At 41.0% G+C, this 72,089-nt stretch overlaps 2 protein-coding genes across 3 annotated transcripts; both read right to left on the bottom strand.

Moving 5' to 3' along the window:
* Nucleotides 1-12,652: 12,652 nt before the first annotated feature.
* Nucleotides 12,653-44,460, bottom strand: LOC120573894 (all-trans-retinol 13,14-reductase-like). Of its 2 annotated transcripts, XM_039823799.1 has the most exons (14): nucleotides 44,361-44,460; nucleotides 31,299-31,428; nucleotides 25,848-26,043; nucleotides 23,481-23,663; nucleotides 22,186-22,324; nucleotides 21,784-21,886; nucleotides 20,558-20,753; nucleotides 20,276-20,473; nucleotides 19,132-19,251; nucleotides 18,882-19,020; nucleotides 18,589-18,698; nucleotides 14,904-15,070; nucleotides 14,034-14,193; nucleotides 12,653-13,679 (listed from the first exon to the last, which is right to left on the bottom strand). In XM_039823799.1, exons 3-14 carry the CDS (start codon nucleotides 26,008-26,010, stop codon nucleotides 13,525-13,527), a joined length of 1,833 nt encoding a protein of 610 aa, XP_039679733.1. In that variant the 5' UTR covers nucleotides 26,011-26,043; nucleotides 31,299-31,428; nucleotides 44,361-44,460; the 3' UTR covers nucleotides 12,653-13,524. The 2 variants fall into 2 exon arrangements, with proteins under 2 accessions (XP_039679733.1, XP_039679732.1); XM_039823798.1 differs by lacking the exons at nucleotides 31,299-31,428; nucleotides 44,361-44,460 and having other exon boundaries at nucleotides 25,848-26,189.
* A 4,526-nt stretch (nucleotides 44,461-48,986) lies between these two features.
* On the bottom strand, nucleotides 48,987-66,912 carry mpp2a (membrane protein, palmitoylated 2a (MAGUK p55 subfamily member 2)). The gene is made up of 14 exons (XM_039826096.1): nucleotides 66,841-66,912; nucleotides 61,378-61,426; nucleotides 60,167-60,267; nucleotides 59,378-59,533; nucleotides 58,578-58,742; nucleotides 58,172-58,279; nucleotides 56,522-56,641; nucleotides 56,220-56,351; nucleotides 55,967-56,069; nucleotides 54,863-54,931; nucleotides 54,504-54,665; nucleotides 54,097-54,299; nucleotides 53,140-53,268; nucleotides 48,987-51,494 (listed from the first exon to the last, which is right to left on the bottom strand). The coding sequence occupies exons 2-14, from the start codon at nucleotides 61,406-61,408 to the stop codon at nucleotides 51,318-51,320; spliced, it is 1,656 nt and encodes a 551-aa protein (XP_039682030.1). The 5' UTR covers nucleotides 61,409-61,426; nucleotides 66,841-66,912; the 3' UTR covers nucleotides 48,987-51,317.
* Nucleotides 66,913-72,089: the final 5,177 nt, after the last annotated feature.

The raw sequence follows: 72,089 nt of genomic DNA, 5'->3' as shown, positions 1-72,089 counted from the left end.
GGAAATTAATTAATTAGTTGTTTTTTTTGGGAATGAGAACTAAAAAAAAGAAATTCTAAATTCACTGTGAACTTGAATGAGTTGATTTCCATCTGTGTGAACTGAACACTGAGCTGCTCTTGTTAAGTGTGAACTTGCTCAACATTGCCGTACACTACCACTGACCGAGTTGTGTTTGTGCCTGGACCAACCAAACCTGATCAGAAAATGGTTTTATTTTGGCAGCAGTATTTATGGTTATGTTGACGTCACTGATAATTGATCTGAAAAGACATTTATTCTGGAAGGAAAATTACAAACAACTAATTTCATTTTGGTGTCGCATGTTGTGTCCCCGTCAGTGTGGACGGTGAGACCGGAGATAGCCAGTCAGACAGGCAGCTTGCAGCCTCTATTCACTCACACAATTCATTTTATTTATTTTATTAACTATTTTGGGGGAGCGGGCTCTTTGTTCACAGCAGGCTGGGTGATGAGGGGGTATCGCTGACAAAGCCCCCTGTCCAAAAACATTTAGTCCAATGTTTTGGTGTCATTTAAAGGTGCTGGGGGGGTGGGGGCTACGGCGGTCATGAATACGAGCTGCAGTAGCAGATAGATAGCAGATTACCACCTGTTACTCCCCATTCTCCACACTCCTTGCCTTTATTTTGCCCTCTCCTCCACAAAAGTTTCTCTGGTCTCCCTAAATCCCTCCCTCCACCTCCTCCTTTATTTTGCATCTGCTGACTGCATCCAAAAGCAGAAAACTTTTAGAAACACAAATGAAGGGTTTGTTTTGTGTCTGTCTGTCTGAACAGGTCGTCTTGTTGCACACTGCACAGCCATCATGTCCAATGAAAGCCTTACATGGCATCAGTGTTATATTAACATTACAAATGAATGCTCTACCTACGACTTTGGCAACCCCTGGTAACTGCAATTTTTTGGGTGTTTCATTGAAATACATTTTCCATAAATACATGCAATTTATTAATATTTTCCAAACTGTTTCTAGTGTATACATGGAGAGTGGAGTCGACTATAACCTGTACTTTAACTTGTATGTAGTGGGAATCTTTGATAAGAGCCAAGCGTGTAATTATGGTCTTTATCATCTGATGTACTATGACACAAACAGCAACTTTGTCAGAGGTAAAGCAAGTGGTCCCAGTCTCACTCACACGGATGGTCAAGTCACCATCATACCTGCCAAACTCATACCAGCCTGTCATGAAGGTGGTAGTGAAAGAAAACTGAAATCCTGCAGCACATTCTGCTTTTATTGCTCATTCTGTGCCAATGGCTAATACATAGTTCATGTATTATATGTATGTATTGTTCAGGTTTTTCAGGATGTCTGGAGCATGCCAATATCATCTGGCACCAGATTCAAACAGCCAAAAAGAACGAAGAGACCTACACATGGTTTTCTTAGACCATGCCAACGCCTTCGGCTCAGTCCCCCACAGGATCTTGTGGACGGCTTTTAGCTACTTTGGCGTACCAAACCACATCACAGGCTTGGTCAAGAGCTACTTTCAGGATCTCCAGTTCTGTGTTACATCTGAGAACAACACCACTACCTGGCAGCATCTGGAGATCGGCATCATGGCAGGCTGCACAATTTCCCCTCTAGCATTTGTCATGGCAATGGAGCTGATCCTACGGGCATCTCGTTGGGTAGTGGGAGGCGAGAGGACCAAGAGCGTCCTGCGTCTTCCGCCAATTAGAGCCTACATGGACGGCATGACCATCATGACAACAACAAAACCATACACTAGACGCTTGCTTCATAAACTCCAGGAAAACATCCAGTGGGCAAGAATGGAGATCAAGCCAAGCAAGTCACGCAGCATTTCCGTCGTCAAAGGCCAACAGGCGAGCGGTTCTACGTCAGTGATGAACCAATTCCCACAGTCCTAGAGAAGCCCATCAAGAGCCTCGGTCGATGGTATAATGCAGATCTCAAAGACACCCAGCAACTTGAGCAACTCCGGCAGGATACGGCTAACAGCCTTAAGCAAATCAACAACATTGCACTACCAGGAAAACTGAAGCTCTGGTGTTACCAGTTTGGACTGCTACTCAGACTCTTGTGGCCATTGACCATGTACGAGGTCTCGCTCAGCCATGCCTATCGACTGGAAAGGCTAGTGAACTCTCACGTGAGGAAGTGGCTCGGACTTCCCAAGTGTCTCTGCAGTGTTGGACTCTACAGCGTCTGAGCCCTGACACTGCCAATTTCTAGCTTGGTTGAGGACTTCAAATGTACCAAGGTGAGGCTGGACATGTCCCTCACTGACTCTCGGGACCCTGTGGTGAGAGGCGCCGCTCCTACCCTAGCAACAGGGAGGAAGTGGACCCCAGCCACAGCTGTGGTACAGGCCAAAGCCGCCCTCCTCCATCGTGACGTGGTGGGCCATGTCCAACAAGGCAGAGGAGGCTTTTGCCTTGGAGCTGTAACACCTCTCTGGCAAAAGGCATCTGCAACCGAACATCGAAGCATGGTGGTAGAGGAGGTGCGCCGACAGGAGGAAGCAGCCAGATGCTCCAAAGCTGTAGCACAAGCCAAACAGGGTCGCTGGACGACGTGGGAGGGTGTGGAGAAGAGAAAACTCACATGGAGCGAACTAGAACTAGAGCGAGAGCAAGAACTAGAGCGTACGGCCCTCTCCCATAAACCTGCAGCTATGGTTTGGAAAGGACCCATCCTACCCCCTGTGTACAACCCCTGCAACACCCAAGCACATCCTGGCTGGCTGTAGGACCAGCCTCACTCAAGGTAGATACACGTGGAGACACAACCAGGTCCTCAGGTGTCTAGCCGACAAACTTGAGTGCAAGAGGGTATTCATCAACACCCAACCCTTCAACAACCAGGATTTGTGCCGAAGCCCACCATCGTTCGGGAGGGAGGGGGACAAGCTGAGGGCTGGCCCCTCAAACCCTGATGTGACCCCAATGAATGCAGCCAGGGACTGGCAGATGCGAGTTGATCTGGACCACAGGATAATTTTTCCACCGGAGATTGCAACAACCACCCTGCGACCTCGTTCTCTGGTCTAACTCCTGCCAGCTGGCCTACATCGTGGAATTGACAGTTCCCTGGGAGGAGGTCATCGAAGAAGCGTATGAGCGCAAGAAGCTGCGTTACTCCAACTTAGCAGCTGAGGCAGAGGACAGAGGCTGGAAGATTAGGGTGCGTCCGGTGGAGGTGGGGTGTAGGGGCTTTGTGGCCAGCACAACAGCGAAGCTCCTTAGGGAGGTCGGAATCAGGGGACAGGTTCACAGACAAGCCATCAAAGAGCTGGCCAACACCGCCGAGAGGACGAGCCATTGGTTGTGGCTGAAGAGGAGCTATGCCGCCCATTAATTGGATGCGAGACTCCGGTTCCTTTTACAGATGTTTATTAACACTGTAGAACTAAAAGTTCAGGTAGACAAAATAAAAGACAACATCAAATATTGCAATCATTACATAAATAGCATGGCTTAGCACTGTAGCTAATGCTGATAAAGAATACAGAGTAATACTGACCACTTTAGCCTGCTTCTCAACCAACGGCAGAGTCATTCCCCAGTGGCAATCTTCACAGTCAAAAAATTATTCTTCAACTTACACACAGTTGTAGCAAACACCATGAAGCATGGAGTAATATTAAAAATTAAAATAAAGAAACAAACTAGCAGTAACATCACCGCTACAGGTGTGCCTTGGTCTCTGTGTGTAGCTTACGGAGCTAACAAGCGCTACTTCCGGTTTTTACTCATGTCAAAATAAAAGTACGTATTTCAAAATAAATTCAAAAAACGGCGGCATTTACAGGAGCGATACAACCTGGGCTGCTAAGGCGAACAGCTAACTGTGGGACACACACCCAGGATTGATCAACCTGTGGTGGGCCTGTCTCAGCAGAGGGTGTATTGTGATAATTGACCGAAACACCCTGTGATGCTGTGGTACACAACTGACGATGTGTCCGGCTGGCTAAGCCTTATAGCAGCGATTCCTCAAAAACTCCCGAATCTGAAGTGGTGCAAATGCTAGGGATTGCAACATCTAGTCCTTTCAACGAACATGTATAGTAATTTTGCTTAATTTTGTTCTGAGCAAAAATAATTAGGAATACATGCTTAAGATGTTTTCATTGCTTTACAATATTACTCCACTGTTGTGTGTAATATGTAGAAACTGTAGTAGAGCTGTTGAGTGTCCTTCAAAAGAAAAGAAAAAGATGATGAATTTGATGGATTAGTTACATGTGAGAGTAACAAGTAAATATGTCATGCCAAACAGTTTAGTAAAGCTTTCAAAAGTATTTAAATGTTGTAGTCAGTCCGTTTTCTTTTAAAGATACAACATACAACATTTGCAAAGAGAATAAATAATCACACTGAACAGAAACCCAAACAATGCATTTATAAAAATTATTTAATACATTTCAAACTTAAATGCTTTGGACCCTGCATCAGTAGTTGGACAGTACATTCTCGGGTATAAATAGGCTGGACATCAGGAGACTTATGTAGGATTCTCGTAGGGTACAGATTTGATCATTGGCAAATTATCAAAGATGTTTTATCAATATTAATAAAGTTATGAATATGGTTATTAATTACTTTATCAAATCGAAAAACAATCAAAACGGGGCACCACCCTACTAGTCAGGGACCAATAATCAAACTGTGGAACAGTCTCATTTCTGTGGTAATCCTTTAAAAAGGAAATAAAGGAAGGGGTGAATCCAAGCACGGACCTGATCGACCAGCGATTATTACAACAAGTACACAAATAATCACAAGCAACTGCTAATTAAGTATAATAAGATTTATTAACGTCACAATTATCAGTAGCTAATCAATAATCCTTCAATAATAAACATATATATCTTTTACCATATCACAACCAAAACAAAGCCAAAACAAAGCAGCATGTGTCATGGACACGTCTGTGGGTGTGTGTGTGTGTGTGTGTGTGTGTGTGTGTGTGTGTGTGTGTGAGCGAAGGAGGAGGGGCGGTGTCAAAATGTATTCCTAACACAAAAACCAAACTGGCTACTCCTGTGAGCTGCACAAAACTATTTAGCCTCAAGAGGGCGGTAGTGGTGCTGCGTGCACGGGGAGGAGTTGAAGAAGCCGAGGGGTTGCTAGGCAACGCGCACGCTTAGCCTAGTATGCTAGGTCATGTGTTAGCCCTGTACAGGGTGATGCCGACTCCACGTGTGAAGCTAGCCTACAGCGTTAGCTTGGGAGCTACGCGGCTAGCCTGTGTCGTGTGTGTGTGTGTGTGTGTGTGTGTGTTAGTAAGAGGAGAAAGAGAAGAAGAGTAAAGAAAAGAGGCACTTTGATCTTAATTATCGATAATGACCCAGTTCCCCTCAGCCACTCAGTCCTACAGACTGAGACTTTGGTTTTGCTGAGGAAAACGTCACTATAACCACTCCAGTAGCTAACAGCTGATTTTCGCAAGTTTCTCGCCGACAGTAATTAAAACTCCATGAAAGGAGTGACTTAGCGGGTAGCGCTTACGGTTTTAAACCAGCTACATAACACAACATAAAACAATGGTATAATTGATCAGTTATACATTCACAGACAGATTAATAATCACATATGGACCAGTACATGATTAAATCAGATCACATTAATGGCAACAATGGTAGCGAACCCTTTGCTCATTAGTAAACACACTACTTATCTCTGCCCAGACATCAGCCTTTTTACGGTGTGTTCAGTCCGTTTGTTTCTGTCCATAGGTTTCCACAGAAATGAAACAGAACGAATCCCTGGCGCTCGTCAGGGCCACGGAGAAACTCCCCTCCAAAAAGGCAGTAAGGGGAAGAGTTTGGTCGACTTTGAGAAGAAAAACGTTGTTTCCTTCTCACTGCAGTTATGAAAAACACTGGTGCGTTTTTCATAGGATCCTCCAAAATTAAATCCACTTTCTTCAGAAAATAGAAGTTGAGCACAAGCGCTTGCGCGCCTCCTGTCAGCAACGGGAGTTGCAGGTGAAGACGAGGGAGTTTCCTAGGATCAGGTTATTTATAGGTTCAGACCCCCTGCTGTGTTTATGGTCCCGCGGAACCAATAGGAAGACTCGAAACTCTTGAAAGGGTGAAGACTACAATGTTGTAGTTCTTTGACTTCCTGCCAGTTGTGAGGCGTTTCCCTTCTGGCTGGCATTTTCACATAGAGGTGTGAATTAACCAGGCTTTGGGGTTTACATACAGGCCAAGATTCCTTTGTCTTGGCCACATGTCCCCTTGTCTCTGAGCACATGTGTGTCTTGTATCCAGAGGTCAGTTTAATCTGAGGCCTTTTGGTTAAAATCAGGTTTAATCAGACTCTTGGTCCCCAACACTTACTATATATTAATTAAAAAATATATATTAGGTGTAAATTTCAACTGATATAGGAAACGCTATACATAAAAAGGTTCACGAGAGCACTGAAAAGTTCAAAGTACAACAATAAGATGTATAAGTAGGCTAGTTAACCTCTTACCATACACAGAATCAGAAAATAAAAAGACAGTAATTGTGTACTTCAATTTATGAGGTTTTTTAACATTAATATGCGTTCCCCCAGCCTGTCTATGGTCCCCCAGTGGCTAGAAATGGTGATAGGTGTAAACCGAGCCCTGGGTATCCTGCTCTGCCTTTGAGAAAATGAAAGCTCAGATGGGCCAATCTGGAATCTTCTCCTTATGAGGTCATAAGGGGAAAGGTTACCTCACCTTTCTCTGCTTTGCCCACCCAGACAATTTGGCCCACCCATGAGAGAGAGACAACACGAGCAAAGTGGCAGTTGGTCAAGTCCACACCCCCACCCTACACCTTGCCCCCCCCTCTCTCCTCCTCAATAGCTACAGACACAGAAATGGCACATCCTAAGGAAAGCTCATTGTGGGACTGGCTCTAGTGGCTGTAATTCTGCACCAAGGCTGAATTTCAGGAAAGAGACTTCAGATACAGTATTAGGGGACCACTAAGGCCTATATAAAAGAGACTTCAGATACAGTATTAGGGGACCACTAAGGTCTATATAAAAGAGACTTCAGATACAGTATTAGGGGACCACTAAGGCCTATATAAAAGAGACTTCAGATACAGTATTAGGGGATCACTAAGGTCTATATAAAAGAGACTTCAGATACAGTATTAGGGGACCACTAAGGCCTATATAAAAGAGACTTCAGATACAGTATTAGGGGATCACTAAGGTCTATATAAAAGAGACTTCAGATACAGTATTAGGGGACCACTAAGGCCTATATAAAAGAGACTTCAGATACAGTATTAGGGGACCACTAAGGTCTATATAAAAGAGACTTCAGATACAGTATTAGGGGACCACTAAGGCCTATATAAAAGAGACTTCAGATACAGTATTAGGGGACCACTAAGGTCTATATAAAAGAGACTTCAGATACAGTATTAGGGGACCACTAAGGTCTATATAAAAGAGACTTCAGATACGCAGTTTGGGGATCACTAAGGCTCTATATAAAAGAGACTTCAGATACAGTATTAGGGGACCACTAAGGCCTCTATAAAGAGACTTTAGATACTTAGAATACAGTATTAGGGGACCACTAAGGCCTATATAAAAGAGACTTCAGATACAGTATTAGGGGACCACTAAGGCCTATATAAAAGAGACTTCAGATACAGTATTAGGGGACCACTAAGGTCTATATAAAAGAGACTTCAGATACATCATTAGGGGACCACTAAGGCCTATATAAAAGCATCCAAAATGCAGCATGTCATAGAACCTTTAAAATGGTTTGTAAATAGTGTACTTGCACTTTCTTTTTACACCAATAGCATATCTAGAATTAGAAACCATAATAGTATTACATGTCATTTAGCTGACGCTTTTATCCAAAGCAACCTACTATATATATATATATATATATATATATATATATATATATATATATATATATATATATATATATATATATATATATCTCAGAGGTCACACACCTCTGAAGAAACTATGGGTAAAGTGTCATGGCTCAGGGACACATTGGTTGATGTATCGCAGTGGGAATCAAAACCAGGTCTCCCACACCAAAGGCATGTGTCGTATCCACTGCTCCACCCCTTATTAATAGCATAACACGCGCAGTAATAGAAAGTATTCCGAAACTGTAAATCTGGATGACTTAATTAATGCAATTTACAAAATAATGTGGCTCATTATTTAAATTTTTTTGTTGCACAATGCAAATAATACTCTTATGACAAAATAAATATTTTAATAAAAGAATATGTTCATTAATGGTTTTGCTTCTCGGGCTCTTGCCCCGAATGGTTTCCAAATAGTCCCAAATCTTTGTTTATAAAAAAAAAAAGAATTAAAACTTTTGTCATTTCCCTACAGTCTCTCTAACTGGACCGGCAAATCAATGGAGCAAAAGTTCTATACCTAGGGAAATATCGCCATTCATTCACTATTCATACCCTGTCTTTCCTGATTATGAACTTCTTCCATCAGGGAGAAGATTCTGTGTGCCGAGATATAAAACAAACAGACATAAGTTATTGTTTATCCCAACCTCTATCAAGCTGCTAATCTCCAATAGTAAATTTTAGCACAAGAGAGCAAAGTGCAATTAATACACCAGCACTTTTTTGGAATTATTACAGTTACTTTTTAAGATGTCTTATTGTTTGTACAGTCATATGTGTCCTTTCTTCATGGCATAAGATGTTTTGTCAATCTTATGTTGTTTTATGTTGATTTTGTGTGGATTTTAGAATGGTTTCTCTGGTATATGTTTGTGGTGTGAAGTAACAGATTATAGCACTATGACCAAGAAAAATTTCCCCTTGGAGACAATAAAGTGTATTCTATTCCATTCTATTCTGCGAACTCTACCTCAAATTAAAAAGCCTGAAGGACTCTGACTTAAAAATAGAAACATCAGACACTTTCTGCCTGTTTTTAGCAGAAGGGAAAATCTTTCAGAAAGTTTCAGAATGATGAAGAAGAACAATTAGATACAAAATAGGATGTAGGCTCTACAGGATGATACTTTCATTTGGCAACTACCTTGTTTTATCTCATATGATGTTGTAGTGTGAATAGCTTTTTGTGGAAATTCCTAAACTCATCCTTACAGACTCCAAGATCTCATATCAGACTCTAGTCCGACTCAAAGTCGCTATTCTCTGGAGTCGTACACAGATGATTTGGACTTATAATAGATGTGTGATATAGTACTCTTTCACATCTACTTTATGTGTGACAGGACATACAAATTGGATAATAAATACAGATATATCTTTAGTCTGTAAATGTTTGATGCAGGGGCACGAGATTCGACTCGGATTCAAACTCAAGTAATGGTGACTCGATTCAAACTCCTCTTGGGTGACTCGGACTCAAACACTGGGGGCTCGACTACAACACTGCCATGTACGCAGAGGTTGTGGAGAAAATGTCAGAATCTATAACTTAGAAACCAAAAGAATCCTTAAAAAATATAAACAATTCATCTCTAGACATTACAAATACATAACACAGGTAGGGATACGTTCATATGTGGAGAAACATTTAACAAAACATTTTGTAAAAAACAAATGTCCATGTTTGACGAGCTGAAAACCCAGCTGAAACCACACATCCAGAAGAAGAGGTACTGTAGGTATCAACCACATTAAAGCTATGGTGCGTAGTTTCTGTCGCCCCCATGAGGAAATCTAAGTAATGACAACAACACTGTCGGCCTGTCCTGTCCTTGTTATGATTTGATACTATAAATAAAATTTAATTGAATTGAATTACGTGATTGCAAAACACCCCCACCCCTCAATAGCCAAGGAGGACACGGAGGATTAAAGAAAACATGTAGTCTTCAGAAGAGGTCATTATCTTCACTCGAGCATTCAGCATTCAAGTACGTTTTCTCAGAATTGTTTGTGTCTTTCTAGTAACATAATTCAGTGTTTCCCCTATCACGATGGTCCAAAATGACGTTAAAATGCATAGTTAGCAAAGTAGAATAACATGTAAAAAATAAATATGTTAAACCCCAAAGCTCTAATCCTAGAAGCCCCCTGGTGATCGATAATCTCAAGTGTAAAACCAACTTGTTACAGTTTTGCTTGGACAATTTCCTTTTTGTTAAAAGGCTTAAACATTAAATACATGTGGGATAACACGTTTTTAAGACTAAGAAGGGGCTTTTTTTGTTTGGAAGGAGGGACCTACACAATAAGGTGCAGCCCACAGCTGTTCCCTTCACCTTTTTAAGGAGATGACCTAAAATCCTGACAGACTGAGCCTGCAGCCGTCCTTCAGAAGCATTCATTCAAGGTAAGCATAGCTTCATTAATTGAGATAAATATTGAGATGACCTCTTACTCTGTCACTTTCTCTGGAACATACATTTTCTTTGCATGCAATAGCAGAAACATTTAAGAACACAATTTGTTTTGTGTCTGTCTGAACAGGTCGTCTTGTTGCACACTGCACAGCCATCATGTCTGATTCAGAAGAGACCGCAGCCCATGTGGAGACAGCCTCTACTGATACCGATGCAGTGATGCCAGTTGGCGATGACACCATTGGAAGAATTACCTGGCGTTGTGCAATTTACTATTTATTTTTTTATTTTTTTGGCCATTTCATTTAAATTCGTTTTCAAGAAATACACACAATTCTTAAATATTTATTCTGCTGTTTATAGTCAATACACGCTGAGTGGTCGCTGCACTCAAACTCCGCCACGCCGGATTAGCCCGGAGTCATCTGGCAGTGCCCTGTTCACCAAGACTCCCTACACTGCTCGAGGATCTGTTGGCGTCATGACTTATGACCTCCAGGACTACTCTGAGAAAATAGCTGTCATGTTCTCTGTGCCCTACGACTATAACCTGTACTCTAACTGGTATGCAGTGGGAATCTTTGACAAGAGCCAAGAGTGTAATTATGATCTTTATTATCAGATGTACAACGACCCACCAACCTAAGGGCCCCAGTCTCACTTACAAGGGGGATCGAGTCACCGTCATGGTCGGGATCTGGCTGTATGCCTTCTGACGTTTAGTTGAGACTGGTATAGTCTATATCCACGACTTTCCACTCCCGGGATTGCCCCATTGCCGCCGGAAATTCCGCCGTACGTCCTTTTTTCGACCGGATTTTCGTTACCTAACGCTTCCTTTGTGATGTAATTCTAAACTCTGGTGGATTTCTGAGGACTATGGTTAACTGCTTCTCAGATCTCTGCAGGGTAAATCCAGACAGCTAGCTAGACTATCTGTCCAATCTGAGTTCTCTGTTGCACGACTAAAACTACTTTTGAACTTACACGTTCCACGAAAAAAAAGTTCCTTCCCGAGGCTATTTTGCAGAGGCAATGTGGCTCCATGTAGTGATTATCACCGCCCATGACGATTGTGATTGGTTTATAGAAATGCCGATAAACCAGAGCACGTTTTTCTCCCATCCCGGAATGCTGTGTGGACTAGCCAGACCCTCCTCTGCAGCGCTGTGGAGACTAAGACTCCTATAACCAGCTTTTGAAGCCAGCAAACGTACCATTATAGTGGCACATGTTAAATGATATCATTAGCATAGTGGTGAACAAGCCAAACACAAGAGCTGGTAAACATTAGCATTAGCTCTATAGCTTGCAGTAACATGTTCTGACATAATATGTGACATGACTTACCGAGAGATATAGGGAGAGTTGGGACTAAGCTAATACTTATAAAGTAGAGCAACAGAAAGAGAAGCTGAATAAGGGGGTCAAGATGGTGGTGCATTATTTTGACTTACTTTCTTCTTCATTGTACTACAACTTATTTATCTATTAGCATTTTTTGTGAAGTTGTGTTTTCATTTTTATGGTATTTGTGAGGAATAAAGACTGAAATAAAAAGGGTCTCTGACTGATGTTCATTGATAAAAGGTTCAGTTCCTCCGTTTCCTCCATGGTGTAAAAAAAAAAGAAGGAAGCAGTTAATTAAAGAAATGAAAAAGAACTGAGAACGGCGTCTGAGGACTACTACATGTGAGGATTATAATAGTGAAACAAAGAGGAAGATGACGTTAGATTGGCAACACTTTCATGCATAGAAGTAAAGAAACCTATTATAAACCACTTTTTTCCATGCATTGTTTTAATGATTTAGCCAAGAAATAAAATAAAGGCTTTTTAAACTGTACCCTTCTGAGTGCCTCAGTGTCCTTGAACCCTTAAAAAACACTTTAGTTTGATGAATTCATGTTGACCCGAAACTTACAGCTTGTTGAATGGATGAATTCTGACCTCTAGTGTTTGCATTTGTGTATTTCAGTTACTGCCCGATCCTCTGATAGGTCAAAGTTACCTGCAGTCTCCCATTGCCAGACACTCCTCCACAGCACCACGGAGGAGGGTCTCGCTAGTCCACACAACATTTTGGGATGGTAGAAAAACGTGCTCTGGTTTATTGGCATTTCTTTAAACCAATCACATCTTGGGCGGGGCTAAGCGCCAGACGGAGCTGCAAAATAGCCTCGGAAAGGAACTTGTTTTGGTGGAACATGTGTACGTTTAAAAGTAGTTTTAGTCATGCAACAGAAAACTCAGATTGGACAGATAGTCTAGCTAGCTGTCTGGATTTACCCTGCAGAGATCTGAGGAGCAGTGAACCATAGTCCTCAGAAATCCACCGGAGTTTAAAATAAAAATAAAAACACAAAGAAAGGCAGAGGGTAATGGAATTGCGGCCAAAAAGAAGGACTTACGACGGAATTTCCGGCGGCAACGGAGCAATCCCGGAAGTGGAAGGTCGTATATAGACTCTAGGTGACATAACTTGCATTCTCACTGCAGGTAAAGAGGGCGTGAATGTAGGCTCCACCATTTAGAAAAACCTAAAAGTCTGACAGGTTAAGCTTGTAGCTGTTTTGAAGTGTTCATTCCCGGTGATCATACCAGCATTACAGCCATCACTCCAGCTCAAAAGTCTATGTCTGTAGAATATGTCACAGACATGAAGCAAATATACATGTTGATTTTTAGCACTCAAACATAACTTAAGAGTCTACAGATTTCTTTTTGTCACATTTCTTTTTTCTTTCTCGTTTGGACTATTATGCTTTTCTTCGTTTCCACAAACAAATAATGAACTGTTCATACCTGATGGTGTACAAGGGTTGATATCAGATTAGAAAAAACTTAAATTCAAAGTCATGTAGCAGTAAGCTACTCATCGGTAAAAGAAAACAATATACGTGTGGCTACTAAGCAAAGAACGAAGACTGAATGACAGTTTAGCTCTTACATACCAGCCAATACAAAATTGATTATTGTGACTATACTCCATGTACCAAGAACAATTAACAATAGAACCCCAATATTTTATAATAAGTCTAGCTCAACCTTCAACCTTGAACACATCAAAGTCTGTTTACAGGTTTTTGGGGAGTACTACTGGTATGTGAAAAAAGTTGTACAATACATACTACATTAGTATAACAATGGTTGCACCGAATCTGTTTCTGTCTTTTCCTCCTTTGTCTTTTTTTCTGCACATGCTACGTCATCTTTTGCTTCTTCTGATTGGTCTGTTTTTTGAAGCGGCTCTTCAGGGCTAGAAGGTCAATGTAGAGGATCTGATCGAGGACGGCTGAGGCGCAGAGCAGGCCGCCATGCAGCGCCCCAGCCATGCCATTACAGAATACGTCCTGACCTGCACGCACACACACACACACAAATATTAGTAGTAGGTAAGACTTATAAAACTAACTTTCTGTCATATTTGCTGAAACTGACCCTATGTTCCAGTAGAACTACATGAAGCAGGTCATTTAAAAAGGGTGTCTAACTCCGTGTCAATCACTGCTCATGCACACGCATTCATTCTCCCTTGTGGGGGAGGGGCTTAGGAGACAGTTTTGGGCTTTAGCGGAAAGGGGAGGGACTGAGAAGATGTTGAAATTGTTTGGCTAAGTCATGGATCTTCCCAATCCTACCTACAGCACCTTTAAGCAGGCGTGTCACTGTGGACTCTAGACCAAAAGAGACTGTCCGTCAGTCAGGTCACCTGTTAGGTAGAGTCCATTGATCGGTGTCTGTGGTCGCGTCCTAGCAACCGTGTCTGGGGTGAAGCGCTCCAAGTTGTGTTCAGCTCCGTACATCTCACCTCTCGGAGCGCCCAAATAGTGGACATTAGTTAGAGGAGTGGCAGCATCCACCATCACCACCTGAACAGAAACACACATGCTGTTAGTAGTTATAGTAGATATACAGTACATAGAATAGTTGCCAATTCAACTTCTTTGCAAAATCTTTTGGAGACAGCGATATTTTGGACTGAAAGTGTGCAAATACAATACAGGCTTAGATTAGAAGAAATAAACTAATATTTGTATTAGAAATGTGTTGAAATACTAATATAACCAAATTCTGTTGCCTTCTACAGTAAATGAAATGGTGACACCCATAGAAATAAAATGGGTAGAAAGGCCATTCCAATTCAAATCAATGTAGAAGAATGGTCAGAGCGACAGCCATTCTTATGTGTACCTTTGCCATGGTAATGGTCCAACTTCTGTATAAAAAGACATGCAGCAAGTCGGGAGGTGAGGTCAAACGAGACGTGGATGTGGAGTAAGTTTAGTAAGCTTTTCAAGGAAACCAGCCGCTAAATGAGTCATATTTGTCATTTTAATGCTTCGTCCGCACAAATCCCTTTGCTATCGCCAGATGAGTGAAAACTTTGTTCGGCATGTCTTCTGTGACCGGTGTGGCGTGGGGGCATGGTTGCGTTAGCAAGCTAGCTAGGTAGCCAGTTGTCCGCTGGCTTGCTGGTTCTGCTGTGCTTTCATGCTGTATTGGTTACGGAAAATGAGCCGAACAGTGAGCTTGGTCAAATGCTGTTTTTTGAGTTGACCTTGAGTTTGTAATATATTACCTTGTCTCGCAGTTGAGGGAAGATTGTTAGTGCCCAGTCCAGCATCTCTTGGGCCATGCTATTTTTCAAATCCAGGTAGACCTGTCCCCTCTTGCCAAGCTTTGTCTCCTCCCACTCTTCAAACCACTCATAGCGAGCCATGGTTAGCAACGTCATACAGGACTTACCTACAGAAAGATAACAAGGGGGATATACACAGTGCGATTTTGATTATGAACGACAAAACAAAACATGCAAGAATTAAATCCCCCTTTCAATACCACAGATAGAGCCACTGGGCCAGCCATGCCAAAAGACTTATTTATCAACTTCAATGTAGCTGCCAGCAGAAACCGTTGCATATTTTAAGTTTCATAAAAGAATAGTTTTAATTTCAAACCATGTTTAAATACATCATAATATATTTATATTTCTCTGCATTTCTTTTCAACCCGGTCTCACGGCAGTTCGTGTAAATGTCCACGTTTTTCTTAATCTATTGATACGTGTTCACGGAGACGTTTTTCTCGTTTTTTACGTGTAACTGTCACGTTATTTTTTACGTGTAAATGTCACATTATTTTCTCGGGGAAAGGACGGGAGGGCGAAAAGTCGCTCCATAAGCCGGGGACGCCAGCGGGCGGCCGCTGGGGACGCCCACAATAACGGGATGGCGGAGGTTGGGTTTAGGAAAAACTTACGGGGAAAGGGGCGCTTGCGCGGAGAAAGGGGCGCCTTAAAACGCGCGGGGAAAGGGCCTTTTAAACGCCGGAGAAGGCCCCTTAAACGCCGAAGAAAAGGCCCTAAGCGGGGAAAAAGCGCCTTAAACGCCGGGAGACACGCCACAGTAACACGCGGGACAAAACGCCACACGCAGGTACGCCATCCCTGGGAAGCAAGACGCCGCAAACGGGACGCGATCCCGCTTCGCCCGGGTGAAAGTCCTGTGTTGTTTCTGTGGCCACGAAATATGCTTCCCATTGAAATACATTACTTCACATTTGTGAATTCCAAGTTGTTGGGTGGGATGTTATATTTGTTTAACATGGTTTCCTGCCATCTGCTAACTGCCTGCAATGGGCCATTAGCACAGCATATGTACAGTTCACAATGGTAGCTTTGGCAGTACTTTACCACTTGAAATTCAGTCTTTTTTTAATCGTTGGGTCTTCAAACTCACACAAGTTCATTCCTAACTGGCAACCGTCCAACTTATTTAAAAAAAACCTGAAAAGGGGTCTTAAATATACACACGATGGCTACATACATGAAAGTATAAGAATAAAGCTGGATGTCCCAGGCACCTGTTCCTGATTTACTCATCACCTCATGTAGTTAGCCTCTGTGTTTGAGTTTGCATCCTTACCCTGACAGTCTGTTCAGTTTGTATGTGTCTGCGTCAGCCCCTGTTAGTTCCATTTGTGTTTCCACCACGTAAAAAACGACAAAAACGTCTCCGTGAACACGTATCAATAGATTCAAATAACGTCACATTTACACGAACTTCCATGAGACCGGGCTGTTCTTTTACTTTGTACTTTGAAATATGTGTACAAGCTGACCTGTTTATGTAGGGTTATATAGCGGAACTATTGTTCTGAGGTTGGTTCAGACGTTGGTGTAACGATGTTACACCAGCATCGGAGCATGCAGTGCATGCCGAGCCCACTGCGGCTCGTGCTATATTCAATATCCAATGGAAAATAATCTCTAAATGAAATAGCACAATATGGAGTCAACATAAAACACAGCGCTTTCAAACCGGAGAGCAGAGTTCACTTCACGACGAAAACAAAATACTTTCACCCAGGAAACGCTTGTTCGCTCCTCTGAAGTGTTTTAACCAATGATCTTTTCCTAAATGTAACGAGTCGTTTTGATGCCTAAACTTAACTATCATCACCGCATGACGCTCACTTTTTCTGGCTAAACTCAACTTCCACGGCCCCTGAAAGGACCCTAATCTGGCGGTGCCTGTAGCCCGGGTCACAGTCACCTATTGGCGGCTAAACAACTGCCGCTGGTAGCCGGCGTCCCGGAACTCTGTATACAACCAGCAACTGCTGCTCGGATTATATTGTTCTATGACACTATAGACTGTTCAAGTTACAGCACTTTACTTAGTTTAAAATACTTATTCTTTAGGTATATGATATAAGGTCATTTGGTGAAGTAGCATTGATCACTTTAAGGGGGTGATACATTTTGTCCTCACAGGGGATAAAAAAAATTATTCAGCAGAGTTAGAGATATGTAGAAAGGGTGGTTTGTGATGCTCAAAAAAATGTATCCTGTTGCAATGGTAGGATATTAAAGGACCCAATCAGACAGGAGATGGTTGGGGCTCAGGGATTTATTAATTAAACACAAAATCACCCAAGGGAGACCTGAGGCTTAAACAGGCAAAAAATCCAAAGAAATCCCAAAATCCAAGTGAGTACAAAAAACAGGAAACACTGGAACTAACAGGGGCTGACGCAGACACATACAAACTGAACATACTGTCAGGGTAAGGACGCAAACTCAAACACAGAGGCTAACTACATGAGGTGATGAGTAAATCAGGTACCAGCGGCAGTTGTTTAGCCGCCAATAGGTGACTGTGACCCGGGCTACAGGCACCGCCAGATTAGGGTCCTTTCAGGGGCCGTGGAAGTTGAGTTTAGCCAGAAAAAGTGAGCGTCATGCGGTGATGATAGTTAAGTTTAGGCATCAAAACGACTCGTTACATTTAGGAAAAGATCATTGGTTAAAACACTTCAGAGGAGGGGAGCAACAACGCGTTTCCTGGGTGAAAGTATTTTGTTTTCGTGCGTGAAGTGAACTCTGCTCTCTCGGTTTGAAAGCGCTGTGTTTTATGTTGACTCCATATTGTGCTATTTCATTTAGAGATTATTTTCCATTGGATATTGAATATAGTACGAGCGCGAGTGGGCTCGGCATGCACTGCATGCTCGATGCTGGTGTAACATCGTTACACCAACGTCTGAACCAACCTCAGAACAATAGTTCCGCTATATAACCCTACATAAACAGGTCAGCTTGTACACATATTTCAAAGTACAAAGTAAAAGAACAGCCCGGTCTCATGGAAGTTCGTGTAAATGTGACGTTATTTGAATCTATTGATACGTGTTCACGGAGACGTTTTTGTCGTTTTTTACGTGGTGGAAACACAAATGGAACTAACAGGGGCTGACGCAGACACATACAAACTGAACAGACTGTCAGGGTAAGGATGCAAACTCAAACACAGAGGCTAACTACATGAGGTGATGAGTAAATCAGGAACAGGTGCCTGGGACATCCAGCTTTATTCTTATACTTTCATGTATGTAGCCATCGTGTGTATATTTAAGACCCCTTTTCAGGTTTTTTTTAAATAAGTTGGACGGTTGCCAGTTAGGAATGAACTTGTGTGAGTTTGAAGACCCAACGATTAAAAAAAGACTGAATTTCAAGTGGTAAAGTACTGCCAAAGCTACCATTGTGAACTGTACATATGCTGTGCTAATGGCCCATTGCAGGCAGTTAGCAGATGGCAGGAAACCATGTTAAACAAATATAACATCCCACCCAACAACTTGGAATTCACTGTTAGCGAACACATGATTGGATTACTGCCAGAAATACAGTAGATGTGGCGGTGTCGGATTTAATGGCCAACTAACAAGCACACATTTTTGCCCAAGTGAATGTGGGTTACCTGGTTGTCTGATGTTGGATGTAGGATCTTTAGCGGATGGGAAGGTGATGAACATCATGGGAATGTTTCCCAATACCTGATCTCTGCTCAGAGAAGAGTAACGCTTCATACTACAAACACACACACACACACACACACACGCACACACACACACACACACACCCACACATACACACACACACATACACACATACACACATGTGACAGGTATGAGTTGAAAAAAATGGGATGTGTTAACTAAAATATAAGCAAAATAGGATATTATTTTTATATAAAAAAATACAAAAACCTACATTGAGTCCAAGTCATTGTCTTTATACATCCAGAAGTTGGTGGAAACAATGCCCAGCTCCTCTTTGGTCCCATCCAGACCAACAAAGACCAAGAAGGAACCCATACCGTGACGCACCAAACCCAACAGTGACTGGATCTCTACACACACATTACAGGAAATATGCAGTGCAAAAGATAGCAAATGAGAAACAAGTGCAATGTACAATTTAGTGGCTACAGTCAAGTGATCAAGTCTGCATACTGTGTTACCTGGTTTGTCCTGTATGGGCTGAGGCAGAAACTTCTGGAAGGTGTTGAAGATTCCAGCATTGGAAATGACAACAGGGGCATGGACCTCAAACTCTTCTTGTCCTTTAAGTACTGTCACGCCTGACACACACACACACACACACACACACACACACACACACACACACACACACACACACACACACACACACAGTGTTAATCCCAATAAAAATATTCAGGATTGCATGTTGTAGCCTTTTAGTAGCTTAGTGGTAGATGATTCCCCTATACTTCGTCTGAATCAACAGAAGTACATTTCCAGGATAATTGCCTGACATCCAGCGCATGTCCCTCACCTTCTGCTCTCTGTGTGTTGGCATTCTCAAACTCTGTTCGCTTCGGGAAACAACCTTTGAGCTAGAAAGCTACACGCTGATAATGGCAAGTTTTGATGAACATTTGGATGGTGCAACAAGGCAGGCCTGCTTGGTTCTTTCAAGGGAATGATTGTACAGATTTACGAAGAATAGGTTTACGCCATTTACCCTCTAACTGGGACAGATTGGAGGGGATTGCTGTGGACAAAGCATACACGGTGATACAAGATTAACCATGTATTTAACCATGTATCCAGCTAATTTAAAAAGCTCACGTTACTGTGTTGTGTGAACAGTTAACTTCATGTTCCACCAAAACAAGTTCCTTCCTGAGACTATTTTGCAGAGCCACCGTCGCTGCATCCAGCACTTAGCGCCGCCCAAGCAATTGTGATTGGTTTAAATAAATGCAAACAACCAAGAGCGTCTATTTCTCCTACCCCAGAATGCATCTGTGGTGTAGCCAGAACTTACTCTACAGTGCTGTGGAGATAGTTCTGGCAATGTGAGACTACCCTAGACATAAATTTATCATTTTACTCTTGCTATATGTGCCGTCACAAAGGTTTGAAAGGGAAATGTTCAAATACTGTGTCCTTAGACCTCTAAGTCATGCAACTGTCTTGCAATGTGCATATGAAGGCTTCTGACTTGGACCCCAAAAGACTCAAGGAATAGCTCTGTTTGAAAAGCTAGATAGGGACCTCCATGAAGAGAGCGAGCTGTAGACACTTTCATGAAAAAAGGCCACAACAACACAGAATCTGTCTCCCCTCTCCCTTTCTCACCATAGGCCTTCCCTTGCTGGTTGAGCAGGATGCGTTGTACAGGAGCCCTGACCAGCACAGCACCGCCGGCCTGCTGAATGACAGGGATGATGTGAAAGGCAAACTCACTGGCGCCGCCCCGTGGGTAGTACGCACCACGCTTGTAGTGGTGAAGAAGGAGAGCGTTGATGAGAAAGCTAGACTCTTTAGGAGGGACACCTAAAGTGATGTAAAACACAACATTTAGAGGGATGTACAGCATGTGTGTGATCTGTGATGTGTGTAAGTGTGTAGGTCCATCACCATAGAAGAGGTAGGCAGACAGTGCCTGCAGGTCCTTGTTCTGTGTGAGGCCGGACATTATTTCAGAATGGCTGGTTGCTGCTAGGCGGAACACTGAAGATATGCGATCTAATAGGCCGGTTCGAGCCAGGAAGTTCGCCAGCCGATAAGGTATGATCTTCAAGATGGCGATAAGTGGCGTCCGCCGTGAGGCTAACTGTGAGAGGAAGACATACAAGCCCATTATTCAATCAGAATCAACAATACACTCAATGTGAGAAATGCAGTTTAAGTGTTTTGCACATAAACTGCAATTAAGGTGCTTTCAGACAACAAGCTGCCTTTATTGTTTTCAATGTAAACACTTGGGAGAAATGGTACTGGAGCTGACTTTACTGAAGTTCCCTAAATTAGTAGTTCTCAAACTTTTGACAATAAAGTAATGTACAATAATGTAGCCCCATAGATTTTTTTTCCATCCAAGTACCCCCTGACCAGCAGAAAAAAGGCACAACACAGCGCTGCGCCATATGTATCTGATTTACTTAACAATATTGTAACTGAAAAACACTTAAATGCTACATTTCAAATTTTTAGAATCACTAAATGAATATATCATATAGTGTATAAACATGTACCCCCTGCAGTACCCCAAATTACCCCTAGAGGTATGCATTTGAGAATCACTGCCCTAAATGACAAACCTCTTCACCAGAATTACTTCAGCTACAAAATCTGATTATCCGATAAGGGACAACAAATGTTTATTATACAAGTTTGCAAAACCTGTCATATTGCTAACCATTTCATCTATTTCAAGCTACGATTTGCTCTTTTTAGCTGCTTGATGGGATTATACTAGGTGAATAGTCAAGCCCATTCACACACAGAACATTAACATTGCCAGGCGGTAGCCATGTCTGAAAGCACTTTAAGGGGAAAACAACTTCTAAATTCACTAAAAAAGTTAAAAATGTGTATATGTACATGGTCCTGTAGAGTTAAACAAAGAGAAAGATGGGTGCTAAAAGTTGTCTTCCCATTAAAATGCAAAAGAGTGGTAGCATAAAAAGACAGAAAAGTAGCAGACTCAACCCGGAGCCTTGTGGCACACCAAATGTTCTTTGTGTCAAAGAAAGGTTTGCCAACGAATAATCTTGTTTACACAAACTCTGCCTACTTTCTCCTTTCATCCCTTCTTGATTTTCTCATCCATCATTCCATCATGATCGCCATTACAACCCTACCTTCATCAATCTCATGAACTCATCAATGGCCCCCTCCTCTCCTGGGAACTGTTGCTTCAGGCTATCTGCCATCTCAGTCTTCCCGGCATGGATATGGTACTCCCTGAGAAAGACATAAAAAGTTAGGTAGGGCGGGCCAGAGATGGCTGGAAATGTTTTGATTAGTTCGAAGCAGGGTAGGATTCATAGCCCCGTGTAGATACTCTCAAAAGTCTGGAAATATAAAAGAAACATGGAGGACATAAAAGCCTTAAAAAGTATTAGTAAGAAATATAATTCATGTCATGGGCAGATTTTGTTTGTTGTAGTTGATTACTCCTGGTGAAGAGAGCAAATTAAGACCCCCATTGAAAGAAACATAATTTAACTATTCAAGAATCATGTCATTATGCAGCAGCCTACCTGCGCTGGTCAGGCTGACCTAGGATCAGTGTGTCAAAGTGCTGCTCCAGCTGTGTGAACTGCAACTGTCCCTCTGTAATCTGATCCAGAGCAACCCTCAGCAGACTGTTCTCGTGAAGCTGGCCCAGGTAATGGATACCTGGCGGTGGCAGTGGTGGGGTTCAATCCACTTCATTTATACAAGGCTTTAGAATAGATAGTTTTCTTACACAGTCTTCATTCAGTCATTGCAAAATTAATCGAATATTTAAAGTGAAGCTAAATCAGTCCTTTAGTATTGAGATAATCACAGTATAGTTTCTGCTTTTAACGTCTAAAGTAATTTTACAGTATTTAAGTAATATTAAATACTTTGTTGTCCATTTTTACTAACATCCCTATATCATTTTAGCAGAAATAGAAGAATTTTAGAAATAGAAGAAAAAAAATTTTAGACCAAAGAAAAAAGCACAGCTGCATAACATAAATAGTGCTGCACTTGGATATAATGCAATGTTGTTAGTAGTCATGTATGCAAAATTGCATAAATAATTTGCTTACTAAACAATGCATCTTTGACATTTCTCTAACATGTGTAATATCATCATCTTGTGTTCATTTGTGTAGACAAATTATGTACTTTAAGAGCACAAATTCGTAATTTGTCTGATAGGTTATCTGATATGTATGTATTAGTGTAGATCAATGAATTGTATACATAATCCACACCCAATCAACTCATAGCTGTGCTCATGTTTCAACAAACGCAGCTGTGTGTTGCTGTTGCAGGCCAGTGGGATTTGGTTCAGACAGGAACAGGGCGGCTCTGTTTGACAGCATTAGTTTTGGCATTACAAATAGATGAAAGAACATGAAATCATAGGACATGATTATAGCGGGAGCCCATTTGTGGCATGATCTTTGTATTAACAATGGTGCTGTGGTCCATTATGCTCGGCTATAACTCACCACAATGATGTATGTGTTCAAGTCCAGTTTCTCTTATATAGGCTAAATGCAAATGTATTAGAATGACTGGATTGTTCACCATACCATTTACTTTATGCAAGTTAATCAGCAATCAATTTATTTAGCTGTATTCTTTTCCAATACAGAGCTACAGGGGCAGAGAAAAAACTGTATGTGCTGGGGTGTGTGTGTGTGTGTGTGTGTGTGTGTGTGTGTGTGTGTGTGTGTGTTTGTGTGTGGCGAGAATTTATCACAGTGCTGTAGTGTATTGATGTAAAACATCTCTTTCTTAGAAGGTCATTTCTCTCTGTTTCTCTCTCCATATACAAAGTACTTGACAGTCTTACCCACGTCAAACTCAAATCCCTTATTCTGAAAGGTGTGTGTGCAGCCTCCAGCCTGATCATGTTGCTCCAGAACTACAACCCTCTTCCCGGCTTTAGACAAAAGCGCTGCTGCTGTCAAACCTCCGATCCCGCTGCCTATCACCACCGCATCCAGAGCAGGGGGGACACGGTCCGCAAGAAACCCTGCAGGGGGAGCACAGATTGTATTTTAAAAATCAGCCAGGTGGAAAGGTTGTTAAGCGGGTCCTGAAAACTTTATTGACATCTTGAACATTGAGGTTTTGCATCACAACTTTCATAGACTGCATCTGCAGTAAAATGTATCCAGTAGATAATTTGTGGATACAAATGAGTCCAGGTCATAACAGCCTGTAAATCTGTAGGGCACAGACATGTAGAAGGCCCCGCTCCTACTCAGCAGCACGACTTTCCCCAGAAACACAATTTTTTACCAACTTCTGAACTAAAGTCTTTTTCTGTCCAGCTGTGTTATGGGAAAACTCAGGATCACCAAAGTAATTTCAATTCATCCTCTTTGATGACATGAATGTCTGAACTTAATATCACAAACAATCCACTCAATAGTTGTTGACTTATAGTGCTAGAGGAAATGTCAGGGGATTGCCAAAGTCATTTGAACACATCATCTGGGGACCATGAATGTTTTGTGCCAATCCATCTGCTTAGATTTCAAGTTATTTAACTGAATAAGTGAAAACGTTGAGAGGAAAAGGAAGAGCAAGGTCCTCGGAATGGTTCCTCTGAGGACCATAAATATCTCAAACAGAATTTATGTATTTAATAGTCCAGTCTGTACCACATGAGAGTTGAACGAAAAATGATTCAACTTTCATGTGGTACACATAGCTGTAGAGCTGTTTTAGTCGGGACGAAAGTGATGCCAACATCCCTGAAAGCACTGAGAGATCAACTGAATCTTGATTTTCATATTTGATCTCTCTCCAAACTTCTCTGCTCCCTTCTTCCCAACACTTCAAAGGATCTCTCTCACCGGCTGTGCCAACAATATACTTGCATGTTGTGTGTAATTGGGAAAATGGTTGTCGAACTTCCAGTGATTATTTTGTCTTAATTATTGGGAGGTTAAAGGATAAAGCGTGATTTTTGGTTCTGCGTAGGCTCTACGCAGTGCTTTTTCCGTATCCTACGTAAGTGGCCTGAAGTTTATACTTGAGCGTTGGTGTGTGCGTCGATGTCTTTGAGAGAATAGCAGGGCTGGCATGAGTGTGTGCATGGGCAGTGTGTGGTAGAGCGAGTGAGAGAGTGACGGGGATTAGCTTCGGAGTGAGTAGCGACTCTAGAGTCATAGTGAGAGAAATAAAGTGTCTCCCCTGTGCTTTTCTGACCACGGTGGGAAATCTGTAGCAGGAAAAGTTATGGTGCGTTCTTTTTGTCCACCGAAGTCTTTTTACGAGTTGTTTTCCGGAGTTACGACCCGGAAGTTGCAAAAAGAACGCCCCCGAGGTCGTATTTACGACTCGTCAAGTCGTCTGAACTCAGAGGACCCCGAGCTCACTTTCAAAGATGGCTACGTCGTGCATCACCGGTAGTAAACATTGTGGTTTTCTACAATTTTAAGCACTTTTGTCTTTGTTGTAACCAAATGAAGATGTCCTACACATAGCCGCGTATACTGCTACTTATAGGCATATCGCTCCGCACAGTCTTATTAGAAGTTAAATACCGCCCAAATTAGTTATTTTGTAGCTTGTTGCGCTGAAATTGGCTAGAGACGCCGGTTGCTATATGACAACAATGGCTTTAAGCCGAGTCTTGAGCAGAAAGCAGAGCAGTAGCCTAACGTTAATGTTAATCAAAACATAATTTTCATGTATCAAACTGTGAAATATATGTGTGTAATATGTCAATAACTGGGTGAATAGAATCCTAAATGTTACTAAAAATGTTACAAAAATCCATCTTTTCTCCGACTCGTAGTATTGTGTGACAAAAAGAATGCAACAACCCGCGGTTATTCGTTTTTCGACACGGATGTGACGTCACGCTCGAGCTACTAGTCGCGATTACAAGACAAAAAGAACGCAACATTAACCCTCTCCTTGATATCATGTTGTTTATGGAGATGGAGAACCAGGAAATGAGGAGGGGGGGGGAATGCAACGCTACCAAGCCACGTGTGCGTCGCTGCGGCGTGTAGTTACAGTTTCGAGAGGTGCACGTCAGGCTATGGCGTAGGGTCTGTGTCTCCACGTACGTACATACGTAGCCACGGTGTAGATTTAACACAGAGGCATAAATCGCGCTTAATACAAAGCTCTGGTTGTCAGGACAGTACAGTGTCTGCCAATGATCAAGATTCAAGACTCAAGAAAGAAGCTTTTTTACCTCTCTTCAGCCTGTGGTCCCTCTGCTTGCTGTCGGTGACCAAGGGTCCTGGAGGCCTCACGCACTTCTCGCTGAACACCTTGTAGCGTTTCCCGGTGGTCAGGAAGAAGATGGCGACCGCCACCAGCACACAGCTCAAAAAACCAAGCAGCAACCACCACATAGCAGAGGAGAGCTGGGGGCCCACTGTACAGACCTGAGCAGGATGGAGAAGAGGGGGAACAAGGAAAGCAGCAAACTAAAGAAAATACTGATGTAGAGAATAATCCAAAAAGAGAGAGAGAGATGAGGTAGCAGTGAAGGATGGAGAGAAAAGTTTGGAAAAGAAGGCTTTCCACTCAAAAAGAGCACTAAACTGCAGGGGAGGAGCTGGTTAAAGTGAGGGGTGGAGGCTGGGCATGATTAGGGTAAACAAAATCAGCCCACAGCCCACCACCCACCAGACACCACTCGTGCTTGCACTCTCCTTCGAAACATTTACATACCAGCCCCTAATACTGCCACCTAGCTGAGTAATTAAGATAATTAAGGTTATTAAAATATCGTAGTATGATAGTGTTCTCACAGAGTCAAAAAAGGCTGACTGGCTCTTCATAGCAAGATGGCTAAAGGTTGAGCATGGGTGTCACCAAGATCCCTTGAATAGGCATGTTAAACAACAGGGCTGGGACAATATGCTTTTGTCTTGATTGGATTGTTTCACGATACATGGGTGCCGATTTAATTTATATTGCGATTTCCATTTACTGCCATTCTAGAAGTACTGCGATTTCCATAGTATTGAGTATTGCGATTTTTTTTCCCTTCAAAACAAAAGTTGAATAATACAATTACTATACTTCTAGAGACAATATATCATGAGACATTTCCAAAAAAGTAATTGTTTTCTAAAAAGAATGCACACCACTGTCACAAACCAGTCAGTCAGTCTGACACTTACAGTATATTTCTTAAGAAGAACATAACATGGATTTTCTGCATTTTCTGGTTTTGATGGAAACGGATATGATTTGGCGTCTGCGGTGCAGCATAAACCGAAAATATAGGTAAAACATTAATTTAAAAAAAGAAAAAGTATTGATTATGGGGATAAGAATCAATTTTAAAAACCCTTAACCCCACGATAGATAAGTGAATCAATTTTTTCCCCCACCGCTAGGTGCTAGTAAACAAGTAATAAGTTTGTAAGTTAAGCTAAACCTGCATTTTGTGCACAGTATGCAACTTGTGTTAAGTGGAATGTAAATAAGAAAAGCTATAGTATTATGTTTTCAAGTGCCTTAGCTTGCTAACACATAACTAACATAAGCCTACGAACAGCGAGCTGCTGAATAATCCTGTGACGTGCTTAAATGTAATGTTTTTAGCTAGCTACAGGCACTTTAATGGTGTTTCAGAGGACAGGCTTGCTTTTAGCAGAGCTAAACTGGGGTTAAAAAAAAAAATCTGCCCTGGACTTTTGAGACCCAGACCAGCCCTTGTACCCGCCTTTAACCCATATACATACCAGCCCCTAATAATGCCCCTTAGCTGAGTGGTAATTAAGGTAGTATGCTAGTGTACTCTCAGAGAAAAAAGGCTGTCCGGCTCTTGATGGCTGTCATCAAGATGCCTTGTATTGTGAACTAGTTACACATCTGTAAGTGAAGCTAAAGCTGCATTTTGTACACAGTATGCAACATTTGTCATTGTGGAATGTGGATAAATCAGAAAGCTTTATGTTTACAGGTGCCTTAGCTTGCTAACACATAACTAACATTAGTTTACTAACAGCGTGCTGCTGAATAATCCTTTGACGTGCTTAAATCTCTGTTTTTAGCTAGCTACAGGCACTTTGTTGGTGTTTCAGAGGACACGCTAGCTGTTAGCAGAGCTAGACCAGGGTAAAAAAATAAATACAAATCAGACACCGCCCGCCCTTTCACTCGCCTTCGACACATAGGTGTCATCAAGATGTCTGGTATTATAAACAAGTTACAAGTCTGTAAATTAAGCTAAAGCTTGTGTTTGCAAGTGCCTTAGCTTGCTAGCGCATAACTAACATAAGCTTGCTAACAGCGAGCTGCTGAATAATCCTTGGACTTGCTAATGTTTTTAGCTAGCTACAGGCACTTTGATGGCGTTTCAGCCTGCACACATAACATAAGGTGTAGTTAGGGGTGCCATGTCATTTCTCCGACACTCCATTGTTCCGACCTCACAATAAAAAAATTCCCTTTGGTCCTACAGCCCACTAGTGCGGCGACCACCAGCGATATTAAGAATCCCACTATGGCCACGCCAAGACCTGCCCTTCAATAGCATTTATTGGCCAGGCGTCCATGCTTACGCAAGGTAACGTAACCCCATTTGTAAAGGTCCTATCCCCTGAACAATCGGCTATCCCAACCTTAACCACTCAAGGTCAAATGCCAACCAATCGAGCTGCTTCGTAGGACGGGTCTTGGTGTGGCCATAGTGGGAATCTTAATTTTGCCACCAGCAGGACATCGGACTAGTGGGCTGTAGGACCAAAGGGAATTTTTGGGGTTATTGAGAGGTCGGAACAATGAAGCGTCAGAGAAATGGGCAGGCCCCGTAGTTAGATCAGGATCCCACTGTCTTCCCATTCTTCCACTGTGGAGGACTTGTAACACATGACATTTTGGAAATTCTGATTCTACAAAGAGCAGAGCAGATACATTTTCCACGCCATGACATGAGACTGGCAGAGAAGAGAGAGCTGCTTGTTCATCACCTCTACAGACTCCCCTCTGACTCATGTATAGCACCCAGCACCAATTTTTTGCTCCTTCCAAATTGCCTTAGGATACCATTTCTAGAAATCGCACTGTATAGCTGAAATCATAGCAATTTCCAATGCATGATTGTGAACAAAGATGCTTTCAAAGCTGATATGCTGTGGATGGGATATGTTTGGCCCACTTGGCTTTCTGGGTAATTTGGCTAAGGTTTGTGCAGTGTGCATGGCCTAGTCATGCTGTGCTAAAAAGGTCAGTCTGCAATAAAGAATAATAATTACCTATTAAAGAGTTATCGTAAGGAAGAGGATTAGGGCCACATGTGACTTTTTTTTTTGGAGTTCTGATGATGCCACCATTCTACAGGTGATACAGTTTCTCAGGGAAGATCTGCTCACAGGAATAGATGACAACGCCAAAACGCAGCCAAAAGACTTAAGACTAGAAATAAACTAGCTGAGAGATAAACTGAAATGTACTATCAACCAGGTTAGCAGCCGAAACCAGGCCTTGGAGGACCGGGTGGAGGGCCTGCACACAGCTGCTAGCACCCACCCGGACGCCAGTACAAACCTGGAGCCCGACGAATGAAGTTTTCCAAGTGCTATAGGAGAAATTATTCATGACATCGTACTAACCTAGATAGATGGAGTGTCCGCTGTCCAAGACCCGTTCCTGATGTCAGGCAGGGACCTGTACTCAATTTGTCAAAGCGGAACTTTCCGGTAGTTCAGTCAGACCTTCAGTCTGGGCCCAGGTGTCAATCAGCTGAACAGAATAATTTCTTCAGAAAAGACTACAGAGTCGATAGTGTGATCAAGCAGGTTTTTGCATGCAGAATGGAAAAAAAGGTCTAATATGAAGTTCTCTCCAGTTCATTCAAAGTGCCTTGCCCTATATGCAGTATGGTTAAAAGGACAACAGTTGCTGACGTCATGACAAAAATAACATTCTGCTTAATAATCTTTGTAATGTCATCTCTAATGGCTTGTTTTCTCCAGTTTCTTCAGAGTGCCCCTACCTTATATACAGTATGGTCAACAGTTGCTGACTTCATGCAAGCATTAGGTTCTGCTACATCATCTTTTGTAATCTCATCTCTAATGGTTAACGGCATACAGTACCTGACACTGTCTTCAGACCAAAGGTCAAGGTAATGTAGCTAGACAATAGCGTTTTGAGCCTAAAACCCACAGGAGAAATGGCCCTGTGGTTTTTGGTCTCACTGTTGACTAGCAGCACTCTCATCTGACAACCTCAGACAGAAATAAATACATTCATTAACATCTAAAATGTTCATTTGCCACACCTCAACCCACCTACCCAGGTAGGCTTTATCTCTAGGTTACATAATATTAGTCAGAACAATCTTTAGCCCTTCTCTTAAAAGTGCCTGGGAAGAAGATGGAATTAACATGGCGGCGGTGAATGAAGGTAAATACGGTGCAAAAATCAAGTGTTTGTAGACTTTATGTAAGCACTTGTAGAAAACAATCTGAACTTCTATGTTGATATTTGCACTCAGAAAATGTCACACACTTGTGTTCTGAATGTGAAGTCACAGGAAATATATTCACACAAATGGGGGATCTACTAGTTTCAAAAGGTTGAAGGAATCTGAGGGACACTCATGAAAAATCCTTTAATATATTCCTAACTTTTAAGGGGAGACACTGCAGGTGAATAGGAAAACCATTTTAACTAATAGATATCACCATAAAACTTCCCCAGTTGATTACTTACAAGTTTTCTGAAATTGTTATGTTCAAATTAGCAAATGAGGCATTATCTTGCTTAATACACGCTCATTTGGGTTCGATTCCAGAACAGAAAGAAAGCCAGGTTCAAAATTCTTGTTTTGTTTGTTGACATATTAGAGGCATATGTGTATAAAAAGGGAGTTTTAGATATCTCTTTTTATCACTCCGTAAACAAATAAAAAAGAAATCCATTTTTGCCATGTTTTTAGGAATAAAATGTCCCATAAATCAGGCTATGAATGACATATGAACAAAGCCCTCCGTAAAAATCTTAAGAATCGATATAGATAGGAATGGAAGTGCAATGTTTGGTGTATGGAAGTGCTACTGAAGTGGAGGTTTCTGGCTCAGAGTTTTATGAGAAAACAGCTGAATTGTAAAATATTGCAGAACACTACAGTGAAAATGGCAAAACATTTTAACTAACAGATAACATAAAAATATCATATTAATATCATATTATATTTCATATTAAAGTTTTTTCTGAAACGTTTATGTTTAAATATGCAAATGAGGCATTATCTAATGCTAACTTGGTGAATTTAGGAGTAATCTAAAGGCACAAATAGAGTGTAGTAAAATGAACACCTAAATGTGTATTTTGGATGTTTTTCCCCCAAGAAGACATGTTACGGAAGCAAAAAAAAGCCCAAAACTCAAAATTTAAAAATTATGTTTTGCGTGCAGTGTCTCCCTTGAAGTCACTAGGCTCGTTCATCAAAGGAAACACATTAAAAGTCTACCAATTTTTGCATCCCTCTGTCCAATTATTCTTAAAGGAGCATTAAGTGATGTCAATACAATACATTTTTTTGTCAAATACAGTGAATATCTCCTCAGAGTCATTTAGATTTCTATTTTCTGTGTTTGCCAAAAAATACATGAATGCATGAGCCACAAAACATTATTCCATCTGCTATAGCAGAAAATATTCATGACATCGTACTAACTTATCAAATAGATGGAGTGTCCGCTGTCCAAGACCCGTTCCTGACGTCAGGCAGGATTCTGTACTCAATTTGTCGAAGCGGAACTTTCCGGTAGTTCAGTCAGCCCTTCAGTCTGGGCCCAGGTGTCAATCTGCTGAACAGAATAATTTCTTCAGAAAAGACTACAGAGTCGATGGTGTGATCAAGCAGGTTTCTGCATGCAGAATGGAAAGAAAGGTCTAATATGAAGTTCTCTCCAGTTCATTCAAAGTGCCTTGCCCTATATGCAGTATGGTTAAAAGGACAACAGTTGCTGACGTCATGACAAGGACTAGGTTCTGCTACATAATCTTTTGTAATCTCATCTCTAATGGTTTACGACATTCAGTACCTGACTCCATCTTCAGACCAAAGGTCAAGGTAATGTAGCTAGACAATAGTGTTTTGAGCCTAAAATCCACAGGAGAAATGGCTCTGTGGTTTTTGGTCTCACTGTTGACTAGCAGCACTCTCATCTGACAACCTCAGACAGAAATAAATACATTCATTAACATCTAAAATGTTCATTTCCCACACCTCAACCCTTATCAGGTAGGCTTTATCTATAGGTTACATAATATTAGTCAGAACAATCTTTAGCCCTTTTCTTAACCATCTGAAAAGTGCCTGGGAAGAAGACGGAATTAACATGGCGGCCTGCAAGAATACACAAATCATCAATTTGTGTGAGACATATGCAGTACTCCAATTAAAAGTGTTCCATCGCATATCTCTGCAGACTCGCCCAGGCTGTACCCTGATGTCGATCCTACCTGCCAGAGGTGTGACGGAGTCCCCGCTATGTCATATGTATTCTTTTACTGTCAGTCAATTTCCTCATTTTGGGGCTCTATATTTGAAACTTTCTCACAGATGTACAGCCAAAACATACCCACAAACCCCATAACTGCTGTGTTTGGAGTAGGCTAGCTCCAGAGGGGGTGAATGAAGGTAAATACAGTGCAAAATGCAAGTGTTTGGTCTCACTGTTGACTGTCAGCACTATCATCTGACAAACTCAGACACAAATAAATACATTCATTAACATCTAAAATGTTAATTTCCCACACCTCGACCCACCTAACCAGGTAGGCTTTATCTCTAGGTTAAATAATATTAGTCAGAACAATCTTTAGCCCTTCTCTTAACCATCTGAAAAGTGCCTGGGAAGAAGACGGAATTTACAGTACACAAATCATCAATTTGTGTGAGACATATGCAGTACTCCAATTAAAAGTGTTCCATCGCATATCTCTGCAGGAGCAGACTCGCCTAGGCTGTACCCTGATGTTGATCCTACCTACCAGAGGTGTCACGGTAGCCTGGTCCTACCAGACCCTGGTACATGAGAGATTCGGCAGACTGTTGGCACTGAACAAATGGCTTTCAACTGCATGTACCAACAACTATTCTCTGCAGTTCATTGACAATTTTAACATTTTCTGCAGACATCTTTTTAAAGCAGATGGACTATTCCTTAACAAGCCAGGAGTAAAGCTGTTCACCTCTAGCCTACTTTACTTTCTGCGCCACACATCTGCTCCCTTGGCCAAGGACAAAAGACAAGATGAACCAAAACAAGAGGAAGACACAACAAAGTGCGGCAGTGAGCCACCACAGCCCCCACATGAGCAAAGATTTGGCCATGGGAGACCATAGAGCAGAGATGAGAAATCTCAACACCCCTTCTCACCCGTCCAACACTCCTCAAACCCCTTGGACAACCACGACAGCTTTGAGGACCTCTTTAAGGATACGTTGCTCTCCCCTCTTTCCCCCATCCCCATGTTGGAGTTCACTGACCAGATGAAGCAGCTGGTAAATGCTGGAACCAAGTATGCCCCCCTTCCTTCTCCCATCGTAAAACGCCAGGCACCTCTGCCCCCTCAAGGACGGCAGTTAACTCCTTCTCCCCAAACTGAAGGATACTTGTGTGCAAAAGGCAACAAGCATTAACTGATATGGGCCGGGTCCAGGCTGCATGCCTAGTAGCACTCATGACTCTTTCCAAGACAAGCCTGGGCCCTGCGTATTAGGTTCTTCCACAATTTATGTTGTGATAGGTAATAGAAAAAGAATGGCGAATAAGCACGTGACTGCAAACTTTGCAAATTTAACATCCATTCCTCGTCAGCCACAGTCTGTCCCAAAAAATGAAAACGCACTAACACTAGCCCAACTAAACGTTAGGTCTTTGGCGGGAAAGTCATTTTTAATCAATGATTTTATTATCAAGCACAATCTTGATTTTATGTTTTTAACTGAAACCTGGTTGGACCATAATAACAGTGCTGCTGTTCTCATTGAGTCAGCCCCCCCGACCTTTAGTTTTATGAGTGAGAATAGAGTGAATAAGAAAGGAGGTGGAGTCGCCATTTTGTTTAATGACTCATTCCAATGTACGCAATTATCTTACGGAAATTTTGCTTCTTTTGAATATGTGGCTCTTCAGCTAAGATCCTCCCCTCAAGCTCTACTTCTAAATATCTACAGGCCACCTAAATACTGTGCATCCTTCTTTGATGACTTTACTGAACTGCTGTCTATAATCTGTATTAACTTTGACCGTGTAATTATTGCTGGTGATTTTAACATTCATGTTGACAACCCCCAGGACCGAGGGACCAAAGAACTGTGTTGTGTTTTTGAGAGCTATGGACTGACTCAGCATGTGACACAGCCCACACACAATAAGGGGCACACTCTGGACTTGATTATCTCCAAGGTTCTGAACATTTCCAAGGTTGTGGTGACTGATGTTGCTCTCTCTGATCATTCCTGTGTTTTCTTTAACGGCACTATCTCTGTGCCCAAAAGTGTTCAAACAAAGTTAATCAGAAAACGGTATATCACTGAAAACACCAGTGAATCATTCATTCAGCTTTTCTCCTCTACACCCACGCTCACTGGGGCCTCAGTCACTGAGCTTGTAGATAATTTCAACTGTAAAATGACGAACGTTATTGATGCTATTGCTCCCACTAAGGTCAAAGCTGTCTCTGGTAAGAAAAGATCTCCATGGAGAAATTTTATAGTTGTGAGAACAGAAAAAAGACAGTGTCGAAAAGCTGAACGCAGTTGGCGAAAATCTAATCTCCAGGTCCATTATAACACTTATAAGGAGAGACTTCGCATTTATAATCTGGAACTAAGAAATGCAAGGCGGTCCTTTTTCTCTGACATTATTGCCGAAACAATAATAATTCATGTGCTTTGTTTGCTACTGTTGATAGATTAACTAACCCTCCAGTACCAGTAGCATCTGAACTGTTGTCTACCAAGGCTTGCAATGACTTTGCCTCCTTCTTCACAGACAAAATTCAGAAAATTAGACAAACAGTCAGTGCTTCCATATCAAGTACACGATATGTGTTGTCACAGTGTGCACGCAAAACAAATTCCAACATGACACAATTTCATACGATCAACCTTAAAAACCTGGAGGACATTATACAACATCTGAAAACCTCCTCCTGTTACCTTGATATACTACCAACGGGTGTTTTCAAAAATGTTTCGAATTGTTTGGCTTCTGATCTTCTACAGATTGTAAACACATCTCTGCTCTCAGGTACCCAGAGGCCCTGAAAACTGCAGTCATCAAGCCACTCCTAAAAAAGAACAATCTAGACACGACACTAATGAGCAACTATAGGCCAATATCAAACCTTCCATTTTTAAGTAAAATCATAGAAAAAGTGGTTTTTCAACAACTCAACCTTTTCTTATCGCTAAACAACAGTTTTGATGCCTTCCAGTCAGGTTTTCGACCACACCACAGCACTGAGACGGCTCTTGTTAAAGTCTTTAATGACATCCACTTAAACACAGATAGTGGCAAAATTTCAGTCTTAGTATTACTTGATCTCAGTGCTGCATTTGATACGGTAGACCATGACATATTGCTTGACCGATTGGAAAACTGGGTTGGTCTTTCTGGCTCAGTACTAAAGTGGTTTGAATCCTATTTAAAGAATAGGGACTACTTTGTGTCTATAGGTAATTATACATCTGAGCATACAAATATGTCGTGCGGAGTTCCCCAAGGCTCAGTTCTGGGGCCTCTTCTGTTCAACATCTACATGCTTCCACTGGCTCAGATTATGGAAAACAACAAAATAAGTTACCATAGTTATGCGGATGACACCCAAATTTACATAACCTTATCGCCAGGGAACTATAGCCCAATACAACAATTAAATATGTGCATTGAACAGATTAATGATTGGATGTGCCAGAACTTTCTTAAATTAAATGAAGAAAAAACGGAGGTGGTTGTTTTTGGAGCAAAAGAGGAACGATTGAAAGTCAGCGCTCAGCTTCAAACGACAATGTTGAAAACAATAGACAAAGCCAGAAATCTTGGTGTAGTCATGGACTCAGACCTGAATTTTAAAAGCCACATTAACATAATAAAAAAATCAGCCTATTATCACCTTAAAAATATATCAAGGGTTAAAGGACTTATGTCTCAGCAGGATCTGGAAAAACTTGTCCATGCTTTTATCTTCAGTAGACTTGACTACTGTAACGGTGTCTTTACAGGTCTCCCCAAAAAATCAATCAGACAGCTGCAGCTGATTCAGAACGCTGCTGCTCGAGTCCTCACTAAGACCAAGAAAGTGGATCACATCACTCCAGTACTGAAGTCTCTACACTGGCTTCCAGTGCCTCAAAGAATTGATTTCAAAATACTTTTACTGGTTTATAAATCACTAAACGGTTTAGGGCCAAAATACATTTCTGATCTGCTACTACATTATGACCCACCCAGACCTCTCAGGTCGTCTGGGACAGGTCTACTTGTTGTCCCCAGAGTCAGAACTAAACAGGGGGAAGCAGCGTTCAGTTTTTGTGCTCCACATATTTGGAACAAACTCCCAGAAACCTGCAGGTCCGCTCCAACTCTCAGTTCTTTTAAATCAAAGCTAAAGACCTATCTTTTTGATGTTGCTTTTCTTTAAATAATCTATTTTATTAACTTTAATTTCTTATACTGCACTGTAACTTTTATTCTTATACTGCACTATCAATTTTATTATTGTCTTTTAATGTTTTTAATTTGTTTATTAATGTTTTTAAATTGTTTTAAATTGTTTTCTTACTGCTCTTTAATGTTTTATGTAAAGCACTTTGAATTGCCCTGTTGCTGAAATGTGCTATACAAATAAAGCTGCCTTGCCTTGCCTTACATTTCATTTGTACAGAGAGTCTGGCCACTCTCCATTGACAGGTGTTAACTTCCTTGAAGGCGGGTACTCTGTTGAAGTTTATAACTATTGGATCTGCCCAGAGCCACTCTGGATCTGCCATAACCAATCGCTAACGTTTGGTCGTGACGTCGGCTTAGCATCGCTACCATTAGCCTTAGGCAACTCCTTCACCACTAATGGAGCGAGCTGGAAAATCAAACTTTTCCCGAACCCCGTGGGGAGGAGGGCTACAAATCATGGCCACCAACACAACTTGGCCAAGATTGTTATGCTCGGGCTTTAACTTCTGGATATTCAGCAGCGTTGTCACAAAGGACCGAATGGGGTCACTCGCGTCTTACTCCGCTGCCATTACGGAACGACAACACTAGCGCACGGCCTCAACGTCATCGTTGTCAGCCACACCCTCTGTTCGCTGATTGGACCGCCAAAAATTTGGCCGGAGAAAACCCAAGACTATACCGCAAACCCAGACGTAGTACTGAAGGAAAATGAAAATTGAGCAGAAGTACATAGGAGCCCCCGCTATGTCATATGCATTTTTCAATCGTCACTCAATTGCCTCATTTTGGTGCTCTAGATTTGAAACTTTCTCACAGATGTAAAGCCAAAACATACCCACAAACCCCATAACTGCTGCGTTTGGAGTAGGCTAGCTCCAGAGGGGGTGAATGAAGGTAAATACAGTGCAAAATGCAAGTGTTTGTAGACTTGATATAAGCACTTGTAGAATACAATGTGAGAGCTTGTAGAACACCAATCTGAACTTCTATGTTGATATTTGCACTCAGAAAATACCACACCCTTGTGTTCTGAATGTGAAGTCACAGGAAATGTATTCACACAAATGGGGGATCTACTAGTTTCAAAAGGTTGAAGGAATCTGAGGGACACTCATGAAAAATCCTTTAATATACAGTATTCCTAACTTTTAAGGGGAGACACTGCAGGTGAATAGGAAAACCATTTTAACTAATAGATATCACCATAAAACTTCCCCAGTTGATTACTTACATTAAGACAATATTGCCTTGTATTACAAGTTTTCTGAAATTGTTATCTTTAAATTAGCAAATGAGGCATTATCTTGCTTAATACACGCTCATTTGCGTCCGATTCCAGAAGAGAAAGAAAGCCAGGTTCAAAATTCTTGTTTTGTTTGTTGACATATTAGAGTCACAGGTGTTTACAAATGGAATTTTAGACATCTCTTTTTATCACTCCATAAACAAATATAAAATAAATCCATTTTTGCCATGTTTTTAGGAATAAAATGTCCCAAAATTCAGGCTATGAATGACATATGAACAAAGCCCTCTGTAAAAATCTTAAGAATCGATATAGATAGGAATGGAAGTGCAACGTTTGGTGTTTGGAAGTGCTACTGAAGTGGAGGTTTCTGGCTCAGAGTCTGAGAAAAACGTATTTTATGAGAAAACAGCTGGGGCCTCATTTATAAAACTGTGCGTAGATTCTATTCTGAAAGATTTCGTGCGCAAAGCAGTCAGAATTTTCGTACGCAAAAACAATATTCTGATTTATAACACCTTGCGGCGCACACCGGTACGCACTCTTCTCGTTATAAATACGGACGTGCGTTACCTTATGCGGTCGTGCACGAGCCTCACGTTTGTCCTAATAAGGTCCATGTCAATCAATCAATGAATATTTCAGCCTTGAAAGGAGCCCTTGATCACCAATCACGAAATGGAAAAATGGGGGAAAATACCCGATTCAGTGATTGTGAGATCGATGTGCTCCTAACAGAGGTAGAACATCGAAACTAAATCCTGTTTGGAAGCCTTAACCCTTGTGTGGTGTTCATATTGTTGTTACACAGCCTTAATACTTAACAGATTTAGCTCAATTACCAATGATATACACATCAATTATGGTTCATATTCGCCATTTACCCCTGTGAGATCACGTTTATGATCATATGATCATTTTCGTTTTTTGTGAGAAAGGAAATTCAATTATTAAAAAGGTAAAAAATAGAAAAAAGATTTTGGATCATTATTGGTGCAAAACAGGTGAAAGTGCTTGAAATGTGACAATTTGGTAACTTGTATGGTAACTGTGTGGGAATAGCAGGTGCAGAAAGACAACATTCCCACACACACATAGACACACACACACACACACACATAGACACACACACACACACACACACATCAAACAAACAACGCATTTCACGGGGAGAGGCAGGGGAGAGCAGCGAAGGAAAAGCGCATATCCTCCGCTGCACGGTGTGGGAGGATCCCCTGCCTCTCCCCGTTGCTGGCAGCCCCTCGCCGCGACGCCGCGACCGGCTCTGGGTCGGTTTAGCAAGAACGGGATTGTTGGGTTCAGGAAAACAAAACCTGGGTTAGGTTCGAAAAAGGGCCATAACCCCCCCCCTTCCACAAAAACGCTAGTACAAAACCTTGGGAGCATTACGCACGATCACACGTGTGGTCAAAAGTTTGCGGAAAACTGGGAACATTTTTACGCATGGAAATTCTTTATAAATCCAGACTATTGCGAGGAATGTTGCGACGACAAATTTCACCCTGCTTCCCCACTAACACAGAACGTTTAGGGAACGTTGGGGAACGTTAGTTTTTGGTTCTCTAAAGTACGGTGGCCGACAGGGGCAAACGCCCTGCAACTTCAGAAAACACATGCAAATAGACAAAACACAAGTAAATTAAGAAAACAACTTCATTAATTTGACAACACATGTGCAGCATTCAGCAAACGCGCTGCATATACACACAACACAACCAAATATACAAACGCGCTGCAATTAAAAAATGATGCAAAAAGAAAAGCAAACCCCGAAAAAAGAAGCGATGCAAAAAGAAAAACAACTTCATTAATTTGACAACACATGCGCATCATTCAGCAAACGTGATGCAAATACACAACACAACCAAATACATAAACGCGATGCGAATAAAAAACGATGCAAAAAGAAAAGCACACAAACCCCGAAAACAAATGCAAAAGAAAAACGCTGCATCCAAATTCCACAACGGAAGTTCTCCAGACAGGGAACAGCTAATCAGCTGGATTTTCGACCCCTTTTCTGCCTTTTTATTAGAGTCGGGTATGGCTGCATAGTAAAAAGAGAACTCCTGTCTCATGCCCTTATTAATAACATAATATAATATATTAGTAATATACAGTCTCTGCTCCCGTCTCAGCCGGGAGGCTGGTGCCGTGCTCGAGCTTCGACCTTTCAAAATAAAAGCTCGCGTTTGGTCGGCTCGTCTTCCTTTGGTGTTTTGGATGTTTTTGAACTAAACAGTACGGCAATCATGCTAATGAATACAATAACTTTTTCAGGGATGTATTACTTACAACACAATGGAGCAAGCAAAGCAGTTTTGTGTTTATTTGCAGGCGGGATTTATTCAGTTTGATAAACGGTAAATTGGCTGGTTTTTTAAACAGGGAGGGATTATAAATAGTCTGTTTTTTGTATTTCAATAGCGAATTGCTCCACAATATGAATACAGATTGGTCACTTATTTTGTTGTATAATCACAATATTACACATGATGAGGTCTACACTTCAGTGATGCGCTTTCGGACCTGGAAATTAAACCCTCTTATTTAATGTGGCTTAAACAAACGTCAACGTTAAACACTGATGCAGTTTTAAATGTTTTATTACCACGAGTTTACAGACACGTCTCTGCTGATTGAGTATCAGCTGTGACCCGAGCCGAGACACACACCCACCAAACGAGAGAAAACATATCTCAAACATAGACTTAATATTTACAGTCTGTGAGCTCACCGTTGCACACCGTTCTGAGATTGAACGTCTCTCTCTCTCTATCTCTCTCTTCTTTTTTTTTTTTTTTTACTATGCTCTCCCCCAGCAGCCCCCAAAAAACTGTTTAGTAAACCAGCCATTTACCGCGGGATTTATCAAACGGAATAGCCTAACCGGCCTGCGCATAAAGACAAAACTGCTTTGCTTGCTCCATTGTGTTGTAAGTAATACATCCCTGAAAAAGTTATGGTATTCATTAGCATGATTGCCGCACTGTTTAGTTCAAAACATCCAAAACACCAAAGGAAGACGAGCCGACCAAACGAGGTTTTATTTTGAAAAGTCCCTCCAGAGGTCTGGAGAACTTCCGTTGTGGAATTTGGATGCAGCGTTTTTCTTTGCATTTGTTTTGTGGTTTGTGGGCTTTTCTTTTGCATCGTTTTTATTCGCGCATCGTGTTATGTATTTGGTTGTGTTGTGTATTTGCATCGCGTTTGCTGAATGCCTGCGCATGTGTTGTCAAATTAATGAAGTTGTTTTTCTTTTGCATTGCTTCTTTTTCGGGGTTTGCTTTCCTTTTGCATCGTTTTTAATTGCAGCGCCGTTTGTATATTTGGTTGTGTTGTGTGTATATGCAGCGTTGCTTGTTGAATGCTGCACATGTGTTGTCAAATTAATGAAGTTGTTTTCTTAATGTTTTTGTGTTTTGTCTATTTGCATGTGTTTTCTGAAGTTGCAGGGCGTTTGCCCCCGTCGGCCACCGTATCAAAAGGTTAGTTCGAACCAAACCAAAACTAACGTTTAGGAACGTTCCCTCATGGTTATAACGTTCCTAAACGCGTAGGGGATCAACGGGAACGTTCTCCTGTGGTTGCACTGTATTTCCACACAACGTTCCCGTTTGGTTGTTTTTGGTTGTTTTTGGTTGTTCTGAGAGCGGTTTTGAAATGTTTATTTAAACCAGCTCCATTTACGTTTTTGAAGTAGCATATAAAGAGGTTTGCAGTCACTTGATTTAGATTCACTCAAAAATGTAATGGATAATCTTATAAAATCTAAAAAAAAAAAAAAAAAAAAAAAAAAAAAATATTTACTTTTAGGCTGAAATCAATTTTGCTAAAAACTGTACTTTTGTGCTTGATTTCGTTGTTTTAACTGTATTAGGTGAAAATACTTAAAACAAGAATCTATCGATTTTCACAACTAAGACAATTCACTTCTTACATTTCACTTCTAACAAGTGGCTCAATCACTAGGCTCGTTCGAGATGAGCCAGATCTGCGCAGAATCGATCACCGGCGATCGGCGCCCAATGCATGCCGGTTAGATTTGTGTCCGACTTGATCCCGACTTGCTCTGACGTCATGCACACGTGGGCAACGATAGGCTCGTTCGAGATGAACTGCGCCTCGCCTGTAAAGTAGACGAGAGCAGGCAGCAGCAGACTGGGGCGGTGACAAAAGTCCGCTCTCAAGTCGGACAGTTTTCCAGCTGACTCCAGCAGCCTTCAGGCTGAACAGGAAGTGACACAAACACTGTGGTCCGTTCGGGTCCGATTCCGATTTAATAAAATGTTATCAGACACATATATCAGCTCCTACACAGTCTCTAGTTGTTTTTATTATGACAGAGTAGCTGTCAAAATTCTCTACATGCGATCTGTTGCTGATTTTAATTACCAACAGACTGTAGATGATGTGTAATCTGAACAGACTTAGTCTCTCTGACTTCTAAACACAACTATCAGCCACACAACAGGTGTTCTGTACAGAATAAGCCTTTAAATCAGACAAATAGCAGTTAAAATCCCTCCGATTCAAAACCAATAAAAAGTTTATATAAAACGTCATCATGTTGAGTCGATTCTGAACCAATCAGCTGTTTGATCAGCTGAGAGACCGGCGTTTCCCAGCATGCCCTGGTCCGCCTCGTCCGTCGCTGGCTCTTGCAGTTGGTGAAAAGCAACTGCGCTACCTGCGTCTCAGAACTGCGGCCGCCTTGGTCTCGTGAGATTATCGTTGCCCACGTGTGCATGACGTCAGAGCAAGTCGGGATCAAGTCGGACACAAATCTAACCGGCATGCATTGGGCGCCGATCGCCGGTGATCGATTCTGCGCAGATCTGGCTGACCGGAGGTACTGCCATCCGTCGCATGCTACGGCGAGTCGCAACCAATGATGTTCTAAAACTGTATATCCTGCGGGGCAGAAAGGGAAAGAAGGCCTTCCAGGACCTGACTATCTGCAGGGTTATAACAGGCAGGTGTTATTTTATTGTTCACATCAGTATTATAAGACTAATAAGAGGTTTTAATTTGACTTGTAACGTTGCTTCATTTTGACTTCTACTCTAGCGGTCTCCCAGAAAAACTTCCCCGCGCTGACTGCAGCAGACGCGGAGGACTTGATTGGAAGTTTGCCCCACACAGACGGTAAATTGAAATTCTTCTGTGATGTTAATAATAATCATAATAATCAAAAACTATCAATATTTGTGATCAGAATAAAAACAGGGTTGTTAGTCAGGCAATTTGTCTTGCTTTTGTTAATGTGTTTATTCTTAGTATGACGTATCAAACTTTTGTTTCTTTCTTTTTAGGTCAGCTGAGAAGGACTGAGCCTTCAAAACCATGGAGCTCTATTTTTTTTTTATTTATTTTTTTTTGCGGAAGCAAGAGCTGTTGGCCATCTTCTACACTGCTGCCATCCTCCTGCCTCCCCCCCAGTCTGAACAGGAAGTCACAGAAACAATCACATCCTGTTAGGTCTGATTCCGATTTAATACAATGATACCAGACACATCTCAACATTTTGATATGAAACACACAGGGTTCAGTTATATGCAAATACCCTTAAAAAGTGAATTTAAAAATAGAGAGACTTTGTAGACTTCAAATGGTTAACAAATTCCCCTGTATCAGTCTGACTAAATAAAGCATTAAAGGTCCCATGACATGGTGCTCTTTGGATGCTTTTATATAGACCTTAGTGGTCCCCTAATACTGTATCTGAAGTCTCTTTTATATAGACCTTAGTGGTCCCCTAATACTGTATCTGAAGTCTCTTTTATATAGACCTTAGTGGTCCCCTAATACTGTATCTGAAGTCTTTTATATAGACCTTAGTGGTCCCCTAATACTGTATCTGAAGTCTCTTTTATATAGACCTTAGTGGTCCCCTAATACTGTATCTGAAGTCTCTTTTATATAGACCTTAGTGGTCCCCTAATACTGTATCTGAAGTCTCTTTCCTGAAATTCAGCCTTGGTGCTGAATTACAGCCACTAGAGCCAGTCCCACAATGAGCTTTCCTTAGGATGTGCCATTTCTGTGTCTGTAGCTTTAAATGCTATTGAGGAGGAGAGGGGCGGGGCAAAGGTGGAGGGTGGGGGTGTGGTCTTGACCAACTGCCACTTTGCTCGTTTGAAAGCCATGATGTCTCTCTCTCTCTCATGGGTGGGTCAAATTCTCTGGGCGGGCAAAGCAGAGAAAAGGGAGGTAACCTTGCTCCTTATGACCTCATAAGGAGAAGATTCCTGATTGGCCCATCTGAGCTTTCATTTTCTCAAAGGCAGAGCAGGATACCCAGGGCTCGGTTTACACCTATCATCATTTCTAGCCACTGGGGGACCATAGGCAGGCTGGGGGAACTCATATTAATGTTAAAAAACCTCATAAAGTGACATTTTCATGCCATGGGACCTTTAATACACCCTCCCTCCTGTCCCCTCTCCCCTTATTGGTATTATTTTAGTTTTAGTTTAGTATTTTTTTTTAAGATAATTTTTTGGGGCTTTTCCCTTTATTTTGAAAGTGGATAGACATGAAACCCTCTTTCATGTCTCCCCCAGAGAAATAGGGAATGACACGCAGCAAAGGGCAGCAGGTCTGATTATTATTTTTGTGCCGTTATTATTATTGATATTATTGTTGTATATATTACTTTGTTTATATGTCTTTGTATCTCTGCGTACTCATTCGCCTTGAGCTGTCTGTCCAGTTTACTTGGAAAATCAAATAAAAACAGCTGTGGAGCAAAAGGGTTGGCTTGACTCTCGGCACTGACCTTGTTAGAGACACAACTTCACTAGACATCAAGCTCCCAACGAGAAGCAACACGTCTTTGAACTAAAGCCACAGGCTCTGACAACCTATCGAAAAGGGGAAACAAATCTCAGAACCACCTGAGCCAAGTATCCTCAAAAATTCTCCACTTCCTGGGTGCTAATGAGGGAAGTGGAAACAGCAGGTGGATAAGGAGGTCAGGTGACTGCAGCAGGTTGGGAAGTCTAAGGGCATCTGGTGGACAGAAAGAGAATGGCAATGTACGGGTTTGGGGAATTGGGAATGTGGCTTGAGTGTATGGAATGCCATTTTATTCAATATTGAACAACTAAACAAGTATGCCTATGAAGTACATCCAGAAAAAAGAAGTGAGAAGAACTGGTACAGCGTACCTGGTACATCAACAGATAGGAGTAGCCCACAAAATTAATGGTTTGCGTGGCCTGAAATTCCCGGCCTGAATTATTGTTTCAGTCCGCCCAATGTGAGGTCTGGAGGTTTGACTGCCAACCAGTGGTGGAATGTAACTAAGTACATTTACTCAAGTACTGTACTTAAGTAAAAATGTTGAGGTACTCGTACTTTTTATTTTATTGTTTTTATTTATTTTTTGAGGTACTTGTACTTTACTGGAGTCTTTTCTTTTCATGCCACTTTCTACTTCTACTCCGCTACAATTCAGAGAGAAATATTGTACTTTTTACTCCGCTACATTCTTCTGACAGTTTCAGTTACTAGTTACTCTAGAAATTACGATTTTTGTACAAAAAACACATAGTAGTTTATAAAATATTATGTTTTATTATAGATAAAACTACCCAACAATATAACGGCCTACAAGTGCAGCTGAAATGATTAGACCATTAAACACTTAGTTGATTTTTTTGGATTGTTTCCAGTTCCCGAGGATTTTTCTGCAGAGTACTTTTACTTTTAATACTTTTAAGTAAATTTTCCTGATGATACTTGCATACTTTTACTTAAGCAAACACTTTCAATGGAGGAATTTTACTTGTAACAGAGTATTTTTACAGTGTTGTATTTGTACTTTTACTTGAAAGTGCAGTAAGTGATTCTGCCCAAAGATTGTTATTTGAACTCAACTGCCAAACAAATACTACTCCCCCCCCCCCTTTCAGAAGCTCCGCCCCCCCAGATTCACAGACAGATAACTACTGGCTGGCACATTCAAATGCCGCCTCCCTCCCCTCCCGCCCCTACCATCAACTGACGCTGCCTGTTGCTGATTGGCTGGAATAGTGTTTTGTGGCTGGTGCACTCCTTTCTGTTCTGTGTATTAACACCAGATGTTTATTCCAGCGCACACAGAAAATATAGAGCTATGTGACCGTGAGGAGAAATTCTCACAATTTGACAAAAAGTGTATTAGATTAACATCACTTACTATACCTTTTTAAAAGGTGCAGTAGGTATAACTTATAAAACTAACTTTCTGTCATATTTGCTGAAACTGATGTTCCAGTAGAACTACATGAAGCAGGTCATGAAAAAAAAATCTGTAGTGTGATTTGCAAAAGTTGCTCATGCACACACATTCATTCTCCCTTGTGGGGGGAGAGCTTAGGAGACCGTTTGGGGCTTTAGCAGAAAGGGGGGGGAGGGACTTGGATCCTGGATCTTCCCAATCCTACCTACAGCACCTCTAAGTAAAGGATCTGAATGCTTTTCCACCTTTGTTCTGCCAGTCGGGCCATCTTGTTGTTTTGTAACGTGTATAATAACTTCTTATATTGCATAGTGTCTGAAAATGAGAAAAGAAAGACACAATTGCGAATCAATCAGAATCAATTATTTATTCAGTATAGACAGAAGCATGAACAATCATCAGTCCGACAACAAAATGACAAGGTTCAAGCTCGATTCACTGTCCGTTTTTAGAGCCGTGTGTGTAAGGATTTTATTTGAAATGCAGAATATTGAACTTAAAGGAGCACTCCACTGATTTACACATCAACATCATGGGGAGTATTACTTGGCCTGTCAAATGTGTGTGTAGTTTTTGATCTGAGAGAAATTTCTAAAACCTAAAAAAAATAGCTTGACCCATAATAAAAGTCAGGATATCTCCGCTTCTGCTGCTTCAATTTTGACCATTCCTTTTTTTAATCTGGCTCTTATGAGTTCCCCAACTTCATGGAATCGCAAAACTAAAATCACTGGAGCATCCCTTTAAGGTCCCTTTTTTAATCTTGAATACTCTTAATATGTAGAATTTTGGAATGAACCCCTTCAAAAGTACATTTGGCACATATACAGTACAGTCTACACGTGCACAGTAAACCTATACTTTAAGCCACTTCATATTTCATTTATTCAAACAGATAATTGTCAGCGAGCCATGTTTTTAAGAAAATGAATAAAAATTGGTAAACCCAAATGACTTACGGCTGTACTTAAATGTGTACATTCAATGAAGATCTATCATTCAATCTATAGTGCGTAGTTTCTGTCGCATTCTAAGTAATGGCAACCACACTGTCGGCGCATCCACATGATGCAAGCCGCCGGTGATCACGCCGAATTGCCGGACTACACCATTTTGTAAACACAGCCATACTGAGAAATACAGAGCAACTCGTTTGGCAATGGCTTGAATGTAACGGACGTTCATTAATATAAAATAGTCGCGCACTATAGCTTTAAGTAAAGATACCATAACAAAAATGGTTTTATTGCGTTCGTGAGATTTCATAGAAAAAGGACAGTGAGGTTTTGGAACGTCTTTGAGAGAGCAACAAACAAATGTGTTTCTTGACACCAAACACTCCAAAGATCCAAATATAGCTGCCAGACAAATATCTGCTATTTTTCAAGCCACTTTTAAAAACTAGAGCATAAATATAAATGTCATTCGAGTCATTTTACAGAGAAAGAGCCACTCAAAATGTCTCCTAATATGGCTGAAAACAACTGGTCTGAGGGTTGCTTTTGTGTCAGTATTTGTATTTAACACATTTTTTCATCTCTCTTGTGCATCAAAAATATTCAGTAGCTGCCACAATAAAAGATCTGAGTACAAACAAGCTGCTCTTGTTCTGCAGTTGGCACCATGGACAGTGTTACATGTACAGTGGCCCACGAGTTCACAACACATTTGAAAAGCTTAAAGGTCCCATGGCATGACAATTTCACTTTATGAGGTTTTTTAACATTAATATGAGTTCCCCCAGCCTGCCTATGGTCCCCCAGTGGCTAGAAATGATGATAGGTGTAAACTGAGCCCTGGGTATCCTGCTCTGCCTTTGAGAAAATGAAAGCTCAGATGGGCCGATCTGGAATCTTCCCTTTATGACGTCATAAGGGGAAAGGTTACCTCCCCTTTCTCTGCTTTGCCCGCCCAGAGAATTTGGCCCACCCATTAGAGTGAGGCATCATGGCTTGCAAACAAGCGAAGCATGGCAGTTGATCAAGGCCACACCCCCACCCTCCTCTTTGCCCCGCCCCTCTCCTCCTAAATAGCATTTAAAGCTACAGACACAGAAATGGCACATCCTAAGGAAAGCTCATTGTGGGACTGGCTCTAGTGGCTGTAATTCTGCACCAAGGCTGAATTTCAGGAGAGAGACTTCAGATACAGTATTAGGGGACCACTAAGGTCTATATAAAAGAGACTTCAGATACAGTATTAGGGGACCACTAAGGCCTGTATAAAAGCATCCAAAAAGCAGCATATCATAGGACCTTTAAGAAAAAAAAAGATGACACAAATTTGTTGAAATTTAAATTGTCTTCATACTTTCACACGTTTATTTTTAAGTGCTTCAGTTTTGTACGGGTTCTGCCATTTTGTTGTGTTGTTCACTCGTAGGCAACTGTATACATGTCTTTACTGATGACATTCTGAAAGTTTTCACTAAAGTGTCACATACTGTAAATGCTAAGCAGGAATCTCACACCTACTAAATAAGTATCTATATATAGACTACCGGTCAAAAGTCTGGGGTCACTTAGAAATTTCCATTCCACTCCATTATAGACAGAATACCAGCTGAGATCGGATGCATTGTTTTTTTTAACCAGGGCAGCAGTTTTCAGATTACATTATTTGCTTACATAATTGTAAAAGGGTTCTCCAATGTTTTCTAAGTTAGCCTTTATAATGATATCAGATTAGTAAACAGAATGTGCCTTTGGAACACTGGATGAATTGTAATGGAGTGGAATGGAAATTTCTAAGTGACCCCAAACTTTTGACTGGTAGTGTATCTTTGTGTCTCTACATGCTATCTACAAACTCACTTAAAAAGACAACCAATAGGTTTTATTTAAAATTATAAATTAAACATACTACAAAATAAAAAAAAAGTGCAAATTAGGAATGATAGAATGTATGGGGCGCCAAAAGTAAAAATTCAGATACAATTTTATAGCCGATATATTTATTTAGCTCACTTTCCTCAAATTTAGCTAATTTTTCTTCCTTCATTTAAGACAGAAATTTGTGTAAAACATGTTCTTTGCAATTGTCAACAATATGTTCATAAAAGTAAAATAAAAAGTAAAATATTAAATATAAATCTTAATGTTAAATCTAAATATTAAATCTAAACCTAAATATTAAATATAAATCTTAATGTTAAATCTAAATCTAAATATTAAACCTAAATGTAAAATCTAAATGTTCAATCTAAATCCAAATGTTAAATGTAAAGCTAAATGTTTAGAAAATATGCAAATAGACCACGCCCCTTGCAGTGTCCCCGCCCACACCGCTGACTGGATCAGCCAAGGGATCAGCAGGTGAAACAAAGAATAGGCTATTCCCATATATTCTAAACATTTAGCTCTACATTTAACATTTAGATTTAGATTCAACATTTAGATTTAACATTTAGGTTTAGATTTAATATTTCGATTTGATATTTCGATTTAACATTTCGATTTACATTTAGATTTGCATTTACATGTTATTTTACTTTTATAAACATACTGACAATTGCATAAAACATGTTTAACACAAATTTCTTTCTCAAATGTGAGAAAATTGAGCTAAGTAATCAAAATATATCAGCTATAAAATTGTATCTGAATTTTGAATATGGTGCCCCATAAGAATGAGTGTTGAATTACCCATTCTTACGAAATACAATGTTGTAGTAAACTGGAGCTTTCGGTGTGTGTGTGTGTGTGTGTGTGTGTGTGTATTATGTGGGGTTCAAACTATGTAATGCCTTCTCAATCATACTGGGGGTCTTTATATTTCGGGTTACACTGACTGTGTTCATGATGTGACTGTTTTTGTGTTTAGGTATTCTACAGCTTGTTACGTAGCTACATAACTCAACTGTTTCACATCTGATCTGATCACATCTTTTGTTGTTGTTGATTGCTTTACGATAACCCTGATTGGCTGATTTTTAAGCCATTATGTGGGTTCATTTGCATATCTTTACAAAATATCAATCACTGAACCCGTGAGCTAACCGCTAAGATTCTGTACTGTTATGTTTCCCCCCCATGCTAGGTTGGTCACAATTGTACACCATTTAATTCAATAAAAAGGGGAAATAAAGTTGTCAGAGCCAACAAGCTTGCCAAGGGTCAGTTACCAAACTCCTGGTCTACCTTGTTAGCCTTGCTCGGTCGGTAATGGGACAATAGCTAGCTAACAATGCTAGAAATAGACACTAGTTTAAGTGAGATGCAGTAGACCTTAAGCCCTTCCAGTCTTCTGTTAAAGAAAACTGACAATAAGTCTGGCTATAACTCGGCCTGAGTGGACTTTAACATGGACCCATCAGGTCTTCCACTATGACCTGGTTATTACGTGTGATGACAGTACTTACAACCAATTTTCTATGGGACCCCCAAGATGATTCTAGATGTGGCTTTTTTCTTTCTCTAACTACTAATTAGATGACAACTGACTTTAATATAGTGATGTGTATTGTAGGCCTTTCTGCCTTTTCATTACTTGTATAGTTGTTTGTGTTCTTAGAGTGGAATGAGTGTTTGTGTGACTATATTAAATAAAGAACAGGATAAGAAATGTGGCCTATGCTCGCACCAAGGACAGAAAATGGATGGACAGTGAGGTTTTTGTTGTAGTTAAACATAATTTGGCCAGTATAACATTCTCTAATAAAAACTAATTTGACATGAGGAAATCTGTGGCTTCTGCATCACTGCGCTTTACACAGCAACTGAGGCATTGCATGTGTTGGTCTTATGATCACTTTCAACTTATGGCTGAAAAGATTAGTCAAATAAGCGGTCATAAAAATGTGCTTGTTAAAAAAATAATAGAAATCGCTGACCATTTCATGCGGTTGTATATTGAAGACCTTTGGGTTTCTGGACTGTTGAGCAATTTGAAGATATCTTTGTGGTCTGTGGGCGTTAAAACCTGATCAATAGATCAAGTTTAGTTTATAACTTTCACTAGCCCTCGTAGCTTGGAGATTAAGTGTAACCATCAGTAACGATCTCTCCAATCATAAAATATAAACAATGATAATGTCTGCTGATGATCATCATCAGTAATGGCACAAATCATGTAAAAACATACAAAAAGTCTCTAAATGCCACACACACACACACACACACACACACACACACACGCACACACACACACACATGCATGCATGCACCCATGCACACACAGCTGATGTGTTCAGGTAAAATCTGTGAATTTCTGACATTCACAATTTCATCTTTCTTTTTCGCCTCATTTTTCCTCCTCATTCTTGTGTCTTGTTATTCCCTCTTTTCTATCCTCCCTACACAGAAAATGATAATCCTGTTTAAATAACGGACGCCTTATTCACAGACTTTGAAAAAAAGAAATCCTGTTATTTATCTACAAAGCAGTTACTTTAGCAAGAAAACGCTAAGCGCCCGCAATGGTCAGATTTAATCTCTGTTGAAACTTTAGATTAATCATTGTTTTCTTCCTTACAGTATGTTCCCTCCCTCCTCTGCCCTCCACAGCCTCCACCTAGAAAACCCAGGTGACGGGGACCCACTGGGGGTTTTTAGAAACCGTTTCCAGGGCGACCTTGACAGTACGGTAGGTCTCATCCAAGTCGTCGTTGATGATGCTGAGGTCAAAGTAGTGGCCGCAGGCTGCCTGGATCTTAGCGCTCTCATCGCATGTCCTCTGTAGCTCTTCATCCTGAAACGGAAAGACATGTGACTCGGTTTTGCGTGTTCTTACTGGATTGTTATTGTAATCACAGGACCTTTTCTCTGATCTATTTCCTGTTTATATTGAGTGCTTCACTGCTTCTTGAGCTTGAAATGTGTTAGTTGTCTCTACATGTGTATGAACAATTCTAAAAAAGTATGTGCAGCACTATCTGTGGGGGGAGTTTGTAGAATGGTTTGGAGCAGATGCTAAAACATAAAAGTTTAAAAAGTTGTATGAAAACACTTTATTGAAAGGACGTGAGAATGAAGAGATATTGATTGTGACGGTGGCTTGTTCGGTGCAAAATGGAAAATAAATGTTTGGTAGGTAGGGCTGGGCGATATGAAGAAAATCAGATATCATGATATTCTTGACCAAATATATCAATGTCGATATTGCGGCGATATTGGAAGGTTGAAAATTGGTACTTTCACAAAAAAAATAAAAATAAAGGAGATTTTAGATAAACAATCATCAATAATTTGTTAAACAGTTTCAAGTGAAATTATAGAGAGAAAAAAAAGCAATGTAGTGACTATGTTTAAGCGTGTGCACAAAAATAGTGTGTGTTAAAACAAATCTGCAATTCTTCAAATGATATTCCCTCAAAATGTTTCACAACAGATTTTCTTAGAAAATTGGGTTAGTATGTGCTCTTTATTATCAATTTAGACAATGGATTTGTATATCACAATATCTCGATATAGGATTTCATCACGATATTCCATTGAAAGACGATAAATTATCATATTGAATTATTGCCCTACCCTATTGGCAGGTGTTATGTGTTATCTCGCTATGAATATTTAATATAAAATATTTAATGATACATATACAGTATCTCACAAAAGTGAGTACACCCCTCACATTTTAGTAAATATTTCATTATATCTTTTAATGGGACAACACTGAAGAAATGACACTTTGCTACAATGTAAAGAATTAAATGTACAGCTTGTATAACAGTGTAAATGTGCAGTCCCCTCAAAATAACTCAACACACAGCCATTAATGTCTAAACCGCTGGCAACATAAGTGAGTACACCCCTATGTTAAATTCCCATAGAGGCAGGCAGATTTTTATTTTTCAAGGCCAGTTATTTCATGGATCCAGGATACTATGCATCCTGATAAAGTTACCTTGGCCTTTGGAATTAAAATAGGCCCACATCATCACATACCCTTCACCATACCTAGAGATTGGCATGGTTTTATGTCGGTTAGCCTAATAGCTGGTTTGATTTGCATTGAGAGATGATTTTATGGAAAATGCCAATCTCTACATTGTAGCAAAGTGTAATTTCTTCAGTGTTGTCCCATTAAAAGATATAATTAAATATTTACTAAAATGTGAGGGGTGTACTCACTTTCGTGAGATACTGTATGTGTACAAATATACAGGAACTATTTAGAGTTGAATGAGGAGCTTCGGCTTCGTCCCGCTCCTTTACGGACATATTGAACGTATTATTTATAACACTTTATAGATATTGTTTTTACTTTTAGTGTGTTGCTACGCACTTATTGTGCTTTTATATGTTGATGTTACTGTTATTTTTGGTTCAAAATAAAAAGAAAGAAAGAAAGAAAGAAAGAAAGACAGACAGAACATACAACGAGTGTTCCTTACCGTCAGCGTCTTAGGAACCACCCCTGCCTCTGCGGCCGAGTGGTTCATCGCCTTGAGCACCTCAAACTCTGGAGACTGAAGGAACACCACGTAGGGCAAGAACTCCGAGGTCCTCAGCACTTTGAGGGACTGGAATACAACAGGAAAACACAAACGCATTTGATTTGGAGCAGTGTCTTAGAGAGTTCATACAACTGGAGGTTTCCCAGCTGGTGACACTGAATGACTAACTATGTACTCTCCTACAATGTCAGTTGATGCTTTTGAGCAGGCACATGACCCTTAACTGACAGAATTTTATCTCCATTATTTTTTTTATTTAACCTTTATTTAACCAGGTAAGCAACCTGCAACGACAACCTGTCACATTCACACCTGGGAGCTGCCCAGTACAGCCACAGTCTGATCTGCTGGCCACTGAGCAGCTCTACTGGAACGGTGTTTTTAGGTGGGGGGTTAAGGGCCTTGCTCAAGGGCACCTCAGTGGTGGTAATGAGGGAGGGACAAGCGCTGCTCTTTCACTTCCCTACCCAGATTTATCCCATCGGTCTGGGATTCAAACAAATAACCTCCCGGTCACAAACTCCATTTCCATAGTATATCTCTGACCCTACAATCCTACAACGATTAGGATTGCGATGTAATGGTATCATGAGTTTACTCGATAATCGAAGAAAACGCAACGCAAAAATTGGTAAAAGAGATGCCACGTTCTACTCGCCCCCATCAACGCTCACCCCATGACATACAGTATACAAACAGAAATCATTAGTGTGGACATTATGGAGAAGTAGTAGAAATGCTACTGTGGTAGTGTGTGGTTGTGAGGTAACAGCAGGGGATAGGGATGTTAAGTCCTGCTTGTAATGCATTTTATTATTGTATACAGGGCATTTCCATGCTAAAGTAAAGTGTTAAGTTGCTTCTTAATGTGTTTGTGCTGGTACATATGCATACCTGAGGGTTGATGTCCAGTATGCAGACGCGTCCTGCCTCCACCACCTCATGTATGGAGTCGATCTTGATGCCGTACAGGCTGCCGTCGTACTCTCCATGTTCAAGATAGCGCCCGTTCTTGATGTCGGCCTCCATCTTGCTGCGGCTGGTGAAGGCGTACATCCGACTCTCGCGATCTTCCTTTTTGGGCTTTCTGGAGGTATCTGGAACGAAACCAAAACCCAGTCTTGTTATGTATGCAACCACAGGCATTTCCCCTCATCTTAAGAAGCTTTTAGTTTGTTAAAATCACTCCTAATATGTGTATCAGCTTGTTGCTGCTCTATGATGTTTACCCAGCGATCTTAAGGATTACAACCTTAATGTGCCTAGCAATAGACTACTTTAATATATATTCAACTTCATACATGGAATGGTGGTGCCAAAGAGCAGTGGATCCCTCAGTAGAAGCTTGTTCTTCAGTCTCCGCCGCCCCACACCCTGGGCACCAATCAAAATCAGAGTTTTCCTCTTGAAAGGCGGGACCTTGGCCACCTCCTCGTAGAGCAATATCTCATGCCTGTCGAACTCTGAGACAGGAAGAAAGAGAGGAAGGTTTAAGTGACGGAAAGTAGGGTAGAGGGAAAGACCAATGTGAAAGAAGAGTAGAAGAGTTGGAAAAAAAGAGGGGAAAAAAGAAGTTTCACTGTTTTACAGGGAAAAATGAAATAGTCGGATATAATTTACCAACAGGGCCAAACAAATAAATCCACGTTGGCTTTGTTACCTGCATTTTTGGTGGTCACATACATCATTTTCTTCTTCTTTTTCCCTCCGACACCAGTACAAAGATTCCCTGTCACATAAATGGGGCATAGCATTAGTTAACAGAAGTCAGACATTAGCTGATTATCATCATTGATGCCTCCCAATCACTGGCTCATATAGCAGGAATTTGTGCCAAACTATTTCTTGGTCAGGAAAATTTGCATGGCAACCAGCATAGAGGAAGTTACTGGACTCATCTAACTTTCCCTTCAAGGGTGGGTGGTTATTATTAGCAGGATGAATTGGAAAAACACGACTCACATCTCTGGGGCTTTGCTGTCATCTTCTCTAGCCTACTATCAACTTGATATTCTTTCAAGTCGACAGCTTCTTTAGACATGATATTATTCTTAGACTATACTGCGGATTTTGAAATTTCGATAAACCTTAAGGCTGCATTTACACTACTACATTTTGGTTTAAAAACAAATATCTTGTGCTACTTTTACGCCTCGCGTTCACACTACTACGGTGTTTCCGAGCCCCTGAAAAGGAGAAATATGGAAACACTGCTGACCCCAATTTGGTACGAAAACTCTGAGGTTGCTTTGCAAGCTTAATGTGCACAAACAGAGACCTTTGGAAACGACGATGCTAGTCAGTCAGTCTTATCAGTTAAATAGACTTACATATCTTTCAGTAACAGTTCCACCTCCAAGCTAATAAATCCCTGATCTTACTTTTCGCCATTGTTGTTCTTTCTCCAAAGTATTTTCTGTATTTTCAACTCATACATCCATGATTTTCAATCACAGAGTTTACATCGGCACACGCATGCCCAGTGTATGCGAATGGTCATGTGATATGCGTTGTCAGTCGTGTTAATATGGACGGAGATTAGTTCTGCTACTGGAGCTAAAACTTAGTAGTGTAGATGTAGCCAAAATCTCCCCCGGTCATTGGTGCTTGAACTGTAAATGACATTCATATGTAGACATTTCATTGCACCACCAGATGGCAGTGTAAGACAGCAAAAGACTGGAGATGGGAACAATAACAAAGTACACTTTATTGATCATCACTATGTTTTTCTTTGTTCTCATTATTCTTCCTTTCCAGTTACCTGCTGGCGCCAGTTCCACGTCTCTCTTGACAAACGCTTTCCTCTTCTCCTCCAGCATCTGACTGGGTATCAGCCCCGTGCTACCACCCTCCACATGACGGCCCTGTATCACGCACACACACACACACACACACACACACACACACACACACACACACACACACACACACACACACACACACACAGTATATACATTAGTAGAGCCAACAGAACACAAAAAAGTGAAAATGTGTACACGTTTTTTGTACTCCACCTGCCACCAGTTGACATCATCCTGGTTGACTATCTGCAGGATGTCTCCTGTCTCAAACCTCAAGCCTGCCTCCTTACAGGGAATCAGGTTGTCGTTGGCCGGGTCGTAGTCATAGTGACACTTAAAGAACACCTGGAGAAACAGATACAGACCTATATGTCCTCAAATGTGCATTTGACAATGTATGCTATTTATTTAATCATATTTCTGGCTATTTCATAATCCACTGTCGCCAGCCATAGGTTATGGTGTATGGTACTATGACCACGTATGTCCACTCTGTGTGTAGTGTGTTCTGTCACCTTTCTAGGCGGTATGGCCTCATGGTAGCTGGGCAGTATCTTCAGAACTACGCTCACACTCGCTGCTTGCAGCTCCTCCTGCAGCACCCTGGCATCCCGGCCCACCTCTCGTCCATTCACCTGCCAACACATTGGATAAAAGAAAGTTTCTTAACTGACACATTAATAACCACATTTGCAGCACTTGTAATGGATGTTGACAGGTTACCAAGGAGTTTACAAATATTGCAAATAATTAGAGTTTGGTGAGCCAAAAACAGTAAACTAGAGGACCTAGGACAGAGCCTTGAGGTACTCCACTGTTAGCCAAGGATACACATTTACTAATGTTTTACCTTTTGACACAGCCAGGCTATTTACTCCTGTTGTTTCCATTGCTTTTGTGCTAGGCTAAGCTAACCAGCTTTTGGCCATAGCTTCATATTTAGCGTACGGGCATAAAAGTGTTGTCAATCTCCTCATTTTCTCCCCCAAAAATCTAACAATTTCTTTAAGAGACACTTTAGTTGGGGACAGCTAAACTTCTTTCACAATGCTGACCAGGGTTGGGCTAGGGTTGTCTGATCAGTGTTAAATCCTTCTTTTGGAAATTTAAACCAAGCCAGTCAACATGGGCATATCCCTGGTCATGACAATTCAGAAATCACCTAGGTCACCAACCAGGAGCAATGCATAACAATTACATTAAGTGCTAGAAATGGGCGGGGCTTTACACGTCATATTCAGTGAACAGCTAACATCACGTACTCCAGTCCATCTGTAAACCAGCAGAACTAATGTTTTGTAGCTACCTGAATTTGTTATTGTACAGTAGGGAGAGAGAAATAAAGCTTATTTGGTGTTTGTGTTCGCAGTGATTACGTTTTTAAGGACAATTAAATAACCATCAAACACTTATCAGATGATTTTGTGCAGACTGATTTCTCTTCTACCTATTTATTGCAGCAGCTGGACAAGAAAGTAGGTTACGCTAGTATCGAGTTTTTACTATTTTAATACGAGGGGAGAACATTTCTCTTTGTTTGATTCCATTAAAAGTAAAGTTGGGCTTTGCTGTCATTTGCCTGTAAAACTCCGCTACCGCTCTGCAAAAGGCAGACTAGTTAACATCAGGGCACCCACTGTCAGCGTACTGTTCGGAAATGAATTGAACAGCTCCGCTCTGCTGTTCTTGAAGCTGCCTGTGAAAATCCTAATTTTAAGCAGCCTATGGTGAAAACCCAGTAAAGCACAGTGAGACAAAATTGATGTTGTTGTTTGTTTCAAAGTGTGCGGTGAACTGTGACAACTGCCCCACTCTCATTTTCAACCAATTACATAATTCTTCCTGCCCTGGCTGTTAGCAACCAAGGTCGTGAGCAATTCACATTGAAATCGACCCTTGTCTACCCTGAACTAACCCACCTCGCAAACTGGGTCGTCGAAGCGGAGTAGATCAAGTAGGGTTAACCCATTCAAACACACAGTCGACCTGGGTATAACATTGATTGAGCCATTGGTGTGAAAGGTGTAACAGTGTTTATGGAGAGATCAAAACCAAGGTTTCAAAGTCATGTCAACAAAGAACTACTGAGATTTTAAGGCACCTCCATGAGTGAAAAGAATGGAAGGGGTCTGTAAAGGTCATACCTAGTTAATGGTCTTTCTTACCTCTTTGATTATATCTCCCACGTGCAGCAGTCCTTGCTGGTCTATCATCCCTCCATGGAGGATTCGGGCTATGATCAGCTCACCCCCCTCTACTTTAAATGTCACACCCTGAAAAATAATGAATGTAGGCTATTGTTTATATATAATAATACAATCAGCACCTACAGTACAGTAGGAAGTAAACCCACGCATGACCTACTGTTGTCTACTGTTTTACTAAAAGCACAACATTCAGGAAAGAGGAACTGGTGCTCAGTTTTTCTTTTTATGAATACTTTTACTGCATCTTTGAATTACTGATTAAATGCTTTTATAACAAACATTAGGAGTGCTTGGAGCAGAAAAGTGAAAACCTACATGGAATGAACTCAGCTGTGTCAACTGTTTATGCTTTAAGGTTACCTACCAGGTTCTCCCCCGCCACTTTGCGTATGCCCACCATGCGGATTGCGTCCGGTGGAACGTTTTGTGTGTGGCCATCCTCCTGCTCATTATCCACAAAATCACATGGGCTGGGGGGTGGGCTATCGCATGCCTGGGACGCCACTGAATCATGAGTTTCCAGTAGAGACTGACAAACCAAAAAGGAAGAAATTCAATGTAAGACATTTCACAATATCTTACACTATTAGGGCTGGGGATGATATGCATTTGTCTTGATTCGATTTTTTCACGATACATGGGTGCCGATCTGATTTGTAAAGTATTTTGCGATTTGATAGTATTGAGTATTGCGATTTTCTTTTCCTTCATTAACAACAATAAAAGTTGAATAATACACTTCTAGAGACATTTCTAAAAAGTGTTTACTGAAAAGAATGCACATCACATGTCAGTCAGTCAGTCTGACATTTTTTTCATTTGTAAAGAAGTACTACTAGTACTACTACATGTATTTTCAGCATTTTTTGCTTTGCGCTGGTTTGCTGGAAAAGGATATGATGTAGTCAGCAGTACCGTTATCAACAGGAAATATTTAAGTGAATCATTGGTGAAACAAAATAATAATAATCGTCGCCAAAAAATCGCGATACATACAATTTTTGTTTTTTTTCTCCCACCCCTAAAGACTATTTGCTTTTTTTTTTATAACCGTGTGATGAGAAAAGAGTCAGATCTTTAAAAAGAACTATTTTATTATCAGATTTAGCAAAACAACTGAGAATATACTATAGTTTTACATGTATATGTGTGTGTGTTCTGCACCTTAAAGTGAGGCTGTGTGAGTATGCGGGTGAGCTCTGCTGCGGTGTCGGAGTGGTGTGTGAAGGGGTCCAGGTCACTGAGGATCTCCTGCAGGAGCTCCACGTTGTTCTCCCTCACTGGCGACGGACGCGGCTCCTTAAGGCTCTCCTCTTGCTCCTAACAAACAAAGACACACATATGGCACATAAGGCGCCGTGTCTAAACTCCTTACAGGGAAAAACAATGGCCTAACCACGACAAGAGGAGTAGCTAACCAGATTTGTAGAATGTGCAGAACAAATTTAGGTCAATCCTTGTGGTCAGTAAAAAGTATACACTTATGGAATTCTTTATCCACGGAACTTAAATCCCAAAACAGAAGTAAAAGTGTAACACAAAAGACAAATTATGGCTAAAACAACAAAAGAGATGTGAGCACTAATGGTGGCCCTTAGCGACACAATTGTTGTTGTTTTTGTAAAAGCCCGACCAGGGACAGGGACTGCAAATTAGCAGAGGCTAGACATCCACACCTGGTTGTGATAATGTTATAGGTATTGTCCGTGATAAATGTATAAAATACATAGACTTGGATACACATAGACACAACAACATAAAAGGGATGTGTCTTTACAATGTACAGTATGTGCACAACCACATGCCGTAAGTCTATTTAAATTAATACTGATGTAATTAAAAGTGTGTGTGTGTGTGTGTGTGTGTGTGTGTGTGTGTGTGTGTGTGTGTGTGTGTGTGTGTGTGTGTGTGTGTGTGTGTGTGTGTGTGTGTGTGTGTGTGTGTATACCACACCAGAGGGCTCTCCATGATGCCTTTGAGGTAGATGAGGTCCAGGTCATTGGCCGTGGTGGAGCTGGTGGTGGTGTCACTCATAGCGTCCAACACCTGGGGCACTATAACACACGCACACACACACACACCATTACACAGTCACACATCACACAGTCATTACTGGTAGAATTGTGGAATTGTGAAAAGCCTTTTTTTTAAATTATAGGTATATATATCCCCTTAAAGTTTAAGTTAAAGCAACGGTGTGTAAAACGTGTATGTGATTAAAGCCTATTCTACAGTACCTTATTCTGGTGGTAAAGGTTTTATTTGTGGAAAACTAAAGCAATCCAGGTGTGAAGTTGTGTTGGTTTCAGCCCTTTGTTTACAATGACCCTAGGTTGAATGTGTAGGGGTAATAGGAGGAGTGTGAAAACAAAAAGTATTCAGAACAGTTTAGGCCACGGGTTAAGTTGAATCTATGTATTAAATCTAATAACAGTAACTCACAGCTTTTTCATATCCTTGCACAAGATGGAGCGTATTCTGTAGCCAGATACTTTTGAGATGGCAAAAAAATAAAGTATCCTGCTGAAATGCTGTTATTACAGTCCAAATGATATTAAGTGTTAAAAGTCTCCCCTGAATCATCTTCAAAGAGCTACATCTGCAGCTACTATTACAGGGGCAGTTTTCAACAGAAACCTTACTTTACTTAGAGTAACATTTCTTACTTTTACTTAGGTCAGAGATTCTCATACTTGCTTTTACACTAGGGCTGCTTGATTATGGAAAAGAATCACAATCACGATTATTTTGGTCAATATTGGAATCCTGATTATTTAACACGATTTACTCATTGACTTCTGGAAAGATGTTGCAATTATTGAACTTAAAGAGTTAAACAAATGAATAGTGAAAACACCTAGAACTGTGAAATTACCCTGAATACTTTTCCCATTGGAACTTTTTTGACAAAATAAGAGTTCAGTGGCAAAAGGTAATGTGCAAAAATAATCGTATTTCTCGATTATTCTGTTTATGTGATCGTTAGGAGCTGAAATCGTAACCGCGATTAAAATTTTGAATAATTGCACAGCACTATTTTACACACTGAAGAATCCTTTTGTAAATTAGATGTGAAGGTGGTGGTGGTGGGGGGGGGACATGAACAAAGAAAACATAGTCAAATGGTTTTAGGCGCTAATGAGGAGGAAGGTGTCTGGTCTCACCAGGCTCTGTCCTGGTTGAGGCCACAGGCATGGTAGAGCTTCAGTCAATCTGAGAGAGAAAGAAAGATAAAAACAAATGGAGGGAGAGAGAGAGAGAGAGAGAGAGAGAGAGAGAGGATGTGGATAAAATTGTGAGAATAGTCAAATACTTCCGCTCTCTGTGTGTGTCCGCAAAATCCTTTTGCTTCGGGTAAACACAACAAAAGTTCGAGCTAGCAAGCTACACGCTGAAAATGGCAACGGTTTGAAGCTAATTTGGATGGTTCAACCAGGCAGGCCTGCTTGGTTCTTTCACAGAATGATTGTAATGATTTACAAAGAATATGTTTATGGCATTTCCTCTCTAACTGGACCGTTTTGGGGACCGATTGGTGGGCCTTGCTGTGGACAAAATGCACACGGAGATACACTGGTAAGAGCTAATGAGGTTTAACCATGTATATCCAGCTAATTTAAATAGCTCACATTACTGTTTACAGTTAACTTAATTTCATATTGTATATGTGCCGTTTTCTTTTTTTGGGATGCAAATGTTCAAGTTCCTGACTAAAACCAAACACAAAACACTAAAACAAGTTCCTTCCCGAGACTATTTTGCAGAGCCACCGTGGCTGCGTCCAGAGCTTAGATTTTATTCAATTAATTAGACTTTATTGATCCCAAATAGGGAAATTTCAATGCTACAGCAGCAAAATATCAGCCTATACAAGAAATAATAAATAGTAAGGGTGTGACGTTTTACGAGATCTCGCGAGATTAAAACGTGACGAGATTTCTCGTCGAGGTGAAAAGTTGTCTCGTGAGGCGATGTGATGTCAGCGTGATGGAGCGTGAAATTACTATTGAAGATCCCCCTGCCACTTTTAAATCATTTGTGTGGCAACATTTTGGTTTTCCTGTGGAAATAATAAACGGCGAAAGAGTGACAGACAAGACGAACACCAGCCGTTCGTAATCTCGCGAGATCTCGTAAAACGAGATCTCGCGTCTCGTCACACCCCTAATAAATAGGATAGAGTACTATAACAAATATTCAAAAACTACAGATAAAAAAAATACAAAAGGAAAGAATGTACTTAGCGCCGGCCAAGACGATTGTGATTGGTTTAAAGAAATGCAAAATACCAGACTTAGAATTAAGATTCCAGTGGTGGCTGCTGTGTAGGATTGTTTCAGACCTGTGTGATCCAAACTATCGGTATCGGCATTTATAATGGCCATTGAATGAATATTTAAAAAATAAAATAAAAACGGAGATGGGTTGGAGGTGGGAACAGGGATTCCGCTCACAGGCGCTAGGGGGAATCAAGACGACCACCATTGAACCCGAAAAAAGTCATATAACCATTCCAATGACTCCGAAGCTGTTCAGTTAAGGTAAATAAAAAAAAAAAAATAAAGTGCATAGCTCCCCTTTAAAAATCCTTTATCGTTCGGGCTCTAATCCAAACTATTTCAAGTAACTCCAGAGCATTGTTTCTGTCATAGCTTCATGTTGCTATAAGCCCAAGCGTGCGGCTTCTTCATTCATTTATGCCCTTATTGGATAAGCCTGCTGCCTACATGAATTTATGCTGGCGAAACTGACGATTTCTAGGCATTAAAAAAAGTAGAAAAGACAAACTTGTTTAAATCGGATGGGTCCCTTTATTCAAATCGAGGATTTCTTTTCTTTTATTGGGGTGGTGACGTCATAAAATATGACGCCAGGCATTTAGAGCGTGACTCGAACACCTCAATAGACTCTTCGAGAAGGGAGAGGGGAATGCGGGCGTAACTAATACTATACATTTGCCATGACAACAGAAAACACAATGGCAATTTTGGGTAGAGAGAGAGGAGAACAACACACGCACCATTTAACTACATATGTATAAAATCCCTTCTACATCTTTAACGCTATCTATCTCTCTATCTATCTTTCTGGCAATGCTGCTGCTACGGCTCGTGGCTGCCGTGGAAACCGTCGGCTTTGCTTTCACACACACACACACACACACACACACACACACACACACACACACACACACACACACACACACACACACACACACACACACACACACAGCTGCGTATGCCTGAGTAGGCATTATGCAACACCTCAGGCAAGAGCAGGAGAGTGGAAGAGAAGATGACGTAAAAAGAAAATCTTTAAAGACGTAAAAAATATGTAAACGTGTGAAGAGGAGAAGAGGATGGAGGGATGACTGCATGTAAATAGTGTTAGGCCTATCTGAAAAAGGGGATTTACATATATCACCCACTATTATCAATCTTTCTCACCGATTACATGCAAGTGGATGACGGCAAGTGGGGTGGGAAACACCACGAGATAGTAAATCTAGGTGAAAGTCTGATCCAGTTGTAGCCAGATGCGGTTAATTTTTTATTTTTAGGATCAAGGAAACTTTTTTTTTTTTCAGGTTTTCAAAGAGCTACAGAGGCAGGAGGAGGCAGCTGGACTAAAAATGAGATCCGGCAAAAACTGGATTTATCAAGCCATTACTAACATCAATACTGAGATTTCAACAGTTCCATGGATGAAAAAAATATACCTGTTAGCGCTTTCTGGTTGACACTTAAACATATCTTTAGGATTTCAGTCCTGCAATGTCTTGTTATTCATTCATTAACATAAATAAAACATAAATAACACCACTTATCTGTGATATTTGTTGTATTAAGTCAGGGTCTCCAAAAAAATTCTATTTGTTTTATTCTCTATCTCTTACTTTTTGATAATAAAGAACGTCCGTTACATTCAAGCCATCAGTTGCTACAAAGCTAATTAAGAGTCTCAGCTCCACACAGCTCTCTCTGGATTTCTCAGTATGGCTATGTTCAGAAGATTGTGGCGTGATTGTGGTGAAGTTAACGACCTCGTCTGAAGAGTCCATCATGTTTTTTTAATCCTCCGTGTCCTCCTTGGCTACTGGCCTATTATATTATCAGTTGCAACCCTGGCAGTGTATGCGATCGTGAGATATAAAAACATAATTCAAACCGATGCGTGGCATTGGCACCACACGGCTCAAGAAGCCGACAAATAGCGTAATTTCCTCGGCTGAAAATCTATATCGTTCATAAAAATGCCCATCAGGGAACGTTGCCGGGGTTGTCGGTCTCTAAATGTTTTAACTTTTATGAGCTCTCTCTCTCTCTCTCCACGCACCGAGCTCCACCGGATCTTCTAAGAATGGTGACGCCGTTATCAACCGAGTATTGACTGGTCAGTAGGCGGTGCTTTAAAAGGACAATTCCGGCGCAAAGTGAACCTAGGGGTTAATAACATATGTGTACCGAGTCGAACGTTCTCTGGGACATGTTTTCATGCTAATCGAATCGTCTCTAGCTTTAAACAAGCTCCCGCAAACCAGTGGTTAGCCGCTAACGCTAGCTTTCGGGGCAGATGGTAAATCGCTATTTCTATACCACTAACAAGGCTCAAAATATCACCGCACTTCAACAGTAGCATAATGATGGTCCCTACATGTAAACCGAAGCATTGAGAACATTGTAAGTTTACAGAAAGTTTATTAAAAAGATAGATTATAAAGACAGTAGCGTTCATGTTTACATGCGAAAAGCAGTCGAATCACAAACGCTGTGTTTGAGCTACGTCACTGGTTACCCTTTTCACGCAGTTAGGTTAAGGAAAATCTCGTGGGCGGGCTTACGTTTCCATGACTGCGGGAATAACGGGACGGTTGAGTTTAGGAAAGGGCCGTGGGTGTGCCCCATGTGTTTGACCCATCCACCACCCCGACCAACCTCCCTGCGCGGAATTTCCCCCTTACATACACACTACTCGCTAAACCCCGTGTAGCTGCTGCTCTCCCGGTACGTTCTAAAAAACACGCTGAAGGGCGCTTTTTTCATCGCTTCAGACGCTGACAGCCACTGTCCAAACGTCCGTATTTTACGAGTTCGGAGTGAGAACGGGTTGCATCTCGTATGAGTCGCAGGGCCCTGAAATCAATCCAAATCAAAAAGGTATCGTGGCAGACTTTGTGATATCAGTAAATATCCATTGTCCAAAGAATCATATCAATATATAAATCAATATATCGTGATAAAACGTGTGATTTACACCCCTACAACCCAGTATTAAAACTTAACAGAAAACTGTTCTGTACGAGGCGGCTTTTCCGTTCTTTATTGCGTGTCCTAATTGCACTTTTGATCGCGACTGTAGTGCTGATTATAATAAAAAATATATAAATGATATACAGAACAGTAGGAGAGCAATAGATAAGAGGAACAAAAGCTTGCTCAGCTACTGTTTACCTGAACTATAAAAACAGCCAAACACGCACAAACTAGTAACACTGCTGTGAACTCCATCTGCTACCCTCTCCCTCGTCATCTTGCTTCTCCTCCGCTCATACCTTTCTCCCTCCATTCTCTTTCCCTCCTTCTCATCTCTCCTCTCTCTCCTTCTCTTTTTATCATCCTCGAGATCAACAACTCCCCCCGTTGCCCCATACTCTCCCTCTCTTTGCCCCACGCACGTGTCTCCCCCAATGTTCCCTCCTTCCTCTCCTCCTCCCTCCATTACTCCCTTATTTATTCGCCCCCTCCTCCATCACCTCCCCTCCTCCCTCCGTCCCCCAAACCACCAATTCCCCCCCCCCCCCCATTTATAAAAAAAAAAAAAAAAACAAAAAAAAAAAAAAAAAAAAAAAAAAAAAAAAAAAAAAAACAACATCCACCAAAAAAAAAAAAAAAAAAACAACCCCCCCCCCGTTTTTCTTTTCCATTTTTTTTAAGTTTATAAATTTGCCTTTTTTTTTTTTTAAATTTAAAAATATATTCTAAAATTTATATCCTTTTTTCTACTTTCCGTAGGGTGTGTGTTTGTGTCGAAATGGGCAGTAAGTGTCAAGTGCGTGGTCACGTTTTTATTTTTTTTTGACGTCACATGAACCCCATCAGTACGGTTTGTGTGGCTGTGTTTCAAATGCTCTTCTCTTTGTTTAACCTTTTTAAATGTCAGATTTTGTATTATTAGCATTAGTCACAGTGTACCCCCCATCACCTTGTCCACATACGCACACAATGCCGCGCGCGCGTACACACACACACACACACTACGCAGTTGGGATCTAATTAGCCTCACGGGTCACATATAACAAAGCACGACACGCCCCCCCTCACTCTCTCTCTCTCACACACACACACACACACACGCGCGCGCTGCCCAAAAAACACATTTGGGCTACTAAATATTATCGGGATTGTGAGCGCTGTATTGTATTGCAAACATTCACGCGCGCACTCAGTACGCACCATTGTCAAGCCAGTCCGGTGTAACGTTACCGTTAGCTGCTATTTTACAATAAATGAGCCTCAGTGGCCGGAGAAAGAGAAAAAGAAGCACAATGCGCTCATTGCTAAATAATAACTGTAATAGACATCAATATAGGCGCCATGTTTGTGTGAAATAAAATGCCGTTCACCTACCTTTCAACACAATGAGGGTGTCTGTGATGTCTCGTGCGCTTCTTGTTGTCGTCTGGCTTCTTGTAGCCGTCAAGACCATAGACAGTAGTAGCAGGAAAATGCATAATGACTTCCGAGAGAATTTCAAAATAAAACGCTTCAGGTAGATCGATTTTTGCAGCATATGAAGTTTCAATAACTAAACTAATGTCAAACTATTGTTGTTTTCATGCCATAAACTGGAATTAACGTTTGTTGCATAAACTATGTAGTATGCAGTAGGTGTTTATTAATTTAAACTTAATTTTGCAGGCACCTATTTCCGGTTAAGTTCTACATATTCCTGGAAATTTGACATCTATCGATGCGATACCTTCTTTTTACCGTCACTGTGCGATACGTATTTATCAAAGATTCTCTTACCATCTGATAGTATTAGGAGTATTAAAGTGCCAGTGCGTTGTTGTATTATGTCTTTATTTTAAAAAACACACCTTAAAGTAACCAAAGCTGAAACATGGCATATATAACACAGAATCACAGATTTAACTGGAGGGAATGACAGCAGAGGGCAAATCACAACCCCGAAAGCTGAGTTTTAAAACAATAACATGACAAATTGAGATCCATTGATTGAAAATCCCTCTCTTGTCATCCAGCAGGTTTGATTAGACTCTCTTTGTAAAAGCCAAAAAAGCCATTATGTGACTAGCCTGTTCAAAAACAAACAGACCCAGACTCTTGGTGGGCAGTTGTCTGCCAGTGCCGGTTGAACAGTGGCAATTATAGTCACAATAAAGATAATGGAACCATAACTAAAAATAGTAGTTGTTGTAGTAGTTCATGGCGTAGTAGGGCACTGCAGGGCGTAGCAGGGTGTAGCAGGACATAGCATGACGTAGCAGTGCGTAGCAGGGCACTGCAGGGCGTAGCTGGACGTAGTAGGGCACTGCGCGACGTAGCAGGGCATAGCAGTGCGTAGCAGGGCACTGCAGGGCATAGCAGGGTGCCTAACAGGACCACGGCGACGTCATGTATGCTCCAACTGAAAACAAAATGTTGTCAGTGAATAATAAAATAAAAAAAGACAATGATAATCTAAAATGCCATGCAGCTCTGTTGTTTGCAGGATGCCATAGCAGTAGAAACAGCCTCTCCATATGTGAAACCAGTGCAACAGCATCATGCAGTGGAGAGATTTCATTATTACACATCAACTGGTGTGTCAGCTGTGGTGATTTGATGGGTTGAACAGTTATGTCTATTATTACAGCTCAGTAAAAACAAGGTATAATTGGAGTAATAATATCTTGGGAACAACAGGCTAATTCTACGGGTAAGCCTGGTGGTAACATGAGGTTATTTTCTGTATTAGTGTAAAAATGTGTCAACATATGATAATAATGTGTAAAGACATCTCAAGGTAATAAGGGTGCAGAACTCATACCATGTTAATAATGTGGTAATATTGGCCCTTTCCCCTGATATTTGGCTGAGTATTATCCTAATATAGAAAATAAACCCAAACCAAATAAAAAGGTCATGTTTTATATATTATATGGACTATGCATGAACAAATAGGCCTACATTTATTTTGTTTGCCAATGCCAGGACTGACAAAGAAATGTACTGTAGACCATGCTATTCTATAGTGATTTTAACTGTTTTAAAACGAAAACATGAATCCAATGTATTTATTTGGAATTTTGGTGGGATAAAAAGTACTAAAAAGGAGGAGGGTTCAATTTCTGAGATGGAGTGCTATCATCATGGGGCATCGGTTAGAATGCGTAAGAGAAAATAGGGATCTTTACTATAATACTGTCCATACCAATCACAGATAGGCCATACGAAGCCATGTATTCATCCATGTTCTTCAGCTGGAGTCTCCGAGACCCCAAACAGAAGTAATACAACAAATTCTCTAGCGGACTGCTGAAACATGTCCATCCGTCACCTGTAACTGCTTATCCTTTACAGCAGGGGTCTTCAATGTTTTTAGGCCAAGGACCCCTAGCTGAAAGAGAGACGGAGCAGGGACCCCCCACTACATGTATTGTATAAAATTGAATTGCATATTGAAATGTGGCACAGTGAATCCTTAAGCTGAACTATATCTGTGGATGGCTACCTTACCTATAGGCCAGTAAGCCTATAATCAATGTTGTATATATTAAAAACTAATAATATGTTGGATTCATGTTAATGTATATTTCAGACTGTTTAAACCATTGATCAGTAATTTGGTGGCCCCTCTGCAGCAACTCTGAGGACCCCCTGTTAAAGATCTCTGCTTTACAGGGTCGCATGGGGCTGGAGGCTATTCCAACTGACATTGGGCGAGAGGCGGGGTACACCCTGGACTGGTCGCCAGGTCAATCACAGACACAGGGCAGACAATTAGAGACAGACAACCATTCACATTCTCACATTCACACCTACTGGCAAATTTAGAGTCAACAATTAACCTAATATGGATTTCTTTGGCCTGTGGGAGGAAGCCAGAGAACCTGGAGAAAACCCACGCAGGGAGAACAGGCTAACTCCACGCAGAATGTCCCAAACCAGCTGGTTCGAATACAGAACCCTCTTGCTTTGAGGCGACAATGCTACCCACTGCAACACCGTTCAGCCCTCTGAAACATGTCATCTGTTCAAAGTCATGTTTATAGGGAATTTGCATAAAACAAGTATGTTTTTGAGCTGAGAGGGCCCGGGGTCTCCAGAACCCTATTTATGTTAATCATTGGAAGAAAGTTAGAACATGGTCTCAACCATGGTCTAATTGGCCATGAGGTTGGCAGTTTCTGCCTCCCACTAGTAGCAAACACTAGTGTTTCTGATTTCTCATTACCGCCAAATGTTTCTTCCTCTCTGAAGAGGCTAAACGTACTGGAACTGATCTTTCCATTGTCTTTTCCTTCTTCTGGCTGTCCTGACCCTAAACCCTCACAGTTTGCTCTGGCAGAAGAGTGGCCCTTTTCGTTTATGTGCCGGAAAATAACCCAGCAGATGTTCCTGTAGATGCAAACCCAATGGGTCACGATGTGAAATGCAAGTTACATGCCCGCAGAGGCTGCCGGTCCTTTCAAGGGACCCTAATGTGGTGATGAATTCTTGACAAAGAGGAATACCATTTACTTTCTTTGCACTGTAAACAACAAACAACTGTGGATGCCACAAAGCAATCCTGAGAAAGTTGTAACACCCACTGTTTTTGTCCTCATATATATAATCCAGATTTGTTCTTCTCAACAAAAAAAACATGAACAGGATCATATATACAGTATATACTGTATATCTAAACTAAAGAACGTGGGACTAAGATACTACAAAGAATCCTCAGGCTCCCAGGCCTCTGGTAGAGGACCCAAGATTGGAGGAAGGAAAAAGACAGTAGTCTACAGTAGTATGGGGTTGTGTTTTTTTTATATTAAGAAGGATAATACCAAGGGCAGTATAGGGCGAGTGGGGGATTTACACACACACACACACACACACACACACACACACACACACACACACACACACACACACACACACACACACACACACACACACACACACACACACACACACACACAACTATATATTTGAGAGCCATTTTCAAAGATGTATGACTTCAGTAGGATCCAGACGGGTAGGAAGATCAGAGACACAGACTAACACTTTGTTAGTTTTGGTCTTTTCGTGGGATTTGTTGACAATAAGAAAAAGAAAAATAACACCAGCCTTAGCATCGTAAAGTAGCTGTGCCTTGGCAATTGTCTTTATACTGTCCTTGCAATGAGTGGCTTCTTCAAAGCTCGACAGTGAGCTGGCAGTGTAAAGTTCTCCAAAAAACACAAGGCAGAAATTTTCTTGGGGTACGACGAAGAAACAAATGGATGAATGGATGAAACCAATAAAGTATAGTGCAAACCCACAACTTGTAGCGACAGAAAATGCTGAGTCATAACACAAAGCCATGCTAACTATCAATTTAGTGATTTGACATTAGAAAACTCAAATAAACTAAAGATATGCCAAGTATAATTCCTTTAAAAAATTTTTAGTAATATATACAGACTACAGTAATTACGGACAAATAGTGTCCAAGGCAACAATTTAGGAAGAGAAAATGCAGCAGGAGTAAACAGCACTGGAACTCTGCTCTGCAGCACAATCAATTGACCTTTTTCACGGCAGACATGTTTGACATGTCATAGTAGGAAAAGCACAGGTGTATTCAAAACCATTAATGCTGGCTGCATTCCACTTAGGAGAGGTCCTGGTATTAAACCATTAATGATGGCTGCATTCCACTTAGGAGAGAGCCTGGTATTGTGCATGCTGACTCACTGAAATAGCTTACTGTGACACTTGATGGAATTGAGCCATCGTTAAGGTTATCAATTTCAGCTGTGCTTTTCCTACTATGACAAGTCAAAATGTCTGCCGTGAAAAAGGTCCATTGACTTCAGATTGAAATTTACAACTGAGAGTGAAACTTAAACTAACAGCTACTGCTGCTGGTTAGCCTAAAGGGGGCACTGCTGCACACACAATTTTGTTTAAAAAACAAACTCTTAATTTACTTTACATTAGTGTTTCTCAAATGGGGGTACACGTACCCCTAGGGGTACCTTGGAGTAATGCAGGGGGTGCGTGAGATTTTTGCAAAATGCCAGTTTAAAAATGTGTCATGCATAATACCTAAAATAATTCTACTATAAGAATGAATGCATTTAGTGATGGATTTGAAACATTTGAAATGTAGCATTTAAATGTTTTTTCAGTTACAAGGTTGTTGTTTAGTAAATCTATCACTGCCAGCACTGTATTGTACCTCTTTATATATACTTTTTTTTTTCTACCACCATGTTTTGCGCTGGTCAGGGGGTAAAACAATTCATAGGGGGTACAATATTGAAAAAAGTTTCAGAACCACTGCTGTACATTATAGTCTTAAAGGGTAACTCTTTTTTTCATGTCTTCAGCTGTCCTGTCAAATAAAGGCCTAAAATGCCCAACAAATAATCTAAAAAAAAAAGAGCAAGATCCTTTTTATAAACATAAAAACCTCTGCGAAATTGCATTCGCTAAAGCCACCAGACTCCATGTAAATAATCCGTCATGGCGTCGTAAAATACACTTCATTCAAAGTTAACAGATACAAAATAAAACTATGAATAGCTGTTTTGAGTCGTCTTTCCACTTTTCCAACCATCGCAACTCTAGTTTTAGTTGAAATAAACAAATAATTTACAGATTTACATGTGAAAATATGT

Source organism: Perca fluviatilis, chromosome 15 (assembly GCF_010015445.1).
Source record: "Perca fluviatilis chromosome 15, GENO_Pfluv_1.0, whole genome shotgun sequence".
In the NCBI taxonomy this organism is placed as follows: Eukaryota; Metazoa; Chordata; class Actinopteri; order Perciformes; family Percidae; genus Perca; species Perca fluviatilis.
The sequence above is the reverse complement of the archived record's forward strand: the minus strand, read 5'-3'. Positions and strand labels throughout refer to the sequence as shown.

Bases quoted from the DNA above. Each gene is read 5' to 3' on its own strand.
- LOC120573894 (XM_039823799.1), bottom strand. From the start codon at position 26,010: ATGTGGTGGTTGCTGCTTGGTTTTTTGAGCTGTGTGCTGGTGGCGGTC. The intron at 23,664-25,847 runs GTAAAAAAGCTT...CTCCCCCTGCAG, and splicing joins GGACCACAGGCTGAAGAGAG to GGTTTCTTGCGGACCGTGTC. The intron at 13,680-14,033 runs GTGACCTGACTG...GTGTGCGTGCAG, and splicing joins CAATGGACTCTACCTAACAG to GTCAGGACGTATTCTGTAAT.
- mpp2a (XM_039826096.1), bottom strand. From the start codon at position 61,408: ATGCCTGTGGCCTCAACCAGGACAGAGCCTG. The intron at 54,932-55,966 runs GTAACTGGAAAG...TTTATGTGACAG, and splicing joins CGTGGAACTGGCGCCAGCAG to GGAATCTTTGTACTGGTGTC. The intron at 54,300-54,503 runs GTATGAAGTTGA...GTTTCGTTCCAG, and splicing joins CTTTGGCACCACCATTCCAT to ATACCTCCAGAAAGCCCAAA.